The sequence below is a fragment of the Eriocheir sinensis genome, chromosome 26, assembly GCF_024679095.1.
Source record: "Eriocheir sinensis breed Jianghai 21 chromosome 26, ASM2467909v1, whole genome shotgun sequence".
Lineage (NCBI taxonomy): Eukaryota > Metazoa > Arthropoda > Malacostraca > Decapoda > Varunidae > Eriocheir > Eriocheir sinensis.
The window spans coordinates 7354582-7426670 of NC_066534.1; the positions used below are offsets into that span (position 1 = coordinate 7354582).

General features: G+C 47.2%; 1 protein-coding gene across 1 annotated transcript; it reads right to left on the bottom strand.

Annotated features, from left to right (window-relative positions):
• Positions 1–2780: 2780 nt before the first annotated feature.
• Positions 2781–28067, bottom strand: LOC127003898 (protein ENDO16-like). Its single transcript, XM_050871003.1, has 4 exons — positions 27927–28067; positions 27668–27767; positions 3117–3181; positions 2781–2999 (listed from the first exon to the last, which is right to left on the bottom strand). Exons 1-4 carry the CDS (start codon positions 28065–28067, stop codon positions 2781–2783), a joined length of 525 nt encoding a protein of 174 aa, XP_050726960.1.
• Between the last annotated feature and the right edge of the window lie 44022 nt (positions 28068–72089).

The window sequence follows — 72089 nt, forward strand, 5'->3', positions numbered from 1 at the left end:
AGTGTCTCTGCCTCCAGGAGACATCCGCGTCGAAGGGGAGTCACCTTGCCGTGGTGACGGGTCTTGAAGCGAGTTCGGCAACACCACCTATCGTGGTGGCTTGCCTACCTCGATAAAGCTCGATGTCCGCTGGCCTCGTGGACCAACTGCTTCCCCTCTTCACCGGTAGAGGAGGCCTACTGGTGACGTTGCCTGCACCCGCCCTTTCACCACATAGGGCAGGGCTTTTGTCTCCCCACGTGTTTGCCGTGCGTGACGTCCCGTATACTCCCCGTGCCCTCTCATCTGGGAGTTGGGTCCACCGCGGGGCAGGGTGTAACTCCCCTCGATGGGCAACACGCTCCTTCGGTGGGAGGGTTGGAGTAAGACGGGCGGTTTAGTGGCCCCACTGATTCAATCGGCTGGTCATGCGCTGGCTAGGGTCATGCGATAGGGTCAAGCGGTCACTGCCGGGTGGGCGATCGCAATGGTCCTGCGGGCGTCGTTAAACGCCTGGCAGTGGGTGCATATACTCCCCTATTACCCCTGGGGCTCTTGGGCGGTCTGGCCCCAACATCCAGCCTCCCCTTGTTGGGCTACGTGATGGGTTGGGTGGGAAAGTGAAACGACTTTTTTTGTATGGGTAAAAATACTTGCCCCGGCCTGCCTCTCCTTGACGTCCGCCTGTCCTTGGAAACTCCCACACGGTCCTCGCTCATCGCCACCTTGGAGCTTTCACGGTTCCTGGTGGTGCTTCTGGTAAGACCCTACCCTAGGGTCTGCTCATGACAAGTCCGTGCGACACAAAAGTCCACGGAATAGTTCACGTAAACCTTGAACTCCCCAGTTTCCCAAGTAGAAGTTCTGCCTTGTGTATATGAGCCTGTTTCATTTGAGAAATATATAGTAGTCAAGTCTGTGGATGGCTGCTCGATAAACGACCTCGACATCTTTAAAGTACACCGTTCCCTGGTCAAGGCATGCGCCCGTGAGCCCAAGATCATGCTGCAAAGGGACGGGAGCATGCTTATTAAAGTTTCGTCACCAGAGGAGAGCTCAAAGCTCCGCTCGCTTACTTCTGTTCCGGGTGCATCAGTGTACTGCGCTCTCCATGCCACCATGAACCAATCTCGGGGAGATGTCTTATTATGGGACCTTCTCCGCTATTCAGAAGAAAGACTGGTGACCGAACTTTAAAAAAATTACGATGTGACTTCAGTGCGACGAGTGCAACGCAGAGTAGACGGAATACTCACACCTACACCAACCCTGTTTATCACATTCAACCGTCTATTACTGCCCAAGACCGTAAAGCTGGCGTGGCTTAACCTTACATCCCCAACCCAAGAAGATGCTTCCACTGTCAAGCATATGATCACGTCACCCAGACTTGTCGCCGCATGAAAAATGTGACTTGTGGCTTAAATAACCACGGTGAGGACTGCCCTGGCCCGGTCCGGTGTTACCACTGTGGTGCGCCTCATCCTGCTTCATCAAAGGAATGTGAGCGCTACCTATTCGAAAGAGAAATCCTCAATATCCGCAGCCAGGAAAGGGTGTCCTTTGCTGAGGCGACACAACTTGCCCTCAACAAGATGTCCAGCCCAGGAATGACACATGCCGCTGCCCTTAACGCCGATCTACAACTGCCAAGCCTGTTAATCCCACAACCTCAATCCTGCCTCAGAAGGCCGCCTCATCCAACCAGACGCCTGTTGATGGCTCCAGTGAGCCCCATCAGCATAAGTGCACGAGCAGTGAGTAGTCCCTCGAGGACAGTCCTCCTGCCAAAGTGCCTTTTCCTACGTCCGCTTCTGGGGCGGGATTCCCAAAGATATACTCACTAACTACGAACTAACATAGCTACGCACTATCGATTTAGCGACCGACGTTAATTTCAGATTCACGAAGCAAACCTTACGTTGTAGTTAGAGGCAGCTAGGCTGCTGATTGGTTGATGACGTCATTGTCCTTGCAGCGAATCCCAAACATGTTTACAAAACCGTCAGCTAATCGTAGGGAGCCCCTCCAGCTCCTGGTTCAAAACAACCCGTTCTCTTTTCTCATTTCTATATTTTAAGGTAAACTGTACTAGGTCGTAATCTAGGAACTTAAATATTTCGTTGCTTGCTTCACATTTACGTCAAGGTAACTCTGCTGTTCGATGTCTTGTTATCTACGAACATGCTTAAGGGGAAGAAAAAGATAATACGGAGGGGATTGAGGCAGGAAGAAAGCAAATATAAATATGGGACAGATATCGAGGCAGACAGGGACGAAGGACTAAAGGAAGGAAGGAGGGAAAATTAAAACTGTCTTACCATATCTGCAGCGCGACTCATGGGCTGTCACCCGACAAAGGTCCATGCTCCCTCCACGGAGGGACAAATCTAGAGATGGATGGATATGAATGGATGAGGAGGTAGGAAGATGAAGGAGGAGGGAGGTCTGGCAATCCCCCGGCCGGGCGTCGGTGTTGTCATACCGCCCACACTTATCATATGCCTCTCAATGGGTGTATATCTCATCATTTTACAAAGAAATAGGCTGATCTTACTCGCAAAGTCATATTTCAAGTTTAAAAACGCGATTTATAAGCATTTATATGTAAATATGATAATATTGTTAGCGTTTCCTACACCTCCGAGGCAGTAGTTATTTAACAACATATTTAGCGTCACACAGAGCGCGACGAAAACCTTTGTGAATCCGCGCGCTAACTTGTGACGTCATCAATTAGTTCGTAATTATTACCGTGCAAGCTTTGTGAATCTTGTGAATTTTGTTGTTGACGCCCAACTCTACGCACTAATGCTTTGTGAATCCCGCCACTGGGTCGCTTGGATAATCCCTGGTGTCGGCTGCGAACGCCCCTCCTGCACCAGTGGCTCCGGGTGACCGTCAGCCGATGACTGTTGCTGCTCAAGGTAACGGTGCGGCCCTGCCGGCACCCGTGACCCCCGCCTCCACACAGTCTGTGCAGGAGGCTCCACCCGTCCCATCATCCCCTGCCCCTTCCTCTGAGTGGCGGAAGGTTGGGGGGGCAAGGTGAGTAAGTCACCGGTGGGAACGGGAGGCCGGGGAAAATTGGATCTTCCCCGGTCTGTCTCATCGGCCACTGGGCCGAAAGGGAGCACACTGGCGCTGGGGTAACCCTCCAGCGAGAGCCCGGTGAAACCATGAATGTCCCACCTGGGGCGCCCTGAAGAAACAAAAATAAAATTCACTCTAATACAGTGGAACTGCCGTGGGTTGAGAGGAAGCTGGGAAAAACTCCAGGTCCTAATCAAAGACTCCCAGCCACAGTGTATATGCCTACAGAAGACACTGTTAGGATCATACGCTCATCCTCCCCAGCGCAATTACAGTGCCATATATGCGCCAGATGATCCCACACAAGCTCCTTTAGGAGGTACGTGTCTCTTCATATCCAACGACATAGCACACACTCCGCTCTTACTTTAACACTCTATTGCAGCTGCTGCTGCTCATAATTATCTACATAACACGTACCTACACTATATGCTCCCTGGATGACTAAGATGATTCAGGGGTTGAGAAACTTGCCATACGAGGAAAGACTCAAACAGTTAAACTTGCATTCTCTAGAAAGGCGAAGGGTGCGTGGAGACATGATCGAGGTTTATAAATGGATGAAGGGCTTTCATAAGGGGGATATTCGTAAGGTTCTGTTGGTACGAGACCGGGTAGGACACGAAGTAATGGGTTTAAACAGGATAAATTCAGATTCAACAGGGACATAGGCAAAAATTGGCTAACTAACAGGGTGGTGGATGAGTGGAATAGGCTTAGCAGTCATGTGGTGAGTGCCAATACAATTGTCACATTCAAAAATAGATTAGATAAATTCATGGACAACGATATTAGGTGGGGTTAGATACACGGGAGCTTAGGTTCAAAGGAGCTGCCTTGTGCAGACCTACCGGCCTCTTGCAGACTCCTACGTTCTTATGTTCTTATGTTCTTATCTTTCACCCAGAACACCATTCAACCATCAAAATCTCCTGACACTAGTAAGCCAACTGCCCTCACCCTTCTTACTACTAAACGACTTCAACAGTCGCCATACACTATGGGAAGATACCACCAGCAACCCAAGAAGAGCCACTGTGGCATCTGTAATTGAAGATCTAGACATCTGCATACTTAACACCGGTCATCCAACACACTATCATATGCAAACCGACACACGGTCAATTAATGACCTCTCCCTCAGTTCCCTGGATTTCAGGTGGGAAATATCAGAGGATCTACTTGGCAGCGACCACTATACCCCATCTCCATCTCCCATTCCACTTTCCAACCGTCACCTTGATTACCGCGTTGGAAATTAGATTGAACGGACTGGGAGCTCTTCCGGACCATGACTCACACCGAAACATCAACTGATGGCTTTGAGACAACCAAGGATGCAGTTGACCCTGCCCCAGCCTCGGGAGTACACGTGTGTCACCTTGCTCCTCAGTGTTTCGACGCTTTGGCTCCTTATCTGCTACCCAGCGGTTCCTGAGGCTGTTCTGTTGCTGTAGTGTGCTGCAGTGACTGAACAACAACTACTACTACCCAACCCTCTGCTCTGCTAAGTGTTATTTCTGATTCATTACATTCCATCACCCTCACCTTAACACACTTGCTTTCCTTCGCTGTACTAACCCCATACATCTCACAACCTCACAGTGGTGCACGCAAGCTCCTTCTAAACGTTCTACACGTATTTTTTTCCTATTCATTTTCCAGGAAGTGTTCATATTAGGTGCTGTTTCATGCTGTAATTTTCCTTGTTAAACGGAAATTTCCAGGCCACCAGACACCCCGCTCGCCGGCCGTATTCCCAGGGGACCCTTTGTTTCACCCGGGACCCTCTGTTTCACTACGCTCCGCGGAAGGATCAGCCAATATGCCCTCAAATTTGAAACGTTGTTTTAACTGTGGCCTTCGCCAAGCTCCGCAGTACTTTAGGGCAAGTAACGGGGCAAGCGAGACTTGCCGTTTCTGCATCAAGGCAGAGCAAGATGAAAGAAAAATCAAGCACCTGGAATCCACGATCCACTCGTTAACACGGGACATGAAATATTTGGCGGAGCGAGTCACAGCGTGTAGCAGGTGTTCCTGCTCATCTACTCACGGGGGTACCTCACCCCCCCTTCCTTCCACCCCTGCTTCTCCCCATACAGCAGCCTCCTTTCTCCCGCCTGCCTCCCCCTCCTCGCTAGTGCCTTCTCCCTTCACTTCCCTCTCCTCCTGCATCTCCCTCTTCCACTCCTCCAGCCGCTTCTCTCCTCTCCTCCCCTCTCCCCTCTCCTCACCCGCCATCTCCCCACTCCACACCCCCCATACTTCCCTTCCCTTCTGCCGCTGACTCTCATTCATCACCCCTCTCCCCTTTCCTCCCCCCTCTTCCTCCCTTCCGTCTCTTCCTGCTCTTCCTCGCATTCTCTCCTTGTCCTCCCCCACATCACCTCCCCCCTCCTCTGCTACCACACATTCCCCCCCCTCCTCCTCCTCCCCCGCCTCCTCCTCCTCCCCCGCCTCCCTCCCTCTCCCCTCCTCCCTTGCCTCCCCCACCACCTCCGCCACCACCTCAGCCACCTCCTCCTCCCCCTCCCCTTCGACGTCATCCCTTCCTCTCTCCTTCTTCGACTCATCGTCCTCCTCCTCCTCCTCCTCCTCCTCCTCCTCCTCCCCCTCTTCTTCCTCCTCCTCCTCCTCCTCCTCCCACTCCCCTGCTGCCGCCCCTCCCTCTCCTCCTGTAGCGGCTTCCCTTCCGTCTACTGACAAAGTTAATAAGAGGAAAGTACTAGTGCTTGGGGACTCTCAAGTCAGGTTCATAGACAGGTACTGTTGATCAAGGGATCACGACAATAGGCTGCGAGTGTGCTTTCCCGGGGCAGGCATCCAGCACGTATCTGACAGAATGGAGGAAATTTTAGCAGGGGAGGGGACACAGCCAATCGTCTTCTGCAGTTACGGTGGTAATGACATCGGTAAGGTGGGTAGCGAAGAGATGTTTCGGCGCTTCAGGGAATCGTTTGCTAAAGTGAGGGACTTCGGGGGGGTGCCGGCTGTTTGTGGGGTTTTGCCGAGGAGGGGGTTGGGAGAGGGATGGCTTTTCCAGAGCCTTAGCAGTAAACAGCAGGCTGGCGGCCCACTGTAAGCGAAATGGTTGGCTTTTCCTTGACAATTGGGACCTCTTCTACAATAAAGGCACCTTGTATGGCAAGGATGGCGTGCACCTGTCACTCCAGGGGGTGGAGGTTCTCGCAAACTCCCTCGAGCGATCACTTGGCACTTGGCACTTGGCACTTGGCGAGGGGGGAGGGCCTGTCAATGCATCGGAGACTGGGACTAGGAGTAGGTAGGAAGACACCTACCGAACGGGCGCAAGCCACTCCCGGTGAGGTATATATGGGAGGTGAGAAGGAAGCTGAAGCCCTCCAAAGACCCTTCCCATGTCCTCACTAACCGTTTCCCTATTGTCTCACCAACACCGGAGAGTAGTTCAGCATGCTCTCTAAAGACAGATCCTCTCTTTATCCACACCACACTACATTCACACAACATATACACCTTTTCCCAAAATTAAAATTTCAAAATGGCGCACATACACCAAGCCTCGGAGTCCCAGCCTGGGGGGGGGACCACAAATTCCCCCAGGGAGGACTCCCCTTCTGGCTGCCGACCCGAGAGGTGTCTTGATAACTCCTCGAACCTCTTTCTTCTCAATTTCTGCAACATTCGCGGTCTTCGCTCTAATGTTCATTCTGTGGAACATCATCTCTCCTCCTCTAAACCTCACCTTCTCTTCCTTAACGAAACACAGGTTTCTGAGGCTACTGACAGCAATCTCTACTCTGTTCCCTCCTACTATCTCTATCCTAAATTTCAATCCAAAGCTGGATGTTGCGCCTACGTGCGCAACGACATCACTTGCTCTCGTGCCCACGACCTTGACTCTTCTGAATTTTCCACCATCTGGTTAAGACTTCACTGTCATTCTATTACTAAATACATCTGTGCTGTTTATCTCTCATCTAACTCTACCAACTATGTAAAATTCTTTGACTATTTGAATTCTAAAGTGGAGCACATCTTGACCCACTCTCCCTTCGCTGAAATCTCCATCCTAGGAGATTTCAATGTTCACCACCAGCTTTGGCTTTCATCCTCTTTCACTGACCAGCCTGGTGAACAAGCCTTCAACTTTGCTATCCTCAACGACCTAGAGCAGTTGGTCCAGCACCCTACACGTATTCCCGACCGTCTTGGAGACCGGCCCAACATTCTAGACCTCTTCCTTACCTCAAACCCTTCTGCTTATTCTGTCAAACTGTTCTCTCCGTTTGGCTCCTCCGATCACAATCTTATTTCTGCATCCTGTCCTATCGCTCCTGTACACCCTCTGGACCCACCGAAGAGGCGATGCTTCTGGCATTTTGCTTCAGCTCGGTGGGACGACCTGAGGATGTACTTTTCCGATTTCCCGTGGAATGATTATTGCTTCCAGGATAGAGCCCCTCGGTGTGTGCTCAGCGCATCACAGAGGTAATTGTCTCTGGAATGGAGGCATACATTCCTCGTTCTTTCTCTACTCCTCACGCTAAAAACCCTTGGTTTAATCGCGCTTGTTCTCGTGCTGTCAATGATAGAGAGGTAGCTCACAAAAGGTACCAGAGCCTTCAAACTCATGCTAATTATGAACTTTACATTTCTGCCCGAAATCGTGCCAAATCAATTCTCCGACTAACCAAAAATTATTTCATTAATAGAAAATGTCAAAACCTTGCTTTCTCTAACTCTTCCCGTGACTTCTGACATCTAGCCAAAAACATCTCCAACTTCACTTCTTCATCTTTCCCTCCACTCCTCAGTCCTGACGGCAACACTGCCGTCTCATCTATCTCTAAGGCTGAACTCTTCTCTCAAACTTTTTCTAAAAACTCCACTCTGGACGATTCTGGGCATATTCCTCCCACTCATCCCCCCTCTGACTCCTTTATGCCTGTTATAAAGATTCTTCAAAATTATGTTTTCTATGCCCTCTCTGGCCTCAATCCTCAGAAGGCTTATGGACCTGATGGAGTGCCTCCTATTGTCCTTAAAAACTGTGCCTCCGTGCTGTCACCCTGCCTGGTCAAACTCTTTCGCCTCTGCCTGTCAACATCTACCTTTCCTTCTTGCTGGAAGTATGCCTTCATACAGCCTGTACCTAAGAAGGGTGACCGCTCCAATCCCTCAAACTACCGTCCTATAGCTTTACTTTCTTGTCTATCTAAAGCTTTTGAATCAATCCTTAACCGGAAGATTCAAAAGCACCTTTCCACTTCTGACCTTCTATCTGATCGCCAGTATGGGTTCCGCAAGGGGCGTTCTACTGGTGATCTCCTAGCCTTATTAACTGACTCTTGGTCATCCTCTCTTAGCCGTTTCGGTGAAACTTTTGCTATTGCGCTGGACATATCAAAAGCTTTTGATAGGGTCTGGCACAAATTTTTGCTCTCCAGACTACCCTCCTACGGTTTCTATCCCTCTCTCTGTACTTTTATCTCCAGTTTCCTTTCTGGCTGTTTTATTTCTGCAGTGATAGACGGTCACTGTTCTTCACCTAAACCTATTAACAGTGGTGTTTCGCAGGGCTCTGTCCTATCTCCCTCTCTTTTTCTGTTGTTCATTGATGATCTTCTTTCCAAAACGAACTGTCCTATCCATTCCTACGCCGATGATTCCACTCTGCATTATTCAACTTCTTTTAATAGAAGACCCACCCTTCAGGAACTTAACGACTCAAGGCTGGAGGCTGCAGAACGCTTAGCCTCAGACCTTACTATTATTTCCGATTGGGGCAAGAAGAGCCTGGTGTCCTTCAACGCCTCAAAAACACAGTTTCTCCACCTATCCACTCGACACAATCTTCCAAACAACTATCCCTTATTCTTTGACAACACGCAGCTATCACCTTCCTCAACACTAAACATCCTCGGTCTATCCTTAACTCAAAATCTCAACTGGAAACTTCATATCTCATCTCTTACTAAATCAGCTTCCTCGAGGCTGGGCGTTCTGTACCGTCTCCGCCAGTTCTCCCCTGCACAGTTGCTGTCCATATACAGGGGCCTTGTCCGCCCTCGTATGGAGTATGCATCTCATGTGTGGGGGGGCTCCACTCACACAGCTCTTCTGGACAGAGTGGAGGCTAAGGCTCTTCGTCTCATCAGCTCTCCTCCTCATACTGATAGTCTTCTACCTCTTAAATTCCGCCGCACTGTTGCCTCTCTTTCTATCTTCTATCGATATTTCCACGCTGACGGCTCGTCGGAACTTGCTAACTGCCTGCCTCCCCTCCCGCGGCCCTGCTGCACCTCTACTCTCTACTCATGCTCATCCCTATACTGTCCAAACCCCTTATGCAAGAGTTAACCAGCATCTTCACTCTTTCATCCCTCACGCTGGTAAACTCTGGAACAATCTTCCTTCATCTGTATTTCCTCCTGCCTACGACTTGAACTCTTTCAAGAGGAGGGTATCAGGACACCTCTCCTCCTGTATTTGATCCTCCTTTCGGCCACCTCTTTTGTTTCTTTTTTAGGAGGAGCGAGTAGCGGGCTTTTTTTATTATTATTGTTTTCTTTGTTTGTGTGCCCTTGAGCTGCCTCCTTTGTTGTAAAAAAAAAAAATGGGGGCGTAGGAGAAATCGAAAGGATATAAGAAAGGATGGGCTAACGGCTTATTACACCAACAGTAGGAGTCTCAGGAACAAGATAGATCTACTGAGGGGGAAAGCATGTGTCGAGAAACTCGACATTATAGCTATCACGGAAACATGGGTGGATGCTGCCAACAAAAACTTCATGTCTGAGTATGAAATAGATGGTTACCAGATGTTTCACAAAGATAGAAAGGGAAGAAGGGGAAGGGGGGTGGCACTTTATGTTAAAGACACACTTAAATGTTCCGCTAACAACTCTATTCAAACAAATTGCGACTCAGAATCAGTTTGGGTGGATGTCCACAAAGGGAAAGACAAACTAATTCTAGGGGTTCTTTACAGGCCACCCAACCTCAGCAGGCAGGACACTGATATATTACTACAAGAGGTAGGCAGGGCGAGCAGGAGCAAAAATGTCTGCATAATGGGGGATTTTAACTATAGGAATATAGATAGGGAAGGCGTGGTGGGTGATCTATAGTCTGAGGATTTTCTGAAAGTAATACAAGATAATTTTCTCAAGCAGACAGTAACAGAGCCCACTAGGGGTAACAACATTCTGGACTTGGTCTTAACTAACACCGAGTATATGATCAGCGAGCTAGATGTTGGGGGAGAATTAGGTGGCAGTGATCACAAGGAGATTAGGTTTAAATTAGACTGGGCGGTGACCCAGGAACTTAACCCTGTGTTGGTGCCCGACTTTAGAAGTGCTGATTATGAGGGGCTCAGAAGACACCTTGAGGAGGTAAATTGGGAAACCTTAGGGCTGGATGAGGGCCAGATCTCAGAGCTGGAACTGGAAAGACAGGGGAACCATGTAGAAATGACCTACAATAATTTAGTTAGAGAAATTGCAGAGGGTAAGAGACAGCATATCCCTTACCAAGCACGTAGGAAGGAAAATAACGACCCCAAATGGATGACCCGCAGACTCAAGCATGAAATAGGCTTGAAGAGAGGAATTTATAGGAAAATAAAGAACGGAGAGATCCACCTCAGGGGTAGGTATGTTGAGCTAGCCAGGTCGGTGAGGAAGAACACCCGCCTAGCAAAAAGAAATTATGAGATTAGGGTAGCCAACGAGGCCAAGAGCGATCCCAAGGGCTTCTTCAAATTGTACAGGACGAAAACAAGGGACAGAATTGGACCGTTGAAAACAAACACGGGCGAGCTCGTTGAGAATGGAGAAGATATGAGCCAAATGATGAATGACTATTTCCTCTCAGTTTTCATGCAGGAAAATCTAACAACCATTCCGGAGAGAATTCAGATATATGAGGGTGACGAGACCGACAAGTTGAGGGATGTGATCATCACTAAGCAAGTAGTCCAGGATGAGATTGGTAGGTTGAAGAAAAACAAATCGCCGGGCCCAGACGAAGTATTCCCAAGAGTTCTGAAAGAGTGCAAGGAAGTCCTTAGTGGCCCTCTTGCCGATATCTTTAAGATGTCGGTAAATTCTGGGTATGTACCCAATCAATGGAAAGTAGCTAATGTGACGCCGATTTTCAAAAAGGGAGACAGGTCAGCCACCTCAAACTATCGCCCAATTAGCTTAACATCAGTTGTGGGAAAGATGTTAGAGTCAATTATAGCCAGGAGCATTCGAGACCATCTAGAAAAGCATAATTTAATTCATGATTCACAACATGGGTTCACAAAGGGTAGGTCTTGCCTTACTAACCTGTTGTCCTTCTACACTAAAGTAATCGAGGCGGTTGACAGAGATGAAAACTATGACATATTATATCTAGATTTCAGTAAAGCGTTCGACAAAGTCCCTCATCACCGGATATTACTAATTTTATAGGCTCAAGGCGTAGATGGGAAAGTTTTGAACTGGATCAGGGCGTGGCTTAGTGGTAGGAAGCAGGGAGTGCAAATCAATGGTATGAAATCTGAATGGGGCAGTGTTACGAGTGGAGTCCCACAGGGGTCGGTGCTGGGTCCTCTGCTTTTTATTATTTACATCAATGACTTGGACACAGGAATTAGTAGCGATGTCAGTAAGTTCGCAGATGATACCAAGATCGGTAGAGTAATCCAATCAGACAGCGACGCTACCGTTCTCCAGGATGAGCTTGACAGACTATATGATTGGGCGAGGAAGTGGCAGATGGAATTCAATGTCGGGAAGTGTAGCATTTGAGTGTAGGTAGGAATAACCCTTCCACAATTACTCCTTGAGGGAGCGGTTCACCAGTTTGACGATGATGGGCCTGCTGCGATGCTCACTGACAGGTCCCAGGCGGTGTGCCACACTAATGTCTTCTTCCTTGATGTTAACCTTTAGTTGGTCCTTTATGGTAGACACCACCACCATGGTGGAGTTTTCGGTGCGAGTTTCGGCGGGTAGAGCGGGGCCACTCACTACCAACGTGTCCCGCCGCTCGTACTGTTCCACTCTGTCTATATGAGACTCGAGGTCACATAATTTGGTTTTTAGTTCAGTCACTTCATCAGTTAAGGTGGAAATTAATTTGTCTTTCTTCATTAATTCCTCTGGTAGAACTTCAATTTCAGCCTTAAATTCTATGGCGATCACACGTTTCAAGATTTTAACCAAAGTTTTGTTCTCTTCTGTGAGGGACGCTAACATCTCAGCTATTTCCGTGTCGTCTGCATACCTAGGCTCCGGGTGAGGCGAGGTGGCGGCAGTGACGAGGGCATGAGGGCTAGAGGGGGATTTGCCAGGGAGGAGAGACGAGGTCGGGGTGTCGGACGTTAGACGACTCTGAGACCCGCAGTAGTGCCCTTTTTAGGAGGCATGCTTATAGTCGTGGTAAGTTTCTTTATTCTCGAAGGATCAAGTTTATGCTGTAAACACTTATAGCATGCACAGTTCCACGAAACACGGAATGTATTGTGAAGTCAGCTAATTGGTGTGCTGTGACGTCAGAGTTTCACCGCCAATTATGCCACTTTGTCACTTGTTCACTCCACTTGTTCACTTCACTGTTCAATAATATCAGCGGCTATTCATATTCACAGCGTCCATGTGTTATTACTTAGGCATATCCGGCACAGCTGAATCGTCTTACACTAGTTAGACAGTGTAGTGGGGTTGAGGTGTGGTGCGGGAGCGAGGGAAAACACGTCCACACGCAGCGTGGGATTGCCTTTGAATGTAGAAGTGCTTTTAGCAATTGCACAATAACAAAATATGCCGATGACACGGTAATTATTGGTAAAATATCAAATGACGAATGTGATGAGTACCTAGCCCAGGTTCACCATTTTGCTGATTGGTGCAGATCAAATTTTCTGGAACTAAGCGTAAAGAAAACCAAAGAAATGTTGACTATAGATTAAAAAAACGTCGTGTACCTGATCCCATTTTAATTGATGAAGAATCTGTAGAGAGGGTGGAACAATATAAATGTTTGGGTTTTATGATTGACCTTGAATTAAAAGGTAGCGCAAATACCAACATGGTAGTGAAGAAATGCAATCAGTCTTCATTTTTTACGCATTTTGAAAAATTTACACATAGATAAAAAGATAATTAGTCTCTTCTACAGGTCCACTATAGAGTCAATAATGAGGTTTACTTTAATCACTTGGTTTGGTAGGTTAACATCTAGGAAAAGAATATGCTTAAAAGGATCGTAGGGAAATCGAGGAAGTTAGGTGCAAAAGTAAATTCAATCGACAAGCTTTATTTTGAAGGAACAATGAAATGGACTGACAGAATCATGAATGATGTAACCCATCCCCTCCACTCCTGCTACACATTCCTTAGGTCCGGCAGAAGGTTAGCTCTGCCCACTCAACGCACCGACAGATATAAAAATCGTTTGTATAAAAAAAGCATCGTAATCTTTAATCATATGAAAACATGATAGTGACTGGGTGATTAATTACTTGTGAGAATGTGTGAAAGTGTGATGGGCCCTGTGATTGATTGTGTTTTTATTGTGTTTTTATGTGTAGCTGTAGAAACATTTCACATTTTTAGTGATTTTATATATCTAGTAACTATACATTTTTAGTAATTTTATATTTCTATTAACTTTACATTTCTAGTAATTTTATATTTCTATTAACTTTACATTTTTAGTAATTTTATATCTTTTATTGGAACTTATTGTAATATGGAGCTCTAGCCACAAAGAATTTAAGTTTGTATACATTGCTATGTATGTTGACTGGTAAGGAGACAGGTTGCCATTCATCTTTAGATGGTGCATTAGGCGGACGTTTACCATCTTTTCCAGAAGTTTGCAGAGGCAGGATGTTAGTGCAATGGGTCCGTAGTGTAAGGGCTGTGAACCATCTTTTCCATGTTTGCGGATGGGAAGTTCAATGCCTTTGCGCCATCCACTTGGTATGCTGCCAGTCTCCCAAACTTTGTTGTATATTTGGAGCAGCAGGATCGTGGTGGTAGGACTAAGGTGTCTGATCATGGCATATGGTATATTATCGGGGCCTAGCGACGTGTCGTTGCAGTGGGAGATAGCTGATTCTAGTTCCCGCATGGAGAAGGTAACGTTGTATATGTTAGATTGCGTATCTCCTGTTTCTTCTAAGTGCTGGCGTGCTTCGGGAGGCCTAGAGTCCCACTTAGACACAGCAGGTGATGCACTGACTATGGCGTCGGCGACTTCGGTGTTCCCTGCGATAATGTTGTTGTTGATGTTAAGTGCAGGTGGTGGGCTCGATGATAACTTTCCTGCAATTTTGTGTACCCTCTTCCACAGGCATTTGCGTCTGTGAGTTAATTGATGATACATAACTGGCAAACGAGGACCGCCGTGCTTCTTTTAATGTCCGCCATTCTTTTGCTCGTGCTTTCGTACTATCTTGTAGGCGATGTGGTTGAGCTATGTCCTATGCCTCTTGTAACGGTTGAAGGCCCGGCGCCGGCAAGTCACTGCCTGCTTGCACTCGTCCGACCTCCACGGCACAGGCAGACGTGATGCATTTCCCGTTGACTGTGGGATTGTGAGTTCTCCCGCCCGGTGAATAAGAACATAAGAACATAAGAACGTAAGGAGTCTGCAAGAGGCCGGTTGGCCTATACAAGGCAGCTCCTGTACACTCAACCCCACCTTACTCACCATCCATGGCTTTATCTAACCTCTTCTTGAATGTATCTATGGTATTGGCACCCACAACATGGCTCCCAAGCCTGTTCCATTCGTCCACCACTCTATTGGTGAACCAATTCTTGCCTATGTCTTTGTTGAATCTGAATTTGTCTAACTTAAAACCATTGCCACGCGTCCTACCTGGCTCTTTCACTCTCAAAATTTTATTGACATACCCTATATTAAATCCTTCATCCATTTATAAACTTCGATCAAGTCTCCTCGCAACCTTCGCCTTTCTAGAGTGTAGATTTAACTGCTTTAGCCCGTCTTCATAAGGCAAGTTTCTCATCCCCTGAATCATCTTTGTCATCCTCCTCTGTACAGATTCTAACATCTTGATATCCATTCTATAATAGGGGGACCAGACCTGAACTGCATAATCGAGATGAGGTCGAACTAGTGCTAAGTAAAGTTTGAGGATGACTTCAGCGCTCCTATTGCTCACGCTCCTTGAGATGAAACCTAATACTCTGTTTGCCCGATTTTTAGCCTGGATGCATTGAGTCTAGGACGGAGGTCAGCGCTCACTAGGACTCCTAAGTCTCTCTCACGCCCAGACCTGCTTAGAGGAGTGTCATTTAACGATCTGGTGGGGCAAATGCGGATCAAACCAAACCTCTACCTCAACGAGAGGCTCACCCAAAGCGCCTCACCATCTTCAAGCAAGTTCTTGCCATCCGTAAACAACACAGGCCAAAGTTCCAGCAATTATTCACCAAGGACGGTAACATTATAGTAAAACTTAAAACACTCCACTGTAAAACATACCATAACAGACCAGACATCACTAATCACCATGCTTGACATGTACCTCATATGAAAAAAACCTATGAGGAACTATTCTCTGCTAACTAATATGACATGGTATTCACTAACTAATTTTTAAAGAATTATCAGTTTTAAGACCATCAGGTTATCTTAATTTCTACTTTGTTCATATATTTTTGCTCTAACAATTCTTACTTTCAATGGTGATTGGTAAATACATTTGTAAACAACAAACAACTGATAATTATATGCACTACCATAGTACTAATAGTAGTGCATATAATTGTCAATTTGTTTATTGTTATTTGCAAATGTAACTGCGTAGTCAAGCTGGCATTTGAAGTAAAATTTAGTTAGAATTGTAAAATATGAACATAAGTAGAATTAAGATGAGCTGGTGGTTCTTAAACACATCAACTTGTAACTATGTAGGGTTTGGGGGAGCTCAATCAGGTCTTTGGTGGGCGTGAGGAAACACTTGCTGCCTTAGGTGAAATGTATTCTAACCTAAAAAAATACAGCGAGCGTTGGAGAGAGCAGAGACAATAGGTTTGTGTCAGTCGAGCCTCAGGAAGGAGGAAGATTACAGATTAGAAAATAATGAAGTTACAATTGGTCACGCGTCAAGGTGACTGCTGAGGTGACGAGGTGTTTGTTACACATACCGATAACGAACGACGATAAACACTGACGGATGACATTCCTACAAAGGTGGCGTGATCTATCTGCCGTGGTATTTTCCACTCACAGCATGCATTTACTTCCTAATTCATGCAGGTCCATAATATGTGTACGATAACAATAATACACTGATATAATTATAACTACTATAACACTGCTCGGTCACTCATTTCATTGATCGCGACCTCAAGCGACATCCAAAAAAAAAAATCTAACTAGTAGCTGACCATACATAGCGTGATCTGTTGATAGAACGCTTAAAAGGCACAAGTGCATTAAACAATGGTTAAGCAAGAATATTCTGTAGTAATGGACATAAAGAATGAGAGTTAACATCAGCAAGTGCGATATAATTCATAGAAAAATCTCTCTCAATGGATAAACATAAGGACACACAGTATCTGTAGATAACGAAAGTGGTGATAGTCACAGAACATGAAATGCTCATCCAGCTTCCAAAAATAATAATAATAATAACAAAAGGTGGGAAACATAGTACAATGTTAAGGTACAGGAGCAGGAGAATGACATATCTTGCATTATTCTGCGGTGAGAAAAAAAACTACCTAAATGCCAGTGGCTTCCTTGTGATCCTTGTCACCTGTTTGAACAACCAAATAATCCGTGCAGGACAGAGTTCCTCCCAAGATGGTAGCACACGACGACGAGACTGGACGAACATCAGAAACATTGGCACACAAATTCCAGGGTACAAGTAGGTGAGGTGCAAGTATTCAGGCAGCGTTTCCTCCAGGGTTTCTGAAAACTCTGTTTCGTTGTTTGCAAAAGACAATGAATTATGGAATTAGTCACATAAGATGCTGGAGAAGTGAACGTTATCGAGAGACCGTAGAGAAAACACTGATGGGAAGATACGAAAAAAACCATACGGATCCGGACGGGTACATGTTATAAAGTTAGGGGTGAGCGGATATAGCATGCTTCCGCTATGCGTATAGCGGGACCACCACTCGTTGATAAGTGGTACCTCTCCGGGCAGATTACTGATACATAGAAGACTGAGGAAAATATAAATAATGTAGACCCTGAAAGTTCTTATGGAAAAACAGGTGCTGCTCAAAGGTTTTAGCACAGGAAAGAGCGTAAGACGCGTTCACACTGCGTGAGAGCGGAGATCTCACACACCTCCCCGGAACCGGTAGGGAAGGGCAAAAAGAGATTTGCAGAGCAATAGAATCGCTGCCTGAAGACCGTCTCAAATATTTCAATATTTCAAGAGAAGCTACCCGTTGAATACAGAGAGCGATCATGGTCTGCAATTAAGACAAGAGACGGGGACGTGTCCATGGCTAACACACTGTCCCTTATGGGAGAAGGAACGGACGAAACAAATTATTGGGCCCTCAAAACACGTCCGTCGTCTGAAACGGAACATGAATGATTATGGCATCGGGTGAGGGCTGGACTCAATCAAGGGGTAAAAATATTGACTTCATGTCCGGGTTGTACAAAGGCTTGATACTATAATTTTGATACCTTTGATATGGATAGTCGTTATCAATCGTAGAGGAAACAAAGGCAGGTGTGACTCCTACCGGTGAGTCGCATCTCCCATGTTGCTAATAACCTGCTGATCTATCAAGCCATTGCCACAGATTCAATGACGTTGTCCAGACACGTGCAAGGGCTCTGATGTAGAAGGATAAACTGATCTCACCTGGTCTATCTGTTTGACAACTATGTTGATAACCTCTGACATCTTATATTCGTTTGCTCTAGCAGTTCCTCAGTGTGAGTATGCAATCACGCAAGTTTTCACAATTATGCGTTGATTACCCCAAGGTGATTCCGGGCCAGTTAAAAGGAAAGTACACGGATTGTAGTGGTCCCGCAAATCGTGCATCGTCCTCGTCGGTCATTGTACCGAAATAGGAACTTTTGAGGCGGTCCCAACGATGTTGAGCAGCCCCTCTTACCCTGAGAGTGAACTGGAGGAAAGCCATAGTCCTTTTTCTACTTCATCAACCTTTCCCCGTAAGAACAGAATCCTATCCTCCAGTAGTTGAAAAAGATCCAGATAGTTAGTGCTAGACTGCCTTGACTCCCTAGTCTTGGTACTGTTCAAGCGAAGTCTGGGCCAAGTGCCGAGTAGTTTCTTCTGAGACTATCAAGTGATTGTGTCTGTGGTGTCTGTCAAGGAAGTATATGGGTATTTCACGAGGGAGCACATCTTCTATGAGGAAGACCTCCCTATGTGTGCCGTGGAGGCGCCAGGCTTCAGGTGGATGTGGGGTGTCGTTGCAAATAGAGAGCTGAGTGTACAACAAGATGATCAGAAAACGCAACATCATGATCTGAAAGTGGTGGGAATAAAGTTTTTAAACTCAGTGGCCTCAAGTTATAGCTATGGGTGGGGGTATTATCTTGTTGAACATTTGATTCTGAAGGTTTTACTCAATGTGTCAAGTGTCCTCATAGGGGTGAGGAAATTACTTTCAGACGATCACTATGTGAAACTTCTAGACTGACTCCACTATTTGGCTCAAGAACCTCGGGAACTCATTTCCCTTACATTCCGAACACGGAAAGGACTCACAAATTTAGGGCCCCAGTCTCGAACTCCTTTTCCGCTTGCTTAATCATGACTGTGTCAATTTCTTTATTCCCACTGGACGGTCTTTTGTGTTGTTTTACATAATTTCAACCTTTGTAGCTTTTAACGTACTCCTCACCCTCTGAGTGTATCTTAGAAAAATACATATGCATCTGTTGCTGCGCGTGTCTTATCAAAGTTGCAGAAAATTGGTGTATTTTGATAGGAGGTCGTATCACGGAAGACGTTTCCCTCCACCCCATATAAGATGTAGGGAGATTGCAGAGTCGTTATATTGCATTTATGGAAGTGCTATTTGCGATAGCCACCTCCTCCAGTTATCGTGGATTATCAATTCACGATAGGTCTGAGACCTGTAAATTTTCCGATCAGCCTTCCGCCAACCCATTAGTAGCTGGGTAGTAAGTCAGATGAAGGATTCCAGATATTAACTGAGCGTACATTTTCGTCCAATACTGTGTTTCTAAACTGGTGCCATTGTCACTCGCAAAAGAATTCGAGGAGACGAATGTGGACACAACACGTGAGTCACGAGGGCATGGGCCACGCGTGTGGCTGTCTTGTCCTTGAGAGGCGCTAGAACTAGAAACCTAGAGAACTGGTCGACGCACACCAATAAGTAGAGCCATGTTGGCTCTGGGGAGCTGTAATAAGTCTATATTAACAACATCCCATGGCGCCTCTGGTACTGGGTATTGCAACATAGGTGCTGGCCCTTTGACGGACCCCTTGTGCTTAGCACAAACGACGCAATGTGCGACATGTTTTCACATCAACCCGTAATGTGGCCAGTAGAATTTTCGTCTGGTGACAGATAGCGTCTTGTCTCTTCCTAAACAGTAAAGAGAGAGAGAGGGGAAGGGAGGAACGAATTAGGACACGAGGAGCGAAGGTGGAGGAGGAAAATAGGAGGAAAAAAACCATCATCAGAGCAAGGAAGCAGAGGCGTGAAAATAAGCAGGATGAGGAGCCAGAGAAAGTGATGATGAGAGAATAAGGAAGGGGAAAAACAGGGAGATAGGGGTACGAAGGAGGAGGAGAAAAGAAGAGAAGGGAACAACACGCAGAAAAAAGCATCGGGCGAGGTAGATAAACTACAAAGATGAAAAGAGACATGAAAATAAGTTTTGGTAGAAAGGGTGATGACGAGATGAAAGGAGAGAGAAGGGTGTGGAGAAGGGAACGGAGATTTGTTCGAAGAAGAGGTGTCATAAGAAATTGAGGTAGATGAAATGAAAGAGGTGTAAGGAAAAACAGATGTCAAAACAAGGTGTGTGAAACAAGGGGGAGGAGGCGAAATGTGAGGAGAGTACAAGGAAAGAAGTGTGATAGACTGAGGAGAGCTGAAGGAAGGAGTAACAAGAAGGGTGTGGTAGAGGGACGAGGGATGAACAACACACAAAGGTGTGGAGGACCATTAGGGGGAGATGAGGGAAAGCGCAAGTTAAGACGGTGATGCAGGAAAGGTGAACAGAATGTGTGGTGGGGTGGGGAGAGTGAAGAGGATGCGGCAGTAGAAGGAGTGGAAAACAGGAGAGGAGATGGGGAGAGACACCACACTAGGTAACAGGAGGGTGGAGGAGGGTATGAAAGGGATGATAAAAGGCATTAGCGTGAGGAGATGAAAACCACTGATAGGTATGGATATATATAGGAGATGAGGAGGAAGAGGTGTGGTAGAGGTGGAGGAGATGAAAGGGAGGTGACAAATGGGAATGGCGGAGCACTATGATTGTGTGGGGATATATATGTAAGAGTGCAAGAAGGTGTGGTGACGAGGAGATGAAAAATGACACAGCTCCTTCTGGTACAGAGTGGAGATCTAAAAGGCTCATGTTACATCGTTTCTCACTAACCCCTCCCTTGCACGTGTTTACCGAGAGAGTCTCTCTCTACTCTCAAATCTCTCTCTCTCTCTCTCTCTCTCTAGAGGTGAGGGATCTCTCTCTCTCTCTGACTCTCTCCGAAAGGTTTAGAGGTGCATGCCTCCTGCTTCCTCCCTGGGGTGAGGAGACTCGACTGTACTCATGCTCATCCCTCCTCGCTTGTTTCAGAACTCTGGTTATCTCCTCGGAGATGAAAAGGGAGCACTTCGTCTTTCATCTTCACAGAGGGGAAACCTGAGGGGGAGACATGTATCTGTGACGTACCTACTGCCTGTCGAATTGAAAGGAGACTCCTTTCAAGAATGTGAGGAGGGGCTGTGGAAATCTCCTTTCTCGTTCTCCGCTTGACTGCAGGCCACCCTATTCCCTCTGTTCGCTTCTCTTTACTAGGAGCCTGCGTTCCAGTGGACTTCTCAAATTAATTGTTTTCTTCATTTCAGGTGCCTTGCATAAGCTTTATCCTTTGCTTGTAGTACCCTTGGGAAAATCAGTTCCTCTCGTTTTATCACTCCTCCCACAACAATCGGCGATCCTCTTTCTTCAGTTGATCTCCTCCAAACAACTACTTGCAGGAATCTTTTTCGCTTCTCTTCTTGCTCACTCCTTCGAGAAATCGTCTCCTTCGCTCTTCGTATGATGTCGGTATTGCATCCTTTGCTCTGAATTGTTTCCTCCGTTGTATTCGTTATCATTCATTTGTACTAAGGGTTTTATGGGTGATCATTTACGTTGCTGAAGACCTTCAGACCGCCAATTTTATGTCCATGTTAGTGTAGTCGAACGCTTCTTTTCTTTTTCCAACGTGAAAGGGTCTACAGTCGCTCTTCTTCGCTTCTTCATGGCTAATTCGTATAGTTCTGATGTCCACCTCTTCTCTTCGTGGCGCGGCGCTTTGTACCTTCCTCCTCAATTACTGAAGGATCCTAATTAGGAGACCAGAACTCCCACGGCGTTATTCTGGGGCCCCTCTTCCAGCAGCTGACCTGCTCAAGGCACATATTCTCCGGCGTCTTGTATTCAGTCTCAAGTTCCTCGATATGCCCATAAGCATTGTATTCCCATTCTCTTTTCGGGCGGACTGTGACCCGCCTTTGTTTGCCTTTCACTCATCTGGTTTTAGTCCTCCGTCGTGACTGACCCTCTCCTTTCCTCTTGCACAACATGAAGTTCCGCCACCATTGGAGCAGGTATGATGGTTGCTGTTGACTGGATCCTCGTCTTAATGCACGAGAGAGAAGAGACATCTGCCCATTTTTCTGATACCAACACACCCTCCTGGTCCAGAGTCCACTACTGACGTAAATCTCGTGTCTGTCTAAATCGTGAGGCCACTTACCTCCCACCCAGCCCTTTGTGTCTCACCTGAACGAAATTCCCCCCGCAGGCAGCATCACTTTTAATCCTAGTTCTAGAGTCGTTCCAGTATATGATGAAAGTATAGGTCAAGCACTGGGCCCTCCTCACTCTCCAGGTCCTCATCCCATCGCGCCCTGCCACCCCGGAGGCCCGTCCGTTGACTGTCCGCTACGCCTGCCACATTTCCAGATGACAGTCCTTGACTCCACGCTGTCAGATCACGATCGCTAGATACGCATCGTACATCCTAGTGGTGAGTAGTCTTTCTAAGCGGCAGGCGGAGACACAGTGGATGGCTGCACTACGGAGATGGCTAGTACTGATGAGGGAACATCACTGGGGATGATTATCCCAGTTTTCACCAAGATACTCTGTGGTGTAAGATTAAAGTTGGTTAGGGTAGGGTGATGGTTGGATCCTATGGATTAGGTTGGTGATGCATCGTGAAATGTATGTGGTTGTCTTCAGACGGAATAGATCTTGAGTTGTGTTCTATGATCTTCTAACGAGTTTGAGCTACCCAAGGTCAAGCTGATTGGCATAAGATCAGCTTTGAACCCACACATGGTCATATCTCATCTTATGTGATCAGAGACAGTGAATGGACGGAGCGAGACAGAGAATGTCGTTCGAACTTCGTATGACACAGAGGTACTGAGTTTCAGACTTTGACACTTTTAATGGTGACAGATTGGTCATGGCAAGGTGACACACACACACACACAAGATTTGCTGCTACACACACACACATCTTTAGACTGAGAACACCGACAGGGACAAGGCGGTTCAGGATATGCGGACCACCGAGAGGCGAGAACACTCAATGGGCTACTGTCTAGACGGAGGGAGAGAGGGTGGAAGGGCGTTGGAGGATTGATACCAGGGGAAAGGGGAAGGGGGTAGTTCCTTCCAGGTGGGGATGGAACGACTCTCAGGGGAGGTAACAAGGAGAATAGGAGAGCAGTGAGGGTATTCTCGATGGGAGGATACACAGTGGGAAAGTTCCTGTTTAGGACGATTTCGACCATTTGTCTACTGGAGGAGTGAGGAGAAAGCAAGGGGAGCAAGTGGAAAGAGAGAGAATGGGAGGAGAGAACCGAATGATTGGAGAAATGTGACATGACAGGACACCAGAACATACCTCACCGTTCATTATTCTATTTCAACACAGCATATAAGAAACTATCAGGTTGGACTCCTTATTAGACAATTTGATATACGTTTATCTATAGTATATATATATATATAGTTTATATATATATATATATGTATATATATAGCAGTATATATATTCCAGTCCGAACTACCGTACCTTGCTCCGGAAGAACTACTGTATTACTCTGCATACAGAGGCCGTGGGCTTGAGCATCAATTGTCGGGCCTCGAGACTAAAATTTTCGTGACCTGTTTTCTTTGTTCTTCTCTATCGTTTTCGGCGTACAAAAATTGTGGTTTTTATGACCACTGAACTGGCCATATGACAGTCTTTTTATAGGAAAAACCTACACGGTCGTCTGGCAAGATGGTTCTTAACGATCAAATTGCTATTACCAATCCGGAGATAAAAATTACATCACCTAAGGGAAAACAAATGCTGCTATTCAGATGCCTTATCTCGTAACATTAAATAAGTCGTTCCGATAGGCGCGATGATACTCACCCCAGAGGTCATCCATATAACTTCACTCTCACCTGAGCTACACTGCTCAACGTGACCACCCTGTGTGGTAGGATCGTGTGGTGTTTACGCCCTCGAGTCGGGAGAACAAGAATCAAACCTTCACATGGAGTTCAGTAAGGAGTTCCTTTAATTCGAGGATTTAAAGCAGTATTTCTTCCATTCGAGGGTTACAACCCCCTCAACTTTGTAGGTCATGGCCACACAGGGCTGAGTTAGGGAGCCGGTGCCTATATAGACCAACTGGTCATCCCAGACATATACGTCCCCGTGACGCTTAAACTGGTCCATAACACACCCATTGCGGGTCACCCAGGAAGAGACAAGAACGCTATCTGTCACCAGACGAAAATTCTACTGGCCCACATTACGGTTGATGTAGAAAACATGTCGTAATATTGCGTCGTTTGTGCTAAACTAAGTACAGGGGTCCGTCAAAGGGCCAGCACCTATGTTGCAATACTCCAGTACCAGAGGCGCCATGGGATGTTGTTAATATAGACTTACTACAGCTCCCCAGGCGCCAACATGGCTCGGTGCTACTTATTGGTGTGCGTCGACCAGTTCTCAGGTTTCTTGTTCTAGCGCCTCCTCATGGACAAGACAGCCACACGCGTGGCCCATGCCCTCGTGACTCACATGTTGTGTCCACATTCGTCTCCTTGAATTCTTTTTTGAGTGACAAAGGCACCGAGATAAGGAACTCAGTATTGAGCGAAAATATGCGCCAGTTTAACATCACGCAATCCTTCATCACAGCTACCACCCAGCTGCTAATGGGTTGGCGGAGAGGCTAATAGAAAATCTTAGTCTCAGGCCTATATCGTGAACGATCTCCACGATAATGGGAGGATTGGCTATCGCATATAGCCGCTTCTATAAATACGTCGGCAACGACTCTACGGGAAGTCTCCCTCACTACATTTTGTATGGGGTGGAGAAACGTCTTCTGTACGACTTTCTACAACCCCACAGCAACCTCTCTACAACATTGATAGGGTACGCACAACAGCAGATGCATATGTTTTCTTTCCAAGATACACTCAGAAGTTAGGTTGATTATTACGTTAAAAGCTACGAAGGTTGAAATGATGTCAAAACAACACAAACAGGCCGTCCTGGTGAATTTTCAAAGAGGGTGACATAGCCATGATTACAAGCGGAAAGGAGTTCAGAAACTGGGGCTAAATTTAGGGTCCTACCGAGTTGTTCTGGAATGTCAGGTAATCAATGGTTCGAGGTTCTGAGTCGAATAGTGGAGCTAGTATAGGTTCACAGTGATCGTCTGAAAGTAATTCCTCCCTTGGACCTTGATATTGGTACTTCCCCTCAGAGTCAAATGTTCAACAAGATAATCCCAACACCCATAGCTATAACTTGAGACCACGGGTTTAATTATCATTCCCACCACTTGCAGATCATGATGTTGCGTTTTCTGACCATCTTGTTGTCCCTTGGCTCCTGCTTGCAACAACACCCATCCACCTGAAGCCTGGTGCCCTCACGCTTTTTTACATAGGAGAGGTCTTCCTATAGAAGATGTGCTCCTCGTAAATATCCATATAATTTCCTTGACCAACAGCACGGACATAATCAGGATAGTCTCAGAAAAACTACTCGGCATGGCAGACGCCATCCGCAGCTACCAAGACTAGGGAATCAAAGGCCTTCTAGTACCAACTCTCTGACTCTTTTCAACTACTGGAGGATAGGATTCTGTTCTTACGGGGAAAAGTTGATGAGGTAAACATGGATTATAGTTTTCACTTCCAGTTCACTCTCGGGTAAAGAGGGGTTGCTCAACATCGTGGGGGTCTGCCTCAAGTTCCTTTTCGGTACGGCTACCGACGAGGACGTTCATGATTTAGCGGGACCACTACGCCTCATGTACTTTCCTTTGCTGCTAGAAATCGCAGGTGATCAACGCCAATTGTAGAAAACTTGCGCAATTGCATACTAACATTGGACGAACTGCTAGAGCAGACAAATAAGATGGTAGAGGTTATCAACATAGTTGTCAAACAGATCGACCAGGTGAATCAGTTTCTCCTCCTAGATCAGGCCTTGTATGTATTGGAAAACGTCATTAACTCCGTCGCAACGGCTAATCAGCAGGTTATTAGCAAATGGTTGATGCAGCGCACGGTAGAGTCACACCTGCCTTGTTCCCCACACGATTTGAGAACGACTGTCCAGATCGGGTATCAAAATTATAGCCTGACGCCTTTATTCACCCCGGACATGAGTCAATATTTTTACCCCTTGATTGAGTCCAGCCTCACCCTGATGCCATAATCATTCATGTTCCCTTTCAGACGGCGGACGTGTTTGAGGCACGAAATTGTCCTGTTCCCTTTTTCAGCTAAGGACAGTGTGTTAGCCCTGGACACGTCCTCGTCTCTGTTCTAATCGCGAAGGATTTCTGCTCTGTATTCAACGAGTAGCTACTCACTCTTGCAGTATTGCAAGGAGACGGTCTCGGGCGATTCTATTGCTCTGTCTCTCTTTGCCTTCCTTCCAGTTCGGGAGGGGTATGCGAGATCGCCCTCACCCGCGTGAACGCGTCTGACGCTCTTTCCCTGTGCCCTTACAAGCAGCTAACACCAACGCCTGTTTTCCATAAGAACTTTCAGGGTCTGCATTATTTTTATTTCCCTCAGTCCTTCTATGTATCGGTCATCTGCCCGGAGGGTACCACTTATCAACGGGTTACTGGTCACTATGCCATAGCGGAAGCATGCTATATCCGCTCCACTAACATAACAACGTACCCGTCTCGGATTCGTCTGGTTTTCACGGCCAATATTTCCCATCGAGTGTTTCCTCTACGGTCTCTCGATGACATTCATTTCTCCAGCATCTCGTATGTGACTAATTCCCTTAATTCATTGTCTTTCGCGAACAAAACAGAGTTTGCGGAAACCCTGGAGGAAACGCTGCCTGATTATTTGCATCTCCCCTACCTGTACCCTGGATTTTTTGTACCAATGTTTCTGATGTTCGTCAGTCTCGTCGTCATGTGCTACCTTATTAGGAGAAACTCTGTCCTGCACGATTATTTGGTTGTGCAGACACGGCGACTGGATGCCGGGAGGCCACTGGCAAGGTAGTTTTTCCTTTTCTCAGACGAGTCAGGGGACAGAAACCTGGCTGCTCCTATGCTTAACATTGTACTGTGTTTCACTACTGTCTTTTTTTTTTTTTTTTTAAAGGAGCTAGATCAACGTTTCATTGTCTGTAACTATGCCAGTTGATAGTTTCTTATACATGTGTCCTTATATTTATCTTTTGAGAGGTTTCTTATGTTTCATGTCACACACGTTGTGGTTTCCCTCTCCCTATTTTATATTATAATTCCACATCTGTTCTTACATAGCCAGTGTTTTAATATAATTGTATCATAGGCAGTCTGCTTGACAAACTCCCACTATGTATGTTCATGGTACCTAGACTGCTATTTCGATTTTTATATATCGCGAGGTCGCGACCACTGGTAGGTGACCGAGCAGTGTTATAGTAGGATATCAATGTATTATTATTATTTAATATCACCACGAATTAGGCATACAATTGTCAATGGAAAAACCCCACGACAGATAGATCACGCCACCTTATAGGAATGTCGTCCGTCAGTGTTTACCGTCTCAGTTTTGTATACTTAGCACTCCGATGGTGCGTGGAGGTCACCTTGACATACGTGACCAATTGTAACAATTATTTTCCAACCTGTAACTCGCCACTCCTTCACGAGAGTCCGACTGACACACAACGACAGTCGCTCTCGCTCCGTCGCTTCTTGTACATAAAGGCTACGAATATAATTCGCCTTAAGGAAGCTGAAGTCTTAATCAACACCCTTTAAACGCCCCCCGACAAGCCCGTTACACTCCATGCCCTCACTCTCCACACCCTCACTCTCCACACCCTCACCACCATCACTCTCCATGCCCTCACTCTCCATGCCCTCACTCTCCATGCCCTCACTCTCCATGCCCTCACTCTCCATGCCCTCACTCTCCACACCCTCACCACCATCACTCTCCATGCCCTCACTCTCCACACCCTCACTCTCCACACCCTCACCACCATCACTCTCCATGCCCTCACTCTCCACACCCTCACTCTCCACACCCTCACCACCATCACTCTCCATGCCCTCACTCTCCACACCCTCACTCTCCACACCCTCACCACCATCACTCTCCATGCCCTCACTCTCCATGCCCTCACTCTCCATGCCCTCACTCTCCATGCCCCTCACTCTCCATGCCCCCACTCCATGCCCCACCTCCAGCCCCTCCTCCACACCCCCACCACTCTCCATGCCCTCCTCCTCCACACCCTCCTCTCCACCCCTCACCACCATCACTCTCCATGCCCTCCTCTCCCCACCCTCACACACTCCCTTGCCTCACTCTCCATGCCTCTCATGCCCTCACCACCATCACTCTCCATGCCCTCACTCTCCACACCCTCACCACCATCACTCTCCATGCCCTCACTCTCCATGCCCTCACTCTCCACACCCTCACCACCATCACTCTCCATGCCCTCACTCTCCACCCTCACCCACACCCCTCACCATCCTCTCCATGCCCTCCACTCCATGCCCTCACTCTCCCACACCCCACCACCATCACCTCCATGCCCCACTCCTCCATGCCCCCACCTCCCACCCTCCTCTCCACACCCCTCCCACCACCATCCTCTCCATGCCCTCCACCTCTCCCCACCCTCACTCTCCCACCCCTCCTCTCCACACCCTCACCACCACCTCCATGCCCTCACTCTCCCCCACCTCTCTCCACACCCCTCCACCACCATCCTCTCCATGCCCACTCACCATCCATGCCCCTCACCTCCATGCCCCTCACCTCCACCCCTCCCACCATCACTCTCCATGCCCTCACTCTCCATGCCCTCACCACACCTCCTGCCCACCATCCTCCATGCCCTCACCTCCACCCCTCACCACCATCACTCTCCATGCCTCCTCTCCATGCCCCTCCACACCCTCACCACCATCACTGCCTCCACCCTCACCTCACCTCCACACCCTCACTCCACCCTCCAGCTCCCACCCCACATCACTCTCCACCTCCTCTCCACCCTCCTCTCCCACCCCCACCACCATCACTCTCCATCCACCTCCTCTCCACCCCTCACTCTCACCCACCCTCCACCTCCATGCCCCTCCATGCCCTCACTCTCCACACCCTCACTCTCCACACCCCACCACCATCACTCCCACCCCACCTCCATGCCCTCCTCTCCACACCCCTCACCACCCTCCTCACCTCACCCATGCCCCTCTCCACACCTCCACCATCCTCTCCATGCCCTCACTCTCCATGCCCTCCTCTCCCACACCCCTCCTCCCACATCCTCTCCATGCCCCTCCTCTCCCATGCCCTCACCACCCCCTCCTCTCCACCCTCCCACCATCTCCATGCCCTCCACCCTCCTCACCTCTCCACACCCCTCACCACACTCCATGCCCTCCTCTCCCCACCTCTCTCCCCACCTCCCATCCATGCCTCCACCCTCACCACCATCACTCTCCACCTTGCCCCCCTCCACCATCCCCTCCTCTCCACCTCCTCTCCCCCACCATCACTCTCCATGCCCTCACTCTCCATGCCCTCACTCTCCACACCCTCACCACCATCACTCTCCATGCCCTCACTCTCCACACCCTCACCACCATCACTCTCCATGCCCTCACTCTCCACACCCTCACCACCATCACTCTCCATGCCCTCACTCTCCATGCCCTCCCACCTCCACCTCTCCACCACCATCACTCTCCATGCCCCACTCCACCCTCCACCACCTCCACCCCTCTCCCCACCCCCACCCACCACCATCCTCTCCATGCCCTCCTCTCCACACCCCTCCACCTCCACATGCCCCACCCTCACCACCATCCTCTCCATGCCCTCCTCTCCACACCTCCTCCCACCACCATCCTCTCCATGCCCTCCTCTCCACACCCTCACCCTCACCCTCTCCCACCCCTCACCTCCATGCCCCCTCCTCTCCACCCTCACCCACCTCTCCACCTCCTCTCCACCCTCCTCTCCACACCCTCCTCTCCCACCCCACCACCCATCCTCTCCACCCTCTCTCACCCTCCACACCCTCCTCACCTCCACACCCCACCACCATCACTCTCCATGCCCTCACTCTCCACACCCTCTCCCACCCCTCCCACCCTCCACCACCATCCTCTCCATGCCCTCCTCCACACCCCTCACTCCACCCTCACTCTCCCCACCTCCACCACTCTCCACACCTCCTCTCCACCACCTCTCTCCACACCCTCACCACCACCTCTCACCCCCACTCCTCACCACCCACCTCTCCACACCCCTCCACCTCCCACCATCACTCTCCACCCTCCTCTCCACCCTCCACCTCCACACCCTCACCACCTCCCCTCTCCCCCACCTCACCCTCACCACCCCATCCTCTCCCACCTCACCACCATCACTCTCCACCCCTCCTCTCCCCACCCCCTCACCACCATCTCTCCACCACACCCTCACTCTCCACACCCTCTCCACCATGCACCATCCTCTCCACACCCCTCCTCTCCCCACCCCTCCACACCCTCTCCCACACCTCCTCACCCTCACCTCCACACCCCACCACCATCACTCTCCACGCCCCTCTCCCACCCTCCACCTCCTCTCCCACACCCCTCACCACCCTCCTCTCCACACCCCTCCACCCTCACCTCCACACCCTCCTCCACACCCCTCACCTCCACACCCTCCTCTCCACACCCTCCTCTCCACACCCCTCACCTCCACACCTCACCCCTCCACACCCTCCTCTCCACCCCACCCTCCACCCCTCCTCTCCACCCTCCACCACACCTCACTCTCCACACCTCCTCCCACACCCTCACCTCCACCACCATCACCTCCACACCTCCTCTCCACACCCTCACCACCATCACTCTCCCCTCACCTCCACCCTCTCCACACCTCCTCTCCACACCCTCACTCTCACACCTCACCACCCTCCTCTCCACACTCTCCACACCCTCACTCTCCACACCCTCACTCTCCACACCCTCACTACCCTCACTCTCCACACCCTCACTCTCCACACCCTCACTCTCCACACCCTCACTCTCCACACCCTCACTCTCCACACCCTCACTACCCTCACTCTCCACACCCTCACTCTCCACACCCTCACCACCATCACTCTCCACACCCTCACTCTCCACGCCCTCAATCTCCACACCCTCACCACCATCACTCTCCACACCCTCACTCTCCACGCCCTCAATCTCCACACCCTCACCACCATCACTCCACAGCCTCACCCTCCACAACCTCTCTCCATGCAATACGTTCTTACCTCATCTTCATGTATTCCCATGCTCGCTTAAGTTGTTTCTCCGACTTGGGATCAGCCGGGTAATTCAGGCTGAAGGCTGCAACAATCTCTTGCCACGCCTTGACCTTCTCAAGGGTGACCGCCATCCCGTGAGACTTATCCTGCAGGACAGGCTTCTCCGACACCAGCTCCAGCAGGAACTTCTTTTACCCCTGGCTAAGTGGTGCTCCTTTGCCTGGTGTCGCCATGTCGGTGTTTCTCTTGTGGGCTGCAACTACAGACTGATCTGCTGCTCTGGTAGGACCGTAGGGGGAATGTAAACATTGATCAGCTGATTGGTTGGCTGGTCACACGAGACGCTTCAGAGCTGCCAACCTGTGCGGAAAGTGGGGTTGGTGTCTGCTTGGCCTAGCACTACGTAGGGTCTCCTTTTCGGTGTTTGAAAAACGCGTTCGCGATGTTAGTGAGACAAGATGCGACGTGGGCTTTGCGGTTGCCATTTGCTAACACGAACGTTTAAAAAAGCGGGCCAAACTCTCACCGAACGTGTCGCTGCGAGAGTTCAAGGTGTGGCGTAGTGCGTGGGCAGACTACGAACAACTTCTGCAGCTTCGGGACCAGCCAGCACGAGCCCAGCTCGCACACTTCCGCACCTGTCTCAGCCCAGAGATGCGCGGCACTTGGCGCATGCCGTCGGGATCGCCGAGGACGACGACACCTTACCAGTGAGGGAGGTTCTTGAGCGCCTCACTACACACTTCCAGTGTCAGCGGAATGTCGCCCTGCGGCGCGTGAAGTTTGAGGAACGCCGGCAGCACGAGGGTGAATCCTTTGACGATTTCTTTGTTACCCTTAAAGAGCTGGCCGACGACGCAGAGCTATGCAACAGTTGCTTGGACTCCCGACTGGTAACCCGCATCACATCCGGTGTCGCAGACCAAAACCTCCGACAGAAGCTGCTGGCAATCGACCCACCCCCAAGCTTGCCCGAAGCCGTGCGGTTGTGTCGCAGCGAGGAGTCGGCCATAAACACCGAAACGGACTTAACCAGAGTCGGCAGGACGGTTGGGAGAGTGGCGAGTAAAAGAAACCGGCACCGTAGCATGTCTCGCCATCGCCGGAAGGTTAGTGATTCAAAGTGTGCAGGGTGCGGTGGTGAGCCACATCCGCGGGGACGCCAGGAGCCTGGGGCAAGAAGTGTCACGCCTACGGCATAACAGAACGCATCAGTAATGTGTGCCACAAGAAGTGCGCTCAACAAGGGGCGAGTGAAGCAACGCCTAGTATTCAAACAGCTTGGAGATTACAGATAAGGAACGTTCAACTTGCTGTGTAGGACTGCCGAGCACCAAAGGTCTTTATCAATGTTTCCAGCACGGAAGTACCAATAGCTAGTAACTGCAAGTTACAGTTCACCCCAGATACTGGTGCTGAGGTCAACGTGATTGGATTACGTCAGCTTAGACTTCTTGGCATCAGCAAGAGTGAGCTTTCACGCTGCCAGGAAGAGGTGTTGGCTGCTAACAAGAACCGGTTGAGCCCTGTTGGTTCGTTTACCGCCACTTTGACACTCGGAGAAGCTACCGTTGACACTAACATTAGCGTGTTCCGGGGTGTCGGCGATGCTCTACTTTCTTGGTATGAGTCTCGTGCCTTACATATAATCCCCGCTCACTATCCACAACAGATATCTGCAGTGCGGCACAGCGCAGAGATAAGTCAGGAGGAGGCAGGGCGCAAGGCTCTCCTGAAGGAGTTTCCAGACGTTCTGGTGGATCCCGGGGATTTCGACAACAGTGCAACGCTCGCCACGATGGTGGGGCCTTCCATGAGGATCCATCCACCTTCGCCCAGACGCCCAGCCCTTCGCCAGACACACGCCCAACTCCGTCCCGTTGGCTTGGCGGGAGGAGACAAAGGCCCTGCTGGACAGTATGGAGGAGCAAAACATCATTAAAGCGGTAGGTGACGAGGTATCGGAGTGGTGCTGTAACAGTCACCGCTCAAATTCCGTGTTCCTTCCCCTCAGTGACAAGAAAATGGGGTGCTGCAAAGAGAGACTAAGATTCTCAGTGTTTTCATGTAATGTCCATCGTCACTGTGTCTGCCAGTCTGTCTTGTCGCGTCTTCATCGTTAACTTTCCTTGTATTCGTTTACCTTTGACTGTCCGTCCACGTTCTCTTGTTGTCCACCGTTACACATTGTTCCACACATACACCAACACTTAAATGTTAACCTACACAAACAACATTCACACAAACGCATACACAAACAAACACCTATCCTATGTGTTGTCCTTGTCGTGATGAGCTGTGTAAGTTTTGTCTAATAAAGTAACCCTGGCGGATATGATTTTCTCTGTCCGTGAACCGATTAGCACTTAGAACACTCGCTACCACCAACAATTGGTGACCCTGGAGTGTTGCTATGGTTCAAGGTGGCTTATAGCCGGTGCCGTTTTAAGGGCACTCTCTCCTAGAGTGGAGGACCTGGGCAGGGTAGCTTGTCCATTCGTCCGCCCTCTCCTGGGGCAAAAATCCTCACCTCCATTCGGGGTTCGTGGGGCTGAGCACTCAGGTCGGGAGAAACATTACGCCATAGGCGTAGTTGCCACCTTCAGGGTTTTCCCCCGCCTCCCCTAGGCGCCTTCTGTGCCTTCCCCAGGCACCCTCTGTGCCTTCCCCAGGCACCCTCTGTGCCTTCCCCAGGCACCCTCTGTGCGCCTCTTCCAGGCACCCTCTGTGCGCCTCTTCCAGGCACCCTCTGTGCGCCTCTTCCAGGCACCCTCTGTGCGCCTCTTGACCTCTTCCAGGCACCCTCTGTGCGCCTCTTCCAGGTTCCCTCTGTGCGCCTCTTCTAGGCTCCCTCTGTGCGCCTCCTCCAGGCATCTTCAGCGCCCTTCAGGCATCTTTTGTGCCCCATGGTGCTTCTCCCGGCGCTCACCCACCCACCCCCACCCTTCCTCCTCCCTGCTTTTCCGCTGGTCCGGCGACTGAGACACGCACATCGTGTGACACACTACACAGACTCAGTGAACACTCAAACACAGTGCGACATATTACTGAGACACACAGTGCCACACACTCAGTGTACACGCCACACACAGACTCATTGTACACGCCATACAGACAGTGTATACGCCACCACACACCACAGACTCAGTGTACACGCAAACACAGTGTGACACCCCACTGGGATTACTAGCTGCCCCCTGGATTAACCACCGCCTCCTGGATCTACCACCGCCCTCTTGGATTATCCTACACTTGTGGATCTATGTGTACAGTGCAGTGTGTCCAGCAACAGTTCAGTGCAGCAAGTCCCCAGCAACAGTTAGTGTCACAGTGTTCCCACTAAGTGTACAGTGTTGTTTTACAGTGCTTTCTTGGACACTGATTCACTCCCCGGGCCACTGAGGTCCCTAGCACGCGCCAGTGCCTATACTACACGCAGTTCGTTCTACTCACGGACTGCCGCGGCTCCTGGCACATGCTTGCGCCCCTCAATTCTCAACCGGCTGTGGCCTCTGGCACGCTGGCATCTAGCGCCTTACCACGCAGTCGTTCGACGCCATCACGGACTGCCGAGGCCCCCTGGCACGCTGGCAGTTGGCGCCTTTAACACACGCAGTCGTTCTACTCTCACCGACTGCCGAGGCCCCTGCTGGCAGCTAGCGCCTTCACACGCAGTTCCCTCGACGCACTCTGACTGCCGTGGCCCCCGGCGCGTTTACGCCAGTGCCTTTCGCCCATCTCCACGCCGCTCGACTTCACCATACCTGACGATGACATGCAACTCTTCCTCTACCACGGCGGTGTCCTTCAGAGCACCACTCTTCTGCTCAGGACCCGTCTACGTGGTTCGCGATTCGGGAGTGCGGATTCAAGCCTTCCAGGATCTATTAAACAGCCAACCACTCAACTCACCGCAGCCCACCTCACGCAGCCCACCTTACGCAGCCCACCTCATGCAGCCCACCTCATGCAGCCCACCTCACGCTGCTCAACTCCTCGCTGCTCAACTCCTCGCTGCTCAACTCCTCGCTGCTCAACCCCTCGCTGCTCAACTCATCGCTGCTCAACACTTCAGCTCGACTTACCGTAGCTGTCCTCACTGCGCTACTCATCTCAGCTCGACTCACCGTAGCTGTCTCCTACGCGCTACTCACTCCAGCTCGACTCACTGTAGCTGTTGTCACCGCATTACTCACTCCAGCTCGACTCACCGTAGCTGTTGTCATCGCATTACTCACTCCAGCTCGACTCACCGTAGCTGTTGTCACTGCACCACTCACTCCAGCTCGACTCACCGTAGCTGTTGTCACTGCACTACTCACTCCAGCTCGACTCACCGTAGCTGTTGTCACCGCATTACTCACTCCAGCTCGACTCACCGTAGCTGTTGTCACTGCATTACTCACTCCAGCTCGACTCACCGTAGCTGTTGTCACTGCATTACTCACTCCAGCTCGACTCACCGTAGCTGTTGTCACTGCACTACTCACTCCAGCTCGACTTACTGTAGCTGTTGTCATCGCATTACTCACTCCAGCTCGACTCACCGTAGCTGTTGTCACTGCACTACTCACTCCAGCTCGACTCACCGTAGCTGTTGTCACTGCACTACTCACTCCAGCTCGACTCACCGTAGCTGTTGTCACTGCCTTACTCACTCCAGCTCGACTCACCGTAGCTGTTGTCACTGCACTACTCACTCCAGCTCGACTCACTGTAGCTGTTGTCACTGCATTACTCACTCCAGCTCGACTCACCGTAGCTGTTGTCACTGCACTACTCACTCCAGCTCGACTCACCGTAGCTGTTGTCACTGCATTACTCACTCCAGCTCGACTCACCGTAGCTGTTGTCACTGCATTACTCACTCCAGCTCGACTCACCGTAGCTGTTGTCACTGCACTACTCACTCCAGCTCGACTCACTGTAGCTGTTGTCATCGCATTACTCACTCCAGCTCGACTCACCGTAGCTGTTGTCACTGCACTACTCACTCCAGCTCGACTTACTGTAGCTGTTGTCACTGCACTAACTCCAGCTCGACTTACTGTAGCTGTTGTCACTGCACTACTCGCCCCAGCTCGACTCACCGTAGCTGTTGTCACTGCACTAACTCCAGCTCGACTCACCGTAGCTGTTGTCACTGCACTACTCGCCCCAGCTCGACTCACCGTAGCTGAACTACTCAGCGCAACTTACCGCGCACCTCAACGCAACTACTCAGCGCAACTTACCGCGCATCTCGACACAACTCTACACAACGCTACTCATCGCAACGCATCACCGTCTGCCACAGCGCCCCAGCACCAGGGAAGATTTCGTTCCTCCTTCCTCGTCACTGGGGGGGGAGTAATCTGTAACAGTCACCGCTCAAATTCCGTGTTCCTTCCCCTCAGTGACAAGAAAATGGGGTGCTGCAAAGAGAGACTAAGATTCTCAGTGTTTTCATGTAATGTCCATCGTCACTGTGTCTGCCAGTCTGTCTTGTCGCGTCTTCATCGTTAACTTTCCTTGTATTCGTTTACCTTTGACTGTCCGTCCACGTTCTCTTGTTGTCCACCGTTACACATTGTTCCACACATACACCAACACTTAAATGTTAACCTACACAAACAACATTCACACAAACGCATACACAAACAAACACCTATCCTATGTGTTGTCCTTGTCGTGATGAGCTGTGTAAGTTTTGTCTAATAAAGTAACCCTGGCGGATATGATTTTCTCTGTCCGTGAACCGATTAGCACTTAGAACACTCGCTACCACCAACAGTGCCACCCCATGGTTGTCGCTCCGAAGCAGTCGGGCGGTATTCGGATCACGGTCAACTTGTCAAGGATCAACAGACAGGTGCTTCGACCAGGGCATCCATGCCCGTCACCCCGCTCCGCAGTAATGCAGGTAACCCATGGTTCTAAATATTTCTCCGTTTTTTTATTTTTTTTTACAATGGACACTGTGCAAGGGCGTAAAAAAAAGAAAACAATAATGAAAAAAAAAGCCCGCTACTTACTGCTCCTAAATAGAGTAGAGTGGCCAAAAAGATAAATCAATTTCGGGAGGAGAGGTGTCCTGATACCCTCCTCTTGAAAGAGTTCAAGTCGTAGGAAGGAGGAAATACAGATGAAGGAAGATCGTTCCAGAGTTTACCAGCGTGAGGGATGAAAGAGTGAAGATGCCGGTTAACTCTTGCATAAGGGGTTTGGACAGTATAGGGATGAGCTTGATCAGAAAGTCGTGTGATGCGAGGCCGCAGGATGGGGGGAGGCATCAGTTAGTAAGTTCAGAAGAGCAGTCGGCGTGAAAATATCGATAGAAGATAGAAAGAGAGGTAACATCGCGACGGAATTTAAGAGGGAGAAGACTATCAGTAAGAGGAGGAGAGCTGATGAGACGAAGAGCCTTAGACACCATCTGTCCAGAACGGCTGTGTGAGTGGAGCCCCCCCACACGTGAGATGCATACTCCATACGAGGGCGGACAAGGCCCCTGTATATGGACAGCAACTGTGCGGGGGAGAAGAGCTGGCGGAGACGATACAGAACGCCCAGCCTCGAGGAAGCTGATTTTGTGAGAGAGGAGATGTCAAGTTTCCAGTTAAGATTTTGAGTTAAAAAGGATAGACCGAGGATATTTAGTGTTGAAGACGGTGACAGCTGAGTGTTGTCGAAGAATAGGGGATAGGTGTTTGGAAGATTGTGTCGAGTTGATAGGTATAGATAAATTGAGTTTTTGAGACATTGAAGGACACAAGGTTCCTTCTACCCCAATCGGATATGATAGCAAGGTCTGAGGCTTAGCGTTCTGAAGCCTCCTGTCTGGAGTCATGTACTACCTGTGGTGATGGTCTTTTATTGAAAGAAGTTGAATAATGCAGAGTGAAGTCGTCGGCGTATGAGTGGACAGGACAGTTTGTTATGTTAAGAAGGTCATTGATGAATAACAGGAAGAGAGTGGGTGATAGGACAGAGCCCTGTGGAACACCACTGTTGATAGGTTTAGGGGAAGAACAGTGACCATCTACCACCGTAGAGATAGAACGGCCGGAAAGGAAACTGGAGATAAAGAAACAGAGAGGGATAAAATCCGAAAGAGGGCAGTTTAGAAAGCAAAGACTTGTGCCAGACTCTATCGAAGAATTCAAATAGTCAAAGAATTTTACATAGTTGGTAGAGTTAGGTGAGAGATAAACAGCATAGATGTATTTAGTGATAGAATTACAATGAAGTCTTAGCCAGATGGTGGAAAATTCAGAAGAGTCAAGGTCGTGGGCACGAGAACAAGTGATGTCGCTGCGCACGTAGTCGCAACATCCAGCTTTGGATTGAAATTTAGGATAGAGATAGAAGGAGGGAGCAGAATAGAGATTGCTGCCAGTAGCTTCAGAAACCTGTGTTTCAGTGAGGAAGAGAAGGTGAGGCTTGGAGGAGGAGAGATGGTGTTCCACAGAATGAAAATTAGAACGAAGACCGCGAATGTTGCAGAAATTGAGAAGAGAAAGGCTCAAGGAGTTATCAAGGCACCTCTCAGATCGGCAGCAAAAAGGTGAGTCCTCCCTGGGGAAATTTATGGTCCCCCCCCCCCCAGGCGGGGATTCCGAGGCACTGTTGTTGTACGCCATTTTGAATTTTGAATTTTGGGAAAAGGTGTGTGTGTTGTGTAAATGTAGTGTGGTGTAGAAAGAGAGAGGATCTGTCTTTAGAGAGCATGCTGAACTACTCTCTGATGTAGATGAGATGCAATGTGAGGATACTGGCAAATTCCTTTGGAAGAGGAGTTTCAACACCTAACTACATTTATTACACCTTGGGGAAGTTATAAGTTTCTGAGGGGACCTATGGGATTTAAGTCAACAGGCGACGAGTTCTGCAGACGTGTCGACACTGCACTTAGGCGTCGACCAGTGCACCAAGGTCGTCGACAGCGTGCTCGTTTGGGACACCACTTTTGAGGAACATCTGGACAGGTTAAGGCAGATACTGGAGCGCTTTCGGCAACATTGCATCACCATCAACCGAAAGAAGTTTGTGTTTGCCAAACCATCCACCAGCTTCTGTGGATACGGCATCTCAGATAATGGCGTAAATGCTGACCCTACCAAAGTTAAGGCTATAGCAGACTTTCCAGTTCCCGCCAACATCCCCGGCCTTCGGTCTTTCCTTGGTATTGTTAACCAACTCGCTGACTTTTCCAGAGAGGTTGCGGTGGCAGCAGACACACTGAGGGAGCTACTCAGCCCTAAGAGGGAGTTCGTTTGGACCCCAGCTCATCAGGCTTCCTTCGAGGCAGTGAAGATGGCCTTCTCATCGCCCCCAGTTTTAATTCACTTCGACCCCGCCTTACCAACGATGCTGCAAACGGACGCTTTCCGCCTCCAAGGACTTGGATTTCTTACCAGGATTTCTTATCAGGATGAGCTCCACAGGCATGGAGCTCCAAACATGCCAACATGCCACAATATTTGAGATGACTTAACAATAATGAGATGTGTGATTTAAAATACTGTGGAAAGTGTGTTGTGAGCACTAGGGTCTGTATCTATGGTGTACATGTTAGTATTCATACAGCTTATCGCCCAAATGTGCTCTACGACCACACGAGACACATTGTACTGAACTTGGTGGGAGTAGCGAGAGATCCACACTCCACGTTCAAAGACATGATCGAGATGCTGTCCTTTGGTTATGTCGATGGAGTGTTCGAGTAAAGTCTAGACTCTGAAAACTTTGAGAATTTTGCCGTGGCTGTTACCGGCGTGTCCAGACTGATGTGTGATGTACTCAAAGACGAGGATTGCATGTCCACGGACATCGACAGACTCTTCTACCAAAGGTACTTCGCATCTCCAGACGAGAGAGACTATGTCAGAGACCGACTGATTGGTGTAATGTACATAAGCCAGACGATCGTGGACCTGGTCACCGACTCTGAAGTGTGGTTGGAGATGTTTAGACAGATGAGCAAAAAGGAGGTTGCCAACCAACTCCAAAAGGATTGGGTGGGGACGGTCGAGCTCACACTGAGGCGAATGTTGAAATGGAAACACAAGACCTCGGTAGACAACTCCGTCACGAACAACCCGAAACAAAAACTACTGAACGCCTACGTTGAGAGGATCAAGGCGACACACCTCTACTACCTGAACGTGCTCGGATCCAATATCAACAGTCCCAGACTATCCACACTGGAGAAGACCACCACCAATCTGATTTTCCACATCTTTAGTCGAGAGTGGGACATTACTTCGAAGATGTCACCGTTCAACCGCCGACACAAAATACGATGTGACGATCTGACAGAGCTGCCCAGACTCGACTACTATGAAATACTCGACAAGATTATGCTAGGAGGATACAGCATCGATAGGCGGTGCCACCCGAATAACATCATGTGCAGACTTCAGATGTTGGAGGACAGAGCAGTCAATGTTATGAACTACAAGAACGTCTCATCCTCGTTCTCGATAACTCTGGACAACAATCTCCACACTACAAAGAAGCAGCAGTTGTCCGACCTCGACAGGCGTCTGAAAAATCACCACTGGGGACGCGAGTGATCATGGCCATGTTCCCTACAGACTCTAGACGACACAGAAGACTTTCGAGAGAGTGTTCGAACATTGCCGGGGTGTCGGAGGACCAATCTCCCCAAACTCATCTCATGACTTGCGTGTACCTATATACCAAACCTGAGACTGTTTGCCAACATCCATAACCTCGAAGACAGACCAACACTAGAATCTGTTATAGCGGGCATATTCTCTACCATTGACTATAGTGAAACCGTCTTGGATGTGTTTGGGTTGGCATCGGACGACTCGATAACTGTGAAGAAGAAACTGCCACTGTCTACAAGGTCTACGGTGAATCTTTGGTGCTCAGAGCCTCAGACTATAAGGGCAAGCGACTACTGCAATCGAAGCGACACTACAACTCCAACAACCCGAGGATGGCAAAAAGGCATAGTGTACTGAAGACTGTTCAGTTCTTTAAAAACTGGTGGTTCATCGAAAAGTATAGGACTTGAATGGCACAGTACTTTAGAACTTGGATGGGACCAAAGAACATTGACGAGACGGTTGGCCCCATTGACTTGGGAGATTACAAGGAACAGCTCGATCACGCTGTCAAGAATCTGTTGGTGGACTATGCGGGCATATCACCACAACTGTCATATCTCTACGATGGGACAGTGGAGAACTTCGACTACACCACGAGAAGTAATATACCATCATCGTATAGGCTGTTGGATTCTGGAGATTCACCCACAGTAACAAATCTGTCCAAACTGAAGGTGGACCATCGAATAGTCAACACCCACATCTTCAGACACAAACACTACGAGATGAAGTTGGAGCAGGCAGCCGGTGAGCTCTTGACACTCCTGTTGGTTGGAGGTGTTGGGAATGGGATGGTAGAGAGGGAGAAGGTTGTGAAGAGTGTTGGCACCCACACCGAACAACAAAAAGCCATGAAGCTCAAACTGAGTTTCTTAGAGTCGAGGAGATCTCATCATCATAGTAAAAATCACCCAATAGACTACGGCAATGTGTTTGACCACATGAACTACCTCAAGTTGGAAGACCCCAGTGCCTTTGAGGCTTTGTGGAAGACATTCAAGATATACGGAGAGAACGAGTACGCGGACGTATGGTCAAGGAACGTTGAATGCAGAAGACAAATCATAAAGGAATTGGAGCACGCGGGACATGCTGGTACTGTGAACTGGAGACTTTCGGTGAAGACTATAACCCCACCATCAACATTGACTAACAGCAGTAGCAGCATCAGCCCACCATCGGGGAGTAGTACACTCGCCTCCATTGAGAAGTTGAGAGCTTCAATATTGACTAGTAGACACCTGGGATTAGCAAGACACAATGAGTTGGATCCAAGCGAAGAGGCGGCGATGGTATGGTATGGTATGGTATCACCGAGGGATCGTTTTGGTACACTAACAAATTCTCCAGACTACATCTTATGCGACCCAGGAAGTTTGCTCTCACTGAGAGTATTCGAAACGAACTGATTGATCTGATCGCCACCAACATTTACATTAGGAGATCCCTAGGAGAAGCTACGGATGGAGGAGAAGTTAGCGTCCTAGGCCCCTCCGCTATGGTTGCTGCTACTAAACCATCCACTACGGTAGGGTGGAAGGTGAGCTGGGTTACAAACTACATCCTCAACTTTGAGTGTGTTGGATGGAACAGAGGCTACTAACGAAGAAAGATACGACACCATTCATATGATAGGAATGACCGATGGGGTACAACAACACTCTGCAGCCATTCGGAGTTTGCCAGACAATACCACTTCCACCATCACCACCACCACACCAGCTACAGAAAGTGTAGCGGCCTCTTCACTACACCAAGACGACGACGATGATGATGACTACTATGAAGAGTATGAGGATGAGGATTATGAAGAGACTGCAACCGCCGAAGTTTCATGTAACCCAGACTTGGAGAGAAGTCTAATAGAAAATGTAGGAGTAATGGCCGTTGCCAACTATATAGGGTATGGATGTAATGCAATAGACTCTGATGGTGTTACTAGCACCAGCGCGAATGTTATATTGCCTGTTGTTAAGAGTGTGTTGTCTCATGTACACACACTCAAAAAACTATCGTTACAGTGGGGTCCGACGAATTTCACACTGAGCAACCCGGTAATCTCGGCAGGGTTGGTAAGAGTGCGATCACCCCCACCACCTCAGCTCTGCTGGGGGGAGCAGGACAGGACCCCCGCAAGGGAGGGATAGAGAGGAAGGGAGACACTGAGATACCTGATATCTCCATAATATTAACGGAGTGATTTGAGTGCCACTTGTTTAAGCCTTATATTAAAAAAAAAAAATAGTTCATGATATACGTAACAGCGGTGGGTAGAAGTATTGCCCCATGTCTATTACAAAAACATCAACCATCAACGTATGTCAGACATTGTTCAGTTCATAATGTGCCATCCTGGAACTAATGCTTCCATTGAACGTGTCTTTTCTTTCGTGAACAAGTTGTGGTCATCTGAAAAAAAAAAAAAACTTCAAATTGTAATGCTAAAAACATTGCTGGTAAGAACGATCAAGTTTAAACAGAGCTGCATGGACTTCTACAGGTTGCTTCAATCTACTCCTGGGTTACCCTTCTCTCTTGTGCTGCCTCATTGCCTAAAAAGGTAGGAAGTTTGCGCGCTTTTAAGTTGGCGAATAAGGAATTTGGCGCGGACCTTTAGAACTGCCGAAATTAGCCGTATCTGGAGAGAACTAATTTATTAAACAGCTTGCATGCAGGAGTTAATTTGTCCAACATTCTGTAATAGTGAAATCAATGCCAACGTCATCTTACTATTTAGGTTTTAAGTCAAGTTTATAATCCACTATAAATCTATCATAAGGGTTAGCTAAGTTTTACGTAACCTCCTAGGTTTAGTGGAGCCGTATGTGGCGATCAGTCACTGGGATTCACTCTGATATCCGAATCGTGAGTGACTTCTCATTTTTTAACATTGAAGTGTCAAAGGATTTGATCGGTAGTGATGTCGTCCTAACAGCTTGTTCGTCACATCCACCATGGAAGCCACACAGGCTATACGCGGAGCTATCCTTGCCTTTCACAGAGAGGGCATCAGCATATCTGAAATTGCCCGCCGGACTGGAGTTTCGAGACCAACTGTGTATCGGTGGATTCGACGAAATGAGGAGATTGGCAATGTAGACGGTATGCCAAGAAGCGGCCGCCCTCGATGCACAACTAACGAGGAGGAAATGGTAATGTTCTACTTTCATAGGTTAATGCTTGGTGAAATAACTGCACTGTAATGTGTGTAAATTGGGATGCTCATATAACATGACTGATTCACAATTTCTTAACCATGCCATTGCAGCAGCCATTGCAGCTGACCACTTCAGACCTGCCGTCAGCATTCGAACTGATCTTTATTTACGATGCCCCCCACAGAATATACGCAACAGGCATTATTCCAGTGAAGTGCATGGTCGTAAACCAGCAACAAAGACAGAGCTGACTGACTTGCTTAAGGAGACAGGAATGGAGTATGTCCTGAATTATGCTGACAAACCAGACAGTTTTTGGGACCGTGTCGTTTTCTGTGACGAGAAGACATTTTGCAGCGACGGCCCAGTACCTTCAAAACTTGTTTGGCGACATGTTAATACCAGGGTAGTCTGTTTGTATGTTTGTCTGTCTCTCGTGTCCACAAGCCCATTACATTCACTAACGTGTCATCATTACCTGCGCCATAGCATTATGTTGTATTTCTTTGTTTTGAGGTTTGTTAGTATTTTTACACAAGGTAATTGACTGATCTTGTTCTTCTTTGGATACACCAGGGCTAAGGAAAACGTTGCGTTTAACCATTTGGAATTCGGAGTACCCAAAATCCCGTAGCTTTTACTAATGTCTAACCTATTACGATGCATTTATCTGCTTAAATTTATCCGAATTCTGTATGAACACCACATTTGTAATGGTATGTTGTATGACCCGACCAACATTTACTAAAATATCCAGTTCACTCTGATAATCCCTCTCTGGTGGAGGTATTCATTTTGACTGTTATTCGTGTTTTCAGATACGATGAGGATACTGTGGTGGCTGCCAGAAGGAGTGGCAGAGTTAGTGTGGGTTTCTTCGGATGGATGCATGTGGTTGGTGTTGGAAACCTTGCTCATATTGGTCCAGGACGGTTTACAGGGCACCAGTATGTTGGAATACTGGAGGAGGTTCTACTTCCTTCTGTGAGGCATCTTCTGTTTCCAGTGCCAGAGGAATTTTACATCGTCCAAGACAACAGTCCGATTCACACGTGCAATGTGGTTAAGGAGTGGTTTAGGCAGCACCCAGAAATTACCGTACTGCCACACCCACCCAGATCCCCTGATTTGAACCCAATCGAACATGTGTGGTCTGCGTTGACATCGCGCATGGCTAGGAGCAATGCAGCTGTCACTGTAGGAGCAATTCAGGCATGCGAAGAGCTACGAAGCCCCGATGGACGCCGCCTGACATCTTCGTTGGCGGCGGGCATGCCTCGTCGCTTAAATGAGGTCATAGCTGCAGGGGGTAGCTATACTAGATTCTAATACAATAAAATCAACCATACCTGTGGTGTTTTTCTAACCATGTGTAATATATATATATATATATATATATATATATATATATATATATATATATATATATATATATATATATATATATATATATATATATATATATAATGACCCTATAGCGAATGTCTAACAATAACGCAAGGAGTTTATCATATTGTCTCCTAAATGGACGAAATTTTAACTCTTCACTTGTGTGTGAGGTGTTAAAGCATAATTTCATCACCCCAAACACTACGATATTATACCTATACATAGAACACAGATCAATTCACTTCGACTAAGACCCCACCTGTGTGTTTCATGAAGCGTTGCTATGCCAGCTCAAATTCTACTGCTTCACTGACGAGTCCCGCTCACTTGATTCAAGCAATTGAACCCCACATCCAGCAAACGCAGGGATACCAACATGAGTACCCTGTTCTCAACGGCTTCGTCCTTGGTGTCATTTTGTATCGTGCTGAATGTGTAACGATAGTTTTTTGAGTGTGTGTACTTCTCTAAGCTAAGCGAAAAATAAAGTGCAGTTTGTACGTTTTTGTTAGAAACTCATAGTATGAATCTTGACCACCCCCTTATCCTTATGTTCTTCTGTTGAGTTTGTATTCAACTCTAGTGTATGAACGTACAGGGTGCGATGTTGAAAATGGCGGGAATACCCCAAGAGAGGAATTCACTCTATGATACTACACATACAGCACAGTTTGGGAAGATATGGCCCACAATTCTCTTTAGGAAGTCCATTCTCTCTCACGCCAAAACGTATACGAACCCCCCCCCCCCCATCAGAGGGTGTGACGTCACACTCACCTGCTCCGCCAATGAATGGGAGGTGTAACTCACGTACGTATGTGCGTACACACCAAAACGTATGTGGACACACAACCTGCCCCCCCACTAGAGCGTGTGACGTCACACACTGTTCCACCTCATCCTCTGCATTAATTAATGAATGAACGTACACACACACACACACACACACACACACACACGTATGTGCCTACACATCAAAACATGTATGGACACCCCCCACATCAGAGTATATGACGTCACACACTATTGCTCCGCCTATGAATTGGGGAGTGAGTGTAACTCCTCCCTTAACGTACACGTGTGTACGTACATACATGGCTACCCCCCCAACATCAGAGTATGTGACGTCACACACTGTTACTCCTTCCCTTGATTTTAGAAACTCCTCCCTTAACGTACACATGTGTGCGTACATACATGGCTAAGCCCCTACATCAGAGTATGTGACGTCACACACTGTTACTCCTTCCCTTGATTTTAGAAACTCCTCCCTTAATGTACACGTGTGTGCGTACATACATGGCTAACACCACCCCCAACATCAGAGTATGTGACGTCACACACTGTTACTCCTTCCCTTGATTTTAGAAACTCCTCCCTTAATGTACACGTGTGTGCGTATATACATGGCTAACACCACCCCCAACATCAGAGTATGTGACGTCACACACTGTTATTCCTCCCCTGGATTTTAGAAACTCCTCCCTTAACGTACACATGTGTGCGTACATACATGGCTAAGCCCCTACATCAGAGTATGTGACGTCACACACTGTTGCTCCGCCTCTGAATTTTTTTTTTTTTTTTTTACGTCATGGCCTATTGCGCCGGTAGGCTTCTTCCCGGTGGATCCTGATGGTCGGTCCAAGGCTTCTTCCCGGTGGGGCCTGATGGTCGGCCCAGCCCGTTCTGGCGCAGGCAAGTGTTTATAGTGGCGCCATCTTGCATTGGCTCATGCTGCCCTCCCGGAGCTCATCTTTAATCCTAGAATCTAGAGTCCGGGTTGATAGGTGGTCTTCCGGACAGCATGTGGGTAGTTTTAAGCCACTCGGCGGCGGCTGAAAAATCCCAGCTTGGTGGCACCGGTCGGGGATTGAACTCGCGTCCTCCTGAGCGCGGGGCCGTCTCGCTATCCGTTTAGCCACCGCCTAACTCTTCCCTTAACGTACATGTGTGTGCGCACATACATGGCCAACCCCCCACATCCGAGTATGTGACGTCACATTCAGTTGCTCCGCCTCTGAATGGGGGGTGAGTGAGTGTAACTCATCTCTTAACAAACCCCACCCCTTTTTTTCTCTCTTAACAACAACAACAACAATGTGGAAAAAAAACAGGGACGGCCGAGCGAGTGTATGTATCAAACACTAGAGATGGAAGCGACCGACTGCTGGGTATACAAGCTACATGACTGACTAGTTCGCCCACTTGCTCGCTTGCTCAACTGCTTAGTTCATAGACTTTTCTCATCTCAAATGTAGGTAGGGTTTAGGAAAATTAAAAGACCAAGTGTACGTCAGATCATCATCATCATATTTCTCCTGTATGTTACACCAATTTCAAGATATCCCCATCTACACAGTTAACTACACTATGTTCACCACCACCTTCGTCGCTATCCACAACACACCCGCCAGACTTTATTCTACATCTTCTTAGGTTATATGTGCGTTCACGGTAGGGAGTCACACGTTTAACACGTTTGGAATTAGGAACATCCTCATCTTCGTTGCTATACACTATTGGAATAACGTTCTCTTCATCACTGTCCCCAAGACTACTGTTGTTGTCTTCATCATCGTTGTGTTCTCCATTGGTGATGTTACCACCACGATGACCATCATTCACTTGGGGTAGTTGCAGACGCTCAAACATCATACTGACCATATTACTGTAGTCACCACCATCTCGCAGCATGTCGTTCTGTTTGTCGTAGCAGCACCTGTACGCCTTAAGGAAGTTGGTCTTCTCGACCTGGGATAGGGATTCGTAGAAATTGTATCGCCTGTATAGTTCCCTCCTCGTACTACAGTCATCCATGGCGTTGTTGAGCATCGAGACAGAGAGGGTGATAGAGGGAGCACCAATTGGGTTAGCACTAACCAACTGGTGGCGTCCACCGTGATACGACTCATCTCTGTTGTTATATATGGGTGCGACCATAGCTTCGGTCGATTCTGGTTTGGAAGAAGTAACTAATGAGAAACATCACCACAACGCCAATGATCATGCTGGAGTAGATAGGAAGACACCTACCGAACGGGCGCAAGCCACTCCCGGTGAGGTATATATGGGAGGTGAAAAGGGAGCTGAAGCCCTCCAAGGACCCTTCCCATGTCCTCACTAACCGTTTCCCTATTGTCTCACCAACACCGGAGAGTAGTTCAGCATGCTCTCTAAAGACAGATCCTCTCTCTATCCACACTACACTACATTCACACAACATATACACCTTTTCCCAAAATTCAAATTTCAAAATGGCGCACCTTCACCTTGCCTCGGAGTCCCCGCCTGGGGGGGGGGGGGGGACCACAAATTCCCCCAGGGAGGACTCCCCTTCTGGCTGCCGACCCGAGAGGTGTCTTGATAACTCCTCGAACCTCTTTCTTCTCAATTTCTGCAACATTCGCGGTCTTCGTTCTAATTGCCTTACGCAATATTCTATGCTCAGACGATCATAACACTCTGGCATATTCAGCAATGGATACAACATATGACAAAGGACATGTCTTAAACATAATACTACAATATGTACTCAGTTGTTGCCAAAAGTAATAACACTCGTCATTCCACAAGCAGTGGTTTGTATCTCTCTGCTTACATCACAATAATTATTTACTCTCCTCACATATCCTAATAACACATTCCTATAGTATAATCTACTACAAGTAACGGAAACACCAAATTATACCACACCCAGTGGTTTTACCTTTGCTTTACATCGCAATAAAATAATTACAATCCTGTCCCACTCACAATCCTACTACACATCTCATACATTATAATCTCCAGGACAATACAGTCGGTTTCCCTTAGATTCTCGAACTTCTACTCACGATTAAGATTACAACAGCCATTTTCAGCTGAGTGAGTGGCAGGTCTGCTTGAGGCGAGAACCAAGCTCGGTTTGCTCATACTTTACTGAACAAGTTTTACTCAAAGAATTTTAATAAAGGCAACAATAAGCCCTCCTCAGTTGAAAACAAACCGCCAATGAAGGCCAGAGAAAACCAAGCACCAAAGGGTACACTCCAGAATTACAAATCTTTCTCCACAGAATTAACCTGTAAGTTATGTGGGGCTAGGGGGCATTCTTTGGGCCAATGCACGAACTTTACCAACTTGGAAGCCAAAATTGCCCGACTAAAAGAATTATCTATGTGTACCAGGTGTGCTGGTTCGGGGCACGATGAGAACAACTGTTATGGCAAACAGGGTAAACTTAGATACCAATGCAGAGTCTGTCGGTCCAAAGAACATATTACACCCTTGTGTCCCTCGGCTGACAAGAAAGATAAAGCTAAACCTCAAATTAAGACAAATATAAGCTTGTGCCTGGCACAAAGAAGTTTCGACTCTTGCCAGTTGCTGCCAACGATGACTTTAACTTTAAAGAATGGCAGAAAGAGTAAAAAGGTTAGGTGCCTTGTTGATACCGGAAGCCAAAGATCATATATTTCGGAAACCGCTGCCAAAGACCTTCGCCCAGATGTGAATAAATTGTTTTCCTTAGATTACGATGTTGGAACCTACATTGGTGCAGAAACAAAAAGCTTCAAACAAATGGCTATAGGGATTAAATTAGAAGATCGATTCACATTTGCTCCCTTATTGGTGGACAAGACCTTGGATATTGATTTTTACGCTTCAGGGATGAACGCAGTCATTTGCAAATTCAAGGAAAATAACATAAAATTGTTGGATGAAAACTTCTATGAGGCCAAGAACCATGAAACTATCCAAATTGATATGTTGCTAGGCATTGACATACTACAGTCTATGTCATCAGTGTCCTGGCAAGAGAAATTAGGAGGTAAATGTTTAGTTATGCACAACAAAGTAGCTCCCATTGGAAATGTATTTAACTTTTTGAGTCCAGCAGAACAGCACTTTGCTATGCGTCTCCTAACAAAAAAGGATGAGAAAAACCTATGCAACAAAACTAAAACAATGGTTAATGCCGTTTTGGAATGCAAGAACAAGTAACAACTAAAATAAGACCTGTGTTCAATTGTTCTTTAAAAACCAAGAAGGAATTACCTTCTCTTAATGAGGCTGCCTACCCAGGTGTAGATTTAATAAATAACATTCTTCAATTACTTTTCTATTTTCGCACCAATAAATCACTCATGCTCAGTGATGGAAAACAAGCCTTTTTGAAGATTAAATTAAAAAATGAAGTAGACCAAAATAGGTTTTGCTTCTTTTGGAAAAGAGGCAACAAATTGGTCACCTACAGGTTCAAGACCATAGTGTTTGGGATCACCTCTTCCCCATTCATCTTGCACTATGTGATGAAACATCATGCAAGTTCATTTCCTGATGACAAATTAAGCAAAATATTGGCAAATAATTTTTATGTAGATAATCTATTGGTAACAGGAAATGAAATTAAAGAAATGACGGAATTATATAATCTGGCATATGAGAGAATGAAGGCAGGCGGATTTACCTTAAGATCTTGAAAATCCAATTCAACTTAGTTGAGAGAACAGATGGAAAGTGATGGAAGATTAGTAGAACACTCCAGCGAAGAAGAAAAGGTGCTAGGGTACAGATACAATGTTCAGCAGGATTCCCTGAGCATAGCTCCATGCAAAATAAATCCAGAGGCAAACACAAAAAGACAAGTCCTTTCTCAAACTTCCAAACTATTTGATCCTTTGAATTTGGCTCTACCTGTAACCATAAGAGGAAAATTATTAATGAGAAAAATATGGAAACTAGAAGGAGGCTGCGACGAACCCCTTCCTGAAGAGATCTGTACTGAGATGAAAAAATTAAGTAGAGACTTGGAGATGCTGTCAGAAGTGTAATTTCCTAGACAAGCTCTAAACGAGCTAAACACATAATAATATTATGGGCTACATATTTTTTGTGACAGTTCCGCTGAAGCGTATGGCTTTGTTGCCTACGCTCTAGATGGAGAGGGTAGAAGTACATACCTACACTCTAAGTCTAAGGTAGCTCCATTAAATAAGAGAAATGAACACAGCATCCCCACTCTAGAGCTCATGGATGTGATATTAGCTTTCAAACGCTTACCTACAATTTTAGAGGCTTATCAGCACATCTAAATTCAATTTATAAATATCTGTGTGGATGCTCAGGTGGTGTTAAATTGGCTTCTAACTCAGGATACTAAAGTAAAATCCAAATTCTTGAAAAATAGAGTGTTAGAAGCTGATGGCCTGAAGACTGAAATAAGTAAAAAATTCAAGTTACCTGTAGCATACCACTATGTACACACTGAAGAGAACCCAGCAGATATGCTATCCAAAGGGTTATCTTATAGCAAATATTTAGATAAAATGAAGTTCTGGCGGGAGGGACCACAGTGGCTTACTAATGATTACCAACTGTGGCCTCAATACCCTTTGTTGAGCATAGCGCCTTCTCAAAAGGGCAAAATATGCACTGCTTGTACCTCTCAACAGCCTAAAGTAAATACAGGAGTAATAGATATAAATAAATACTCTTCCTTTGAGGGCTTGTTGAGGTGCACAGCTTACCTATATAAATTTATAAATAAAATAAAGGATTGTGATCCTAAAAAGAAAGCCTTAGAGTACTGGGTAAAGGCTCAAACTGAGTGTTTTCAGAATGAACTGAATTTCTTGAACAATCCAAATAATGTAAATGAAAAAAATATTCCTCCTCTGGTATCTAACCTCAACTTATTTCTAGATGAAAGAGGCATTATAAGGTCCAAAGGCAGGATAAGTAAGTGTCAATACTTCAAGTATGACATACATCGCCCTGTGTTACTCCCTAAGGAGCACAGGTTAACTACATTGATAATAAATGACTGTCATAACAAAATGCAACATTTAGGCATTGGAACTACCTTGAATTATTTAAGGGAACAAGGGTACTGGGTCCCTAAGGGTAGGATGGCAGACAAGATTGATTGATTGATTGATTTAAATTAGGCGCCGCAACAGCCAGGGTCATATGGCGCCGCATTCAATGAGTTAAAAACTAAAAAAAGGAAAAAAAACTAAACTAAAAGGGCTAAAAAAGGAACCTAAAAAAGTAAACTAAGAGCAAAGCCAAACAAAACGAGACGAAACAAATCACACAGAAAACGGTCATAACTCATGGAGAAGGCCAGCCTTTTCCATAAAGAGAAGTACCTCATGTCCCGGGGAAAGGCATCTCCCTCCCAGCATCAGCGAGAGACGGAATGATCCGTCTTCTCCCCGACACTGTGACAAGTATCGCACTCACAGGTCCCCCAAACTGGGGCACTCGACCAGCAAGTGCCGCACGGTCGGGGGAACCAAGCAGTCATCACAATAAGGCTGCACTCCCCGGGACATGAGGGAACCATGTGTTAGACGCGTATGACCCGTCCGAAGAAGGGTCAAGGCTGTCTGCGAGCGACGGTCACGGACACTTTCGTATGACCAAGGACGAGACACAGTCCTGGTAATCTCTCCCATTTTGGAAGTCGCACCCCGAACATTCCACCTCTCCTGCCAACTGGCAAGAATTGCCTTGCGAATCTCTGGAAACATATCTGTACATGGGACAGCACTAGGAGGGGCAGCTCTAGCTGCTGCCTCCCTTGCAAGTCCATCAGCTCGTTCGTTCCCGTGTACGCCAACGTGTCCTGGAACCCAACAAAACCCAACACGATATCCCCTGCTGCTGAGCAAATACAGCCACTCGAGAGCAGATAAAACTAGGGGATTAACAGAGGGAGTAAAGGAGCCCAGCGCAGAAAGAGCGCTACGAGAATCACTAAAGATCATAAAAGAGGCCACAGGAAGCGTAAAATTAATCTGTAAAGAGAGGACTATTGCAGACAGCTCTGCAGTAAATACAGAAGCAACAGAAGAAAGACTACCTCCCCGACAGAAGGAGGGGAACACAACACCAAAGCCAACTCCAGCATCCAATTTAGAGCCATCAGTAAAGACAGGGATGGAGTCCGAGTGTTCAGTGAAATGCTCTAAAAATAAGGCTCGGGACGCATATGGCGGTAAATCCCTCTTACTATCTATAGTGGGAGAACACATGGATACACCGGGCAACTGCCAGTATCCAACCCTAGGTACTCGATAAGGGCAGAGAGGAATGGGGGGAAAGACAACGGTGTCATGGCAGACGCTACCCGAAACCCAAAAGGTTTAGGGAGACTAGGTCGCTCATCATATGCAGGCGAACGGGAATCCCGCAAAATTGACACACAAGGAACTGATTCTGGAAGGCGTTGGACGCGGAACCAGCAACGGAATAGAGAGGACTGGCGTCTCAAATCCAGAGGCAGGACGCCAGCATCCACGAGGAGGCTAGGTATCGGTGAAGACCGGAATGCACCAGTAGCCAAGCGGACCCCGGCGTGATGTACTGAGTCCAATACGCGTAGGTGAGCCTCCTTGGCGGAGGAGTATACCTCGCAGCCATATTCCAACTTGGAAAGGATGAGTGTTCTGTGGAAGAGGAGTAGCGTGTCCCTGTCTGCACCCCAAGAGGTATGAGCTAAAACACGAAGGAGGGACAGGGCTTTCTGACAAGCCGCCTTAACGTAACGTAAATGAGGCACCCAGGTTAGGCGGCTATCAGATAAAAGACCGAGGTAACGAGTCGTCTCTACACAGGACAGTCGCCTATTACCAAGATATAAGTCAGGGTCCGGATGAACGCCTCGAAGACGACAGAAATGCATAGCTACTGCCTTTGAGGACGAAAATCGAAAGCCGCGCGTATTTGCCCAATTGGCGACTCTATTAATAGTCAATTGCAGTTTTCGTTCAATCAACGACATCCTTGCCGCAGAAAACGAAATGGATAAATCGTCTACATATAAGGAGCTATGAACTCCATCAGGCAGGACACCAACGACTCCATTGATAGCCACAGCAAATAGCGTAACACTGAGAATACTTCCCTGTGGTACACCATCCTCAAGTGGACAAACCTCGGAAAGAGTACTCCCCACTCTAACCCGTAAAAGACGATGAGATAAAAACTCCTGAACAAAAACAGGGAGACGGCCACGAAGACCAAACTCAAACAGGTTAAGTAAAATTCCATGACACCAAGCGGTGTCATAGGCCTTCTCCAGATCAAAAAACACGGTCACCTGGTGGTGATTATTGGCAAACGCCTCACAAACTGAGGACTCCAGGGATAAAAGAGCATCCGAGGTGGAGCGCATCTTTCGGAAACCATATTGCACCGGGGTCAATAAATTCCGGCTCTCCAAGTACCACATAAGCCTGACATTCACCATCTTCTCCATCACTTTACAAATGCAGGATGTTTAAGAAATAGGACGACAGTTAGTTGCTTGGAGATGATCTCTCCCAGGCTTCAGAATGGGGAGAATTACAGCCACACTCCACAGAGATGGAAAATCACCGGTACGCCAAATGAAATTGTAAAGATCCAATAAAAATGTAAAACCACAGTCAGACATGTGGCGTAAGAAAGCATAAGGGATGTCGTCTGGACCTGGCGAGGAATCATGACACTGGGATAAAGCCGTCTTCAACTCGGAGAGAGAAAATGGGATACTATAAGATTCCCCTCCGGTGGAAGCGAAGTTAACACCGAGTGATTCCAAATCCCGGCGATGACGGTCAAGAGCACACTAAGCTCTTGTAATGTATGTAAAAAGTATAATGCCTTGGCATTTAAGTACCCAAAATTCACAGATATGCCTAAGCATCACATGAACCTAGTTAAACCTTTTCAACAAGTCGGGGTAGATTATACTGGCCATTTCTGGGTCAAAGATGAACTTAGTGATCAGTCAGTCAAGGTTTATGTTTTGGTATTCACTTGTCTTAATATTAGAGCTGTTCACTTTGAATTACTACCTGAAATGACAACAAAGGATTTTCTGTTAGCCTTTCATAGATTTTGTAACCTATATTCTATTCCCCATTACCTGTACAGTGATAATGCCAAAGCCTTCTTAAAAGGTGGCAACATTTTAGAAAACTCCCTACAATCCAAAGAAGTTCAAGAAGAACTGGAGAGAATTAACATCAAGCGTGTGAGAATTCCCTTATATTCAGCATGGGTAGGCTCTGCTTGGGAAAGGTTAATAAGGGTGCTCAAGAATTGTTTGTATAAAGTAGTCGGAAGGGCCAAGTTGACATACTTTGAGATGTTAACATCCTTGTCAAGCATTCAGTTGACCATAAATTCTAGAGCCTTGACCTACCGATCCAGTTCAGAAAGCTTGGAATTTACAACACCTAACTGCTTCTTGAAACTTCATGGGAACCCATCTCTCGTACTGAGGGGGGATGAGGAAGTGTGGGTCGATGACCACAGCCAGCCCTCTTTAGAAAAGACTCTTGAAGTGCAAGAAGAAGTATTAGAAAGCTTAAAAGGTAATGGTATGAGAGTTATCTACTCAGCTTAAAAGAACATAGCAGAAACCTATATCAGTCAACTTGGGAAAACAAAATTAAAATAGGAGATATAGTTCTGATTAAGGCTTTAAATAAACCCAGATCCTTCTAGTTAATGGGCACTGTCCTGCAAATTATTATGGGATTAGACAATAAAGTAAGAACAGTCAATGTCAAACAAGGTAATGGAGCAGTAGAATTTCATTCTGTATGTAACCTTTATCCGCTGGAGCTCATTATAACTCATCCGGGTAGAGATTTGGTATATGACAAGGGGGCCTCCCACAATAATGCCGATTCCACCCAGAGTGGCGGTGATCGTGTCGGGGCGCCTCGGCCCAAAAAGAAGGCTACAGAGCGGTTCAACAAAATGCTTAGGGATAATTTATATAACTTGTAAATATCTTGGTTGTTTCAGTACTTCACCTACTAAGGCTGAAGACTTTATAATTAATTTTGGGTAGTAGTTAGAATTATCAGGGTAAAACATGCTACACCTTCCCAGATGAGGATTGATTAAAAAATATGCTATACTTTCCCAGGTGAGGATTGATTAAAAAAAAAGCTACACCTTCCTACAAGGTGAGGATAGGATAAGGGCAAGTCTATTTGGATGAGATGTGCAACGATCTCAATCCCTCTTAGTTGCATTTCACTCTTTTTCTCTTACTAAGATTAGTCCCCATTTCTTATCTTTAAATAAATAAATAATTGAATAAATTAATTACTCTAGACGGTAATTGCGATTTGGGGAATCGCAATCTCCTCTGGGGAATGTGTTAGGAATTAGGTCACTTAACTAGGGGATTAGACAAATTAACTATTTCCCTTATGGAATTAGTCTCGGGCCGAGAGTTCAAGCCAACTGAGAGTATCGTCTGAGCTCAAATAAGCCTTGGATGGTACTTAAATACTTCGCTCATCGGCTCCCAGACCGAGACAGAATCATCTTATTCACTGCCTGAAGACTAAACACATTTACCATGAAAAGAATAACAATAGTTCAGTGTTTCCTTTCATGAAATAATAAATAATTTCCCTTGCGGAATCATAATTAAAGAGCAAGGATAATTTAACCGATCGAAAGCCACGCCATCTGGCGAGGGAAATTCAAAATACCTCTTCAGACCCACGTGGTTGGCTTTCGCCCCAACATCATCACCTGCTCTCAAGCATTCAACACCTCAGCGCTTTCTCCCCACATTAACTCGCGGCAGTGCTGATTTATACTTAGTCTCGAGGACTACAGGACTCCTCTAGGACGAACTTCGAGACCACTTCTTTTGAAACCCTTCTAAAGATAAGTGCCCTCCTACAGTGATTACAAATAGGTATTATTATCAGGCCTGTTAGGATTATCGTTGTAACGCTGGGAGGCGCTTGCAGGGAAAGCCCGGCACCCCTGCTGTATTAGTGGTAAGTGGTTTGTGTTATCTTTGTGGAGTTGTCCTGGAGGAGTTGAGTGTCTTGCGAGAAACATAACCGTTGGGTACGGTAAATTCACTGTATCACAACAAAGCAGTGGTTTGTATCTCTCTGCTTGCATCACCATAATTATTTACTCTCCTCACATATCCTAATAACACATTCCTATAGTATAATCTACTACAAGTCACGGAAACACCAAATTATACCACACCCAGTGGTTTTACCTTTGCTTTACATCGCAATAAAATAATCACAATCCTGTCCCACTCATAATCCTACGACACATCTCCTACATTATAATTTCCAGGACAATACAGTCGGTTTCCCTTAGATTCTCGAATTTCTACTCACGATTAAGATCACAACAGCCATTCTCAGCTGAGTGAGTAGCAGGTCTGCTTGAGGCGAGAACCAAGCTCGGTCCGCTCATACCACTGATTTCTAGGTCACATTTTTCTTTGCTTGAGGCGGACTTACATCCTTGACACGCCTTAATTTTCTACATAACCAGTGGCCAATACTTCCTGTCACACCCATTGGCTCGTTCATTATGTTGTATTGTTTTACTTCTCCTGCTATTCGTGATTCACTCTTAAGACACTCCCACAGTGACTTTTCTGTTAAATTATTGGCTTATAACATGTCGCCACGACTGACGTCACAGGTTCAGAGTCTTTTTGAATGGTTGTCCACAATTCTGACCACGCCTTCTGGGTATCTGTTTTCTGTATCTGAGTCTGGATATCTGTTTTCCTTTACCCTTGTTGTTTCCCCTTTTTGTTATCGTTTGTCCTATGAGATGTTTACACTGTTGTAATGTCACCCTTCTTGTTAGTGTTTGTCCTGTCAGATGTTTACACAGTTGTATATCTGTCATTCCTCTCTGGGTATCTGTTTTCCTTTACCCTCGTTGTTTCCCCTCTTTTGTTATCGTTTGTCCTATGAGATGTTTACACAGTTGTATATCTGTCATTCCTCTGTTTCCTCGTCTTCTGGGTCCCGACACCTCGGTCTATCCTTAACTCAAAATCTCAACTGGAAACTTCATATCTCATCTCTTACTAAATCAGCTTCCTCGAGGCTGGGCGTTCTGTACCGTCTCCGCCAGTTCTTCTCCCCCGCACAGTTGCTATCCATTTACAGGGGCCTTGTCCGCCCTCGTATGGAGTATGCATCTCATGTGTGGGGGGGGCTCCACTCACACAGCTCCCCTTGACAGAGTGGAATCAAAGGCTCAGCTCTCCTCCTCATACTGATAGTCTTCTACCTCTTAAATTCCGCCGCCATGTTGCCTCTCTTTCTATCTTCTATCGATATTTTCATGCTGACTGCTCTTCTGAGCTTGCTAACTGCATGCCTCCCCCCCTCCCGCGGCCCCGATGCACACGACTTTCTACTTATGCTCATCCCTATACTGTCCAAACCCCTAATGCAAGAGTCAACCAGCATCTTCACTCTTTCATCCCTCACGCTGGTAAACTCTGGAACAATCTTCCTTCATCAGTATTTCCTCCTGCCTATGACTTGAACTCTTTCAAGAGGAGGGTATCAGGACACCTCTCCTCCTGAAATTGACCTCTCTTTTTGGACACTCCTTTGACCTCTATTCAGGAGCAGTAAGTAGCGTGCTTTTTTTGTATATTTTTCTTTACGCTCTTGAACTGCCTCCTTAGCTGTAAAAAAAAAAAAAAGTCCATATTCCGACTTTGGTGTTCTTACCAAAGATGATGATCAAAAGGCCTAAGGCCACAGTTTGTCCGACCAAGAAGATTGGATTCGTCATCAGACCATTAAGCAGGTTATTCGTTACACTCTGGCCAATGTCCACTACTCCGTTGACTACATCCTCTATGACCGTGGTGCCGGCACCTATCGCCACGTCGGCGACGGCCTCGAATATCCCCACTACATTGTCACATGAAAGTGAAGTCCCTTTCTCCAACGCTCTCTTCCGCCATGAATTCTAACACAGATGCTCCCGCGAATGAGCAGTAACCTCCACAATTACCGTGGTTCGAGACATCATCCACTGAACATATGAGGTGCGCCTTTGTCGGTAGTGTTGTTGTCCGGGTCTACCATATCCATCCCCGATATGAGAGCACTAGAATTGGTAGTCACGAAAGTGTCGATCTTGGTCTCGAAGGGATGTGCCATGACGTTAGTGTCGGCGTTGGTGTTGTCGTCTGCGCAAGAGTACTTGAGAACTTTGTTAGACACCACCTTGGATCCCCCCGAAGACGAGTTAACGTTGTAGTGGCACCCGGCGGACGCTCTAAGTGGAGGTTCGATGAGTCCAACGTATATTCCGTACGTTACTGCACCGATGGTGGTGTACTTGAACACTTTGCAGGTGAAGGTAACGACGTTGTCTCAGAGTCTCTCTAGTGCCGTCTTGTTGATGTCGTCTATGCTCTTGTTCTCTTTGATCTCTTTTTCAACATCTTCCTTGTTCTTTGGGTAGTTTGGATTGCCCTCCACGTCATTTGCGCTATCCACGTCGGTCTTGTTAGCCTTCTCTTTGGTGGAGTCACATCGTCGTCAAAGTTCTTCATTGCCGGGTCGGGGTACTTCTCCACGTTCGTGCGTCGAGCTATGTCGTTGACGTCGTCCACCTTAGTGTAGGTTGAGGCATGCGAGAAGAGGTCGTCCGCCGAGATTTCGTTTCGTCGGAACTTTACCACCTCGTCCTCTACTTTCTTGTTGGTCATCTTGAATGTCCTACACTCACCGTCCACTAGATTTTCCGATAGCGCTGCGTCGTCTATATTACCCATGTTGGTTCGCATGGCTCTGGCTGCCGACGTTAATGTTGGCTCGATCTTGATCAGTGTCCTCAAGTCATCCAACTTGCCCACTTCGCCCGGCGGAGGGGCTCTCCTGCTCACCTTCTTGAAACTGTTGGCGATTCCACCAAACACATCGTCTATGACGGACTTGGGTGCCATGTCCGAGAAGTTTGATACGGGGGCGTTCGAATACCCCAGGATTGTTAGGGAGGTGGGTAAGGTGGTGTTAGCGTCGACCGCCACCGAGAATCGAGCTACGCTCTTTGCGCTGAGTCTAGATTTGGGATCTAACGAACTCAGACCGTTCAATAGTTTCTCGTACACTTTACTCTCTAAATTTTTCCTTTCCGCATATAGATTGGGCATCTCCATCACTAGTTCGTGCGTGTTGTTGGTCTGGGATCTGTGGTACCTCAAGTGAGAAACGTCCAACGCTCGAACGAGCGTTGCATCACACAGTCCACTAAACTCTTCGTCTATGAACGATGTGTCGTACGACCACTTCTTCTTCTGAGGGTTCTTGTACTCTCGCTGGTATGCTACTTCCAACTCTTCTTCGGTCATCTCTCCCATATCTGTGGCCAGCTCCATGTCGAACATGTGTAATCTACCCTCATCCTCTCCACCTTCATGGCAATCGTCAGCAAAAGGTGGTGGTGGTAACACGGTCGTCGAAGAACTGTAATTTACACCAAAATGCTTCTCGATGTAGTTGGATAAGGTTTCGTGTATCATTATGGTAGGTATGGCCCATAGGTAGGACATCTCGTAGTTGGGATTCCATCTGTACAGGCACCCCATCAGATACAATAGGTGAGTTCTCAGGAGGATTTTGAGTGTGTTTCTTGTCTTTATCCTCACTGCCGCTGTATGGTGTCTCGTCGTCATCGTCACCACTCATTGGAGAAGAGTTGTAATCTCTCACTGTCACGTACTCCTCCTCTTCATCTTCATCTTCTTTCCCATGTTTTGAGTTGGTGGTGGTGAGGTGTTTCTCTACCGGTAAGATGGGAACGGTGACTTCTTCTCTGACCAAATCCTCTATCGTGTTTTTGACGTTGGGGGAATCCGAGGAGATGGCTAGACACGGAACACCATCTGCGTTTCGTCGGACATACCCCTTACGTGGCAAGTCTCGTTTCTGCTTAGCGTTGAGCTTGTGGTATGCACCACTGTAGAGCTTATGACTCCCCTGTCCCACGTACAGTCCCACGTAAGGCACGTCTTTCACCTTCGGCATACGAGACGTGAACTTAGTCAGTTGTTCATCGTCCAGTTACCTGAACTTGTACTCTTCCTCTGGTGAGAACATTGATCCAAAGTATGAGTGCGGAGAAAAGTCGTTCCCTGAATCATCGACGCAAGCTTCGAAGTGATCTTCATACAGCTCGGAGAATTTGGGTGGGTTCATCTTGCCAGTTTTGCCGACGGTAGCTTTCAGGGTCTCGTATGTGTGCACTAGTTTTATCCCGTGTCTGTTAGTCAAGTCTACCGCGACTTCGTCTCTGAACATTGCATCGTTGGCGTCTCTCCCACACCAGTCCTTCTCGACCAAATCCAACTTGTTGGTTACTTCGTAGTACTTGGGTTTGAGTGTGTTCAATTCCTCTTGTAGTTTGTCGATGTAGTCAGAGTTGACCGGGGACTTGGTGGTGGTATTGAGAGTGTCCACCAACTGCTTGTACCTCGCCACCACCTTACACACCTCCGTGTAGCGTTGTCGGTTGTTACGCCGTTTCTTGGTAGTCTCTCTGTTGCCGAACAGATTCACGAGGAGTTCGGGTTTGAGATCTAGGGCGAACTTCATATCCATCAGAGTCTGTGTGAGGTACGGTAGTTTGCACTTCATGGTGTTGATCTGCACGAACATGTTGGCTTAACGCAGGGACCTGAGTCCAAAGAGGTTGGAGAAGAACTGCTCAACCGCCTGATCGAACTTACCCATAATGTGGGCTTTCTTCTTCCTCGACTGGCTGTATATCGAAGCCAAGACAGACCAAAACAGATTGGCCAACGTGACGCTCTTGTTGAGGGGGTATAGTCTGTTACTCCCGAGTTGTTTCTTCAACTCGTTCGTTAACTTTTCAAAGTCCAGATCACCACCATCGCCCCCATCGTTCTCGACCAAAGATTTGAACCAGTCGAGTAGGTTGAATCTATCATCGTTGTCTACTTTGTGTAAATCCAACCCGATCAACATTGTCTGTCTGACTTTGTTCGGTCTTAGATTCATACATGAGAGAGGGTTTGTCCTCCCGGATGTACTCGCATAGTAAAAGAGTTTGCAGGTAGTGTTAGCTCACTCGAGATGAGACTACCCCCCCCCCCCCCCCCCTTCAGAGGCGTGTATAAAAGATGGTACTGGTTTGGTCATGAAATCACAGCTCACCGAAAACGACCAGCGAGAGGACCAAAAACCTCCAGCCTACATTTTGACTATATTTTGGACACTCGACCAAGATGGAAACCCATAACTCAACATCATCCACACTCAATATTGACGGAGTTTTGAGTCCCTTACCGGCCAAAACACACGAAGGTGGAGAGGGGGATGGTCAAATGGTGAAGCTTGCTGTGAAAGTTGCTGGAGTCATAAACGAAACAACGCACCAACTCTTGGAAAACGACGCCTTTGAAGAGTGTGAGAGTGAAAAAGACGAAGAGTTAAAATCAGTTCTTGGCAATATAGTCGACGAACTAGTTAAAGCTTCTGAATCTGAGATAGCTGAAGGGAGCTGTGTCGTTGACAATCTATTAGAGATGGCTGCTATCACCACCACCAACAACAACAACCAGGACTTTGTTGCTGATGAGAACCAACTCTCTAACAAGAAGACACTAGCATGAAGAAGAATAAGAAGACCGATGCCTCAGCAACCAACAACAATAACAGCAACCTACTTTACACCAAACAACTCAATGCTATCAACACGGCTTGTTGTGAGGTCTCTAACACCTGCGCCAAATTCTATACATCGGTTTTTGAGAACAACAAGTCCTGCATGACAATCAAGAATGCTGCCGATAAAGATGTCCAGCGGAGCTTGAACCTATAAGTGAATAGTGGGAGCGACTTTACTACCTCCACCACTGAAGATAATGGTGGTGGTGGCAGCGGTAGCGGCAACGACGACGACGGATTCACTGGTAACGTAAAGTCTCACCCCTCAAACTGATGTTATGAACGAGACCAAGAAGAACCTCGATGACGTGGAGAGTCCAGACGGCGACAGTAAGAAAGGGGGAAACGCTAAGCAAATGACTACCAACCAACTATTGAGTGCAGCTAAAGATGACATCCGAAAAATCTCGATCGAACAGCTCATGACTGCCAACATTGAATGTGTGAGAACCATGATAGAAGGGCAGTCTAAGGCTATCAACGAAGCCAAGACGAAAATCATCAAGATCATAAAAAAGGTGGCCAAGATCGCCACCACCGCCGGAGACAAGGAGAACGTCTCTCGAATCACGCTCAGTGAAATTTCCAACGAGAGGATCACAACCAAGAACAAGTTGACCACTACAACAAAGAAGCCAGTGATTGGGTAGTCCGAAGAGTTGGGTGCCCACATCGTGCTGGTTGCTGACAAATTGGCTTTCGAGACCCACAACTTCACCATTGTCCCGTGCGTCGACAATTTTACCATCATTGGACTCCCGACTGACTGTGAGGGTGGAGAAGGCGCAGAGATGTACGTGAGGTCTAACAAGAGTTGGCAATGCGTGTCTATCGAGGACTCTGTTAATTTCTTGAGTCTCGAAGAGTGCAAAAAGTTTAGCACTAAGGGAAACATCGAAAAGACCACCACCAACAAACACGGATTCTACATGTGGTTGGATATCGAGAAGCACTCCAGGTGCTTCAACGTCCAGGCCGGGGAGAATGGAGATGTGAGCTTTACAATCATCAACACTCCCACTCTGAACAAAATGGTCTTCAACCAGTTTAGGCAGTACAAGACTAGAGAGGGTGAAACTTCCTCCTCCAACACCGAATCGGGCGGTCGTGGTGGCAGCAGCGTCGGTGGTGGGGCCGAGTCTGCTTGCGGTGGACGCTTCGACGATTCTTCTCTGAGCGGACGCATTAGCGTAATCAACAATATCATCTCCAGAAACATGACCAACAAGCTGACGGCCGATGGTGAAAAGATTGAGGTCTCTCGAGTCTGCGAGCAGATCTTTGAAAAATCTAATGAGAACCGGAGGGTCAGGACTGCGGCTCTTCGCGAGCAGAAGAAATTGGTAAACTCCTCTGGTAGTGCCACATCCCTTAATGACAGTGGTGAGATCCCTAACAAGTTCAAGTCGCTGTTCTGTGGTTACATTACTCCATTCAACGAAGGCGAAGATGACGATGTCAAGCTGGCCATCCAACTATTGTCCATCCATAATAGTGGTGCGAGATCCGACAAGATGGGAAAGTCTAGCAACGCTCCACCCAACGATCTATCCAAGGCGGGCGCTGAACTACACTAGGAGGTGTATAACGCAGTTCTCAAAAAGATTGGTGTGGTCGACCCGATTTCAAAGGCACAGTCAGCCGTTCAGGAACTGACCAAGATCATCACCACTAGGACGAACAAACCTGCCTTCTCTGGTAGTAAGGCTGGGCAGTTTGCACACACGTACAACCAGACCAACATCGTTGCTGCCCCCGATCGTCAGTCTACCTTGGAAGATCCACTCGGCAGCATAACCCAAGAATCTAATGAAATCTTCAACGAAGAATGGTTGGATAAGACCCTCACACTATCCGATTCTATAGAGAAGACCAATGCAGCGTGGATGTCCAGAGACCTCCAACATCTTTCTGTCAACTCTCCCACCACTGCTATTCACAATTTGAGTGAGAGACTCTCTACCAAGAAGACAAAGTGCCAGTCCAAGTATCGGACCGATAGGGATAGGGTGACTTCAAGACTTCCCAGCGAAACAAACCAACCAAGCCGCGAGGAACCAAGTGGGAACCTATTTTAGTGAACGTCTCATTGATAGGAACCTCTTAACCTTCAACTCTATACAATCCAAGACCGAAATGGCGCTGAGGATCTTCGTTACACTGATCCTATACAAGTACGGCGACATCTCTTGGGACGACATGACACACATCGACACAGAGGGTATTTCGAAAGTCCTAGCACCTCTATTGAAAAAGACAGCCAATGATGATTCGGACGAGTATGTACCAGCCGATGGTTGTGTATCAGGGATTGTGGTGAAGAATGGTGGTGATAGAGATGAGGATGAGGATGATGATGATGATGATGAGGAGGAGGAGGAGGAGGATGGTGATGACTGATGAGGATGGCGCTACCAACACTGGTCGCAGTAGTAGGGGTGTAGAGGAAGACACTGACAGTGGCAGCAGTAGCGGTACCGACGATAGTCTCGATATCGACATGACTGCCAACGACAAGAAGACTGCAACAAAATCTACCAACATGCAGCAACAGCAGCAACAGATCCCACCAACCTATCACACACCACAGAACGGATCTGACTTGAGACGTTACATGGTCTCCCGTCGTCTAGTCAAGTTGTTCGTCGCAGCAGTGTATGCTGCCATCCACAAGACTCTAATGATCCGTATGGGTGACACTACGTTCATCATCTTGTATGCCAGGTTGCTGCCCCGTACGATCTCTTAAAGTTGAGTTTGGTCTTGTAGCGACTCCCAACTCTGCAGAGTTGGGAGTCGGTACAAGACCAAACTCAACTTTAAAGAGATCGTACGGGGCAGCAACCTGGCATACAAGATGGCGTCTCTGGCGTCACACTCATCATACACCGAATATGATATTGGGGTGTCGGAGAAGACGGAGCAATTACCAGATAACTTTTTGGCTGACATGAAAAATTGCGGAAGGTCTGTTATCGAGGGGATAGATCGAGCCACAGTGGTAGTTAGCCAACCCAACACGCTACACTTTAGTGTCAAGTTTGATGGCGAGGCATACCGAAACGTTCCAAACACCACCGATGTGGATTCTCCCATCTTGTCAAACACTGCTGAAGAGGGCAAAAACGAAGATGGCAGCAGCAGCAGCTCATCGATTCCACTTCTCACCAGGCCCGGATTAAGCTTGCATTGGGCCCTACGCCACCCACAATTTTACCCCCCCTGTTTCAATTAGGCAAGATCTGGACAATTTCATATTTTATTGAAACATCAGAATGAATTAATGGTACAATATATTTAATACAGATTGTCATCATCTTTATTTTCTTTATATTCTGTATTAGCAGCATACATACCATACTTATGTACATAGGTAACTATAGCAGCTACACCAATGCCCGGTTTCTTGATTTCTCTTGTGAAAACCGTTCAATTATGGTTTCAAATGTCATTGAGGAGGTGACATCATTTTCAACTGAATAACAGACAAAGCATCCAGTCGTGTTTGAATCATTGTTGAACGAAATCTGTTTTTGATCAAAGACAGTTTGGGAAATGAACGTTCACCTTCGCAAACTGTGACTAGTAATGTTAAGGGGGTACGCGACACCTGGGTCAAAATATAGCATTTTGCAAAACTGGGTTAAAAATGTTCTTATACCATGCAGAAATAATCCCCGAGCAATGTTTTCCTCGCAGCGCAAATTTTAAATGTCTGGCGCGGGTTTAAATGGACCGAGTTAAAGGTCCTTATATTTTTAAATTGATCATATCTCCGTTCGATAAATTTTGTCTTTTTAATCGCATAAAATCTAAAATCAATCAGATTTAAGTGAAAAGTTCAGGGAATGTTGATTGTACAAGTAGCTGGGGACCTATGACTAGATACTGTTGATAGGTTTAAGGAGATAGGAGTATTAAGAGGAAAAAGTGACAAAAAACACGATTTTACGCGATGTTCGACGAACATAATAAAAGAAATACCATTATGCTTTTTTATATGGGTAACTTTCAGAATATTTTCCATAGCGCTTTAGGCATACCTAAAGACTATTCACAGCCAAAAAATGAAAGTGCTTGGTTATATATTAATGGTGCTGTGTAATTTTGAGTGTCGCTACACGTATACGCACATTTATACGTATAAGTATACATATAAGTATACATACATTGTTCTGGCTCGTACAAAATGAAGGCAACATAGATGCCTACTTACCTGCAAAGTTTCATCGCAATACCCCAGATAGTTTAGTTAGATGACCTCAGGTGTCCAATACCCCCTTAAGAACAATCGCAGAGCAGTTGAAACATTGGCAAATGTTGACTCTACAACTGGATTCTTCCTTAAGTATTTCAACAGGACATGAGGATCACGATCCAACTTCAAATGGGTTACAAATTCTGCGAATGTTACAAATTCATCCTCGCAGTGGGGTTCCAAGTCATTGATGTATTTTTTCATCAAGCTGGATACATCAACTCTCAGCTGTGCAGTAAACATTCTCCCTCAATGACCTGATAAAGGCAAAGTCGTCAGATATCTTGTGATAAGCCTGGCGACGTTGAGCTAAACTTGCATGTAACTTGTCAGTGATGACAACAAAACTCTGTACAGGGAATTTTTGTGCATCTTGAAGATCTGCATCAGGTTCAGCAGAATCATCAGCTTGACGCCGCCGTCTTCTCTTCCGTACCTTTTCCGATGCATATACTTGCTGAACATTTTCCATGAGATTTTTTGCATCATTCTCCAGTTCATCAAATTGACCACGAAGCTCAGCAACAAAACTTTCAAGTGATAGAAACAATGATACAGTCATGTTGATATCAACATTTGTGCTTTAATTGGAGAAGAGTACTAGCTTTCTAAGAGCGCTGGAAAATCTTGTTCCAAAGAACACACAATGCATTTTCAAGAAGGCACATATTCTCTGCAAAAATTGATGCAGCAAGTCGAGCATCTCCTTTTAGTTCCTCATTGTCTGCAATTTCATTTAACATACCATAGATACTAGAGTAGTTTAAATGCAGTGCTTTCGCTGATTCAGAATGGAAATGCCAACGTGTGGAAGATAATGTTTTTAGGGTTTCTACCATTTTTATTAGGTGACAATCCCTTTGTTAGTAAATTCCAGCGCTTTGTTGATCCAACTTAATGTGCATATGATTCCTGCACAAGTTCAAAGAAATTGCAAGCACTGTTGACTTGTGTTGCCAATACAAACAAGTTTTCGCTATTTTATTTTATCTTTTTTTTTTTAGATCAACAGTCCAACGAAGCATACTGATCTCCCTGAGGCTACAGGCATTTCCGGGATTTTCATTATGTGGGGGCCCAATTATGGGTCGGGTCTATCGGGTTTTGTGGGCCCCTCAGTGCTTGGGGCCCTACGCCATGGCGTACTTGGCGTATAGGATAATCCGGCCCTGCTTCTCACCATTGACAGTCAACACAAAAACTTTGCTGCTGCTGTAACACCCACCAACAAGCCCCTCTTGATGCAGCTAGAGGCTTCAATGTACCACAGAATCATTGCTGCGATACATGCAGCCAGCGACAAGTCAAAGGACATGAGACTGGTGTTGTTGGGCGAGTCTACGGACCCTACACCCAAGTGCCTCTACATGTACCTGGTTAACTGTAATACTGGAGGATACGTTGCACTGATCAATAGATCGCTTTTAGAAGGTCTCCAAGGCATTCTACCCAATCTAAGTGGAGTGGTGTCTTCAGCCATAAAGAGACGTGGGGCGATGCAACATGTGCTGAAGAATATCAGGGTCGATAGGGGAGGTGCCATGATCGACGGAGTTAACAACTATGTAATACCTCCCAACGTGTCTACCAACGTTCGCAAGAAGCTTAGCATGGAGTCTGAAAAGAAAGAAGAGAACAAGAAACATGTTGATGTTGAGAACGAAATCACATTGGTGACTGAATTCTGTCAGGCCCTACATAAACTTGATGTAGCGTACGAGACTTTTTGTGAAAGGTCCGTCGCTATCCAACTTGCAACCCACAAGGCAGTTAAAAAGCTGAAGAATGAAAACATCAAACTTGAAGCCGGCAAACGAAGTGGTGGTGATAGCAGCAGCAGGAGTTCCAACGACTCTTCCTCCAAACCACTAAAGAGATCCAAGACTATAGGAGTTTTGACGGTCGACAAGACAGCCAAGAAACGTAGCCGCAAGACTGATAATAACACACTCGAAATCAATCCCGAAGGACGTGTGGTGTTGGGTGATGAGCTCAACAAATCCACAGCAACTACCAACAAGAGGACCAATAACAAGAGGAAGAGGGCATTGAGTGAATCGAGGATGGGTGGAGATGGTGCTGCTGATGAGTATGCATTAGAAATTGAGGATGTCGGCCAACCAATCAAGCGAAGGAGAAAGGTCAATGCTGCATCAAAGAAAGACATGCCCCAGATGGAGACTGTAGATGAAGAAGAACCCAACAACAATAAGAAGAAGAAGCAGCAGCAGCAAAAGAAGAAGAAGAAGAAGAAGTCCCAAAACAAGTTGAGTGGCAAGACTATTGATCACGATGTGAGTAGCAGCGAGGGTGAGAGTAATAACGAAGACGACGACACCACCACTCAACGATCAGCCATTACACGCAAGAGGTGTTTCAGTACAACACGTGGGCCAATCGATGAGGATGAGGAGAACGAAGAGAATGAAGAGGTTGAAGAGGAAGAGGAGAAGGAGAACATCCGCCGCCAGCGTCGCCACAACAAGCCTTCCAAACGACTTCGCAGAGATGTATCTGACCTGTTGTAGTAATAGTAGTACTAGTAGTTGTTGATTGTATGAAAAAAGGCGTGATTTTTCCGTATTTCTCGTGTTTTGTACTCCCATTCTTTACATATAAAATTGGTGGAGGTTGAACCTTTGGGCTTGGGTTTCTCTCTCATCTCTATAAAGATGACCACTAGCAGAAGGTTAGGTAAACACTATGCCATTCGAGAGTATCATAGAAAGAATGGCAGCGAAAAAGAAACTTTACCAACCATCGGCAGATCATGGAGGTTAGCTAAAAAATGAAAGAGATCAGACGACACCCTCAAAATACGGGAACTGACACTATCATCTGCCACAAGAGAAGAGAGTGATCCTTCTCATTCGGTGGAGTTTGTTCAGCCTATATCTGACCCCCTCAATCCAGATGAAGTCACACTTAAGGGAGGCGGTGGCTGAGTGGGGAGGCGGTGACTGAGTCGACAGCGTGACGGCGCCGCGTTCAGGACGACGCGAGTTCAATCCCCGCCCGGTGCCACCAAGCTGGGACTTTTCAGCCGCCGCCGAGTGGCTTAACCCGCAAACTGCTGTACGCCTTCTGGGCGGCTGAGCGGTAAGCTGCTGTAAGCCTTCTGGAAGCGGGCTTTTCAAACAGGCGCCAAAAAGTTTCCGCCGCGGCTTCAGATACTGCCAGAAAAACATTTTTGTGATAGAAAAATCTAAGAAATATGCAGGATACAACACATTTCGAGCTACAGATATGTGTATTGTAATATTTATGACACGTTTATGTAACTTAGATATCATTTATTGAAGGTCAATCTCTCGCTGATATAGCCGCACTAGGCGACGCACTCAGAATCTCAGTCCCGCAGCTTACGGGTTAAAACTACCCACATGCTGTCCAGAAGACCACCTATCAACTCGGACTTTAGATTTTAGGAGGGCAGCATGAGCCAATGCAAGATGGCGCCACTATAAACACTGGCCTGCGTCACAACGGGCTGGGCCATACCATCAGGCTCCTCCAAAAACAAGTCTACCGGCGCGGCGCCACAGTCGAAGATGTAAAAAAAAAAAAAAAAAAAAAAAAAAAAACTTGGATTGTCAGAGTAACAAGATCATGTGTGATCCTTCTGGTATATCTAGCCGTGTTTGATCTGTAGCAACTTCCTAACCATATGTGATGATGTCTCTGGCAAAACTATGGATGATGTTGATACGGGAGACCCTTTGGGTGGCATCTACCCACCGAACTCTGGAATGTGTGTGGTCAACCCGATAGACTCTAACAACTTTAACGGGTACACCACAAACTTGGTGGCTGGCACGATGAAAATGAAAGACGACTACTACATTCTAAAGGCTACGCAGTGTATAGATAAGCAAGTAGCAGACAAGGATTATGTGGGACTTGCCGGCAATCCAGAAGGTATCAGGAACGCATCGTGCGACCAGCTAAAACTGTGTGGTCCGAACGGTAGGCCCCAACACCCCAATGATACATTCAAAGTCATATTCTCAACCGCCCAGATCGACTTTAGCATTAGCGACTAGTTGAGTTCGTCGGCAGCAAGTTGTGTGTGCGCCACGAACTATATGAACGCCTTGAACACTAAAGGTTATCCGACTTGCAAACTCACGCAGAGAGTCCGTCCATGTCCCGTGTACATTAGAACGGGAGATGGCGACTCGGACAATAGGTGCGTCTGTAACCCAGCCACCCAGATTAGTCTGTTGGATATTATCGATACTGACAATGCGGTCAACTCAGACTTTGACTTGGACTTTGTGAACGCTGCCAAGAACCTAAAAGATAATCTGAATTTCGGGAGAGATCTATGCTTGGACAGACCTGGTGTGGACTCTCGAGTTGCAGCCTTCGGGTACTCTGCGATGGTGAACCAAGTGTTCGAGAGTCCGAAAGTGTTGAATACGTTCTCTGGTCCCAGGAATCTGAGTACCAACCTGGGTGTCTACTTTGTTACGGGAGCCGTGCTCAAGAAGGGAGGCTACAGCACCAGCGACACTATACCGACATGGCTAGGGTTGGATGTTGGCTGTAGCATACGGGGTCGAGGTGGCGTTGTGCCTTTCATAGGAACGGGTAGCATTCCCACCTTCTCCAACAATGGAGTTAAGTTGAGAGACTCTCCATACGAAGAGGGAACCGATGCAGTCAAACCTAACACCACCATCAAGGTAGTTCCACCTTCCAACTACGACATACCCGGGTTAGGAGACTCGGCCGAACAGGCCGTCGGACTGATCAGCAGCAGCGGTATAGTTTACCCGGACAACGGACTGAAAAGAAACGGCACCCCGATCATCACCTCCCAGACGAACAAGGAACAGTCCGTGATGCCAGATTACGATCCCGCCTACCCGGACACCACGAGCTACGTGGACCAGCTAAAAGACATGAACGACCCCGGCATATGCGCTGACGCCTTCACCATACCTTTCCTACACGATCGTTACAAGACGAGCTACGGATTCTCCGACCTCGATGATCGCTTCACGTTTGGTAACGTGGCAGCAATGAACGACAACAACATATTACCCAAGGAAAAGA

Bases quoted from the DNA above. Each gene is read 5' to 3' on its own strand.
- LOC127003898 (XM_050871003.1), bottom strand. From the start codon at position 28,067: ATGGAGAGTGGTGGGGGTGTGGAGGAGGGGCTGGAGGTGGGGCATGGA. The intron at 3,182-27,667 runs GTGTGGAGAGTG...TTGTTTCTTCAG, and splicing joins GGAGAGTGATGGTGGTGAGG to GGCGCCCCAGGTGGGACATT. The intron at 3,000-3,116 runs GTGCTCCCTTTC...TCCGCCACTCAG, and splicing joins AGGGTTACCCCAGCGCCAGT to AGGAAGGGGCAGGGGATGAT.